The sequence below is a fragment of the Pipistrellus hanaki genome, assembly GCF_964339955.1.
Source record: "Pipistrellus hanaki genome assembly, chromosome: 6".
NCBI classification, from domain to species: domain Eukaryota; kingdom Metazoa; phylum Chordata; class Mammalia; order Chiroptera; family Vespertilionidae; genus Pipistrellus; species Pipistrellus hanaki.
Window position 1 is genome coordinate 55,855,143 of NC_140508.1, and position 72,089 is coordinate 55,927,231.

The window sequence follows — 72,089 nt, forward strand, 5'->3', positions numbered from 1 at the left end:
CATATGATCCATACCACAGACTATGTCTGCACTCTCTTCTCACAAGTTATGGTGGAGGACATGTCCATCCTCTTATCCAAGGCGACTTTCTCCATATGTGGTTTGAATCCCATTCCTTCCGGCCTTTTCCATCTATCTCAATCTATTTGCTCAGCATTAAGACATGCTATAGTATTCCCACCAGAAAGAACTGAATGACAGCAACAACAACAAATATGGTGATGACGAGCAATAACAATAACTACCACCCTTCTTTGACCCTGCTCTCTCTTGCATTAGTGTACTTACGCAGCCTTAAGCCCTGTAGGCTCATGCCCTGTGTATTTCCTCAAATCTGTCTTTCCACCCACTGCAGCCTGGCTTCTGTCTTCACATTTTCACTGTATTAGGACTTCCTAATGTTACTTGCATTAAATTCAAGGGACTCAGTTTAGTTCCCATTTTACATTATTCACAGCAACATGCAACATTCCTTTATTGAAATGCTTGCTTCTCTTGACATCTCTGGCACCCAGCCTCTCTTGGTTTCCACTCACCTCATGGCTTCTCCCTCCCAATCTTCTTGACTGACCTTGAAATGCTGAATCCTCTTCTCCACATTTTCTGTGGGCAATCTCAACCACTCCTGTGACTTAATAACCATTTGTATATGCATATGACTTCCCAATTTATAGCTTCATCTCTGACTTCTCCTGAGCTCTAGGCATTTATATGTAACTGTATTATATACACATCCACTTGAACCAACCAAAATTAAAGTCTTGATCTTTTCCCACTGCTCTTTCCTCCCAATCTTCTCTTCTTCTGGTATATTCCATTTAGTGGATAGTACCAATATATAGTCTATTGCCCAGGCCATAGCTAATTGGATTGAAAGTTTGTAAATTGTACTTTAAAAATACATATTAAATCCATCCCCACATCCTGGGGTAAGGAACATCATCTCTTGTAAGGATTATTGCAATAGCTTTTTAAAAGTATCCTCAAGCCCTTTTTACTTTTCTGATTTATTTAATATACAGCCGTTAAAATGATTTTTTAAAAGCAAAGATTTGATCAAGTCATTGTTTCCCATTGCATTTAGGATGAACTATGAAGTAAATAACACAGCCAGCGAGATTCTGCCCAGTTTGGTTCCTGCCAACGTTTGCCACTCTTCCATTTGCTTATGACATTCCAGCTCTTGAGGTCTTTTCCGGTTCTCAGAATGCCTCGAGCTCTCTCTTGTCTCATATACTTTCCACAAGCTGTTTCCCATGCCTGGAACTCTCTTTTTAAAAATGCATTTTTATTGATTTCAGAGAGGGAGGAAGAGGGAGAGATAGAAACATCAATGATGAGAGAGAATACTGATCGGCTGCCTCCTGCATACCCCCACTGGGGATCGAGATCACAACCCAGGAATGTGCCTCCTGATCGGAATTGAACCCGGGACCCTTCTGTTTGCAGGCTGATGCTCTATCCACTGAGCTAAACAAGCCAGGGCCCCTACTATTTTTTTTAAAAGCTTTATTTTTATTGTTGACTCTATTATAGATGTCCCCATTTCCGCCCCCTTTGCCCACCTCCACCCAAGCCTCGTTCCTCTTTCCCTCTGGCCATCACCTTCCTGTTGTCTGTGTCTCTGGGTTATGCATTCATGTTCTTTGGCTAATCTTTTTACTTTCTTTCATCCAGTGCCCCCCAACCTGATATAAGTGACCCTCTGATAGCTATTAGTCTGTCCCATGTTTCCATGCCTCTTGCTCTATTTTGTTCATCAGTTTATTTTGTGCTTTGAAGAATTCCGTCACACACCTCAGTCTCAGAAATTAGGTTCCTATGGTTTAACTACTCTCTCATAACATTTTGTACTTCTCCATCATAGCACTTATCACACTTTAGTTATGTGATTATTTATCTGTCTCCCTGCTGGCCCGTGAATTCTAGGAAGGCAAAGACTATTCTCTTTTCCCACCAGAATCATCAGCACCTGGCACATGGTACGGGCCTAATAATATATCCTGAATCAACAAATGACTCATAAGAAGCCCTGTATCAATTAAAGGAGACTATGTCAGGATGTGTTTGTTCATTCATTATTTTTTCATTCAACAAGTACCTGGTATTTTTAAATCCAAAGGAAGAAATCTCTCTTTAACTTTCCCTTCACTGTTTCATATGTCAGTATTCTTTAATAAGTTTCATGTATCTACTCAGGAACCCAGTCCCTGGCAGTGGTCACATTTGCCATATCTACCTATCTCACTGGATATGTCATGTTCTGGGAGAGCATTTTTTAAATGCCTGTTCCTAAATATCTTGATTCTTCTTCTTTTTTTTCTTTGGGTATACAATTTTATTTATATTCTTTTTTTTTTACATTGTTTTTTTATTTTTTATTTTTTATTGATTATGGTCTCACATAATTGTCCTTATTCCCCCATTCCCATCCCAAACCCCTCCCTAGATATGCACCCCCTCCCCCCCCGCCCCAACCCCCATTGTCCCTGACTCTTCTTAATTCTGTCACAGACAATCTGGATTCATCTGTCAAAGGTGAGATCAGGTGTGTGCGGAGGGTTGCTTATATCATCTGTGCTAGGCTTTCATAGACTTTTTCTCCTTTAATTCTCACAACAACCTCTGAAGGGGATTTTGCTATTCCTACTTCATAGGTGAGAAAATCGAGTCTCAGGGAATTAATCTGTTGCACATCACAAAGATGAAAAGGCTTTCTTTTTGTTCTCATATGGTGCTTGCATTTTCAAAATCACGAATTATTAAAAAAAAAAAACACGAGCACAGCCAAATGTTGAATTATGCCTGGTAAGTCTTTCAGAGTTCTTAAGTACACATTTTTAGGGATCCTATTTCCTAAGAATAAGATGCTAGTGACCCGGAGATCCTGCGAATGATCCATAATGTAGCTGTGCTGTGTGCTTGGGGGTTGGGGGTGGGGGAATTGCACTCTGAAACAAGTCAGGAGAAAATATGGTACCACCCTTCTAGACAGACATCTGTTCAAATATAAATTTCCTGTCTATTGAGGCTTCTGCTCTATTGAAGTAAAGGTCTCGATAGGGCTGAACAAGTCAATCATTATAAACCTCGTTAGTGTGACAGCCCCCTGTGTATTGTTTAACTGGAAATGAAACACAAATACACCAAACCCCTGCCGTATCTGCTTCACGGTGCATAAATCTACCTCGCATCTTGTCACTTGAAATTTGATGGCAATCTACCAAATGGCAGAAAAGACTTCATCCTCGAAGGGCTATGCAAATGAGTCCAGGCTCCAAACAATAAGGTGAAAGGACACAGCCTGTCCTTTGCTCCCCTCCCCCCATATCCTTCCCAGAAAGCATCCCCTAGGGTAATTTCTTAGTGGCAACTGGTGAATTATCCAAATACAAATGACCAGTGTTCATTCAGTGCCGCATGCAGCTCTGGCTTCAGATGTTCTAAATAGGATTGAAGCATTCTTCCTGCTTTCCCCTGGCCAAGCTGTATTATTGCTTGCAGCAAAATCGTCTCAAACCCTTATTAAACTGTTTTAATTGCTTTCCTCAGCTTTCTTTCTTTCTTTCTTTCTTTCTTTCTTTCTTTCTTTTTTTTTTTTTTTTAAATTTAAATCTCAGAGGTGAGGGATAATCTGCTCTTAGTTACACTAAAATAAAGATGCTCATCTCACTCCCCCGGCAGGTCCCCTCCTCCCCTAATTTATCACACATCCGTGACACAGCAAAGCCTGCAGCTTGGAAAGCTCTAAATCGGTCTGCTGCTGCTCATGATTCTGGACTGGGTTTAAATTACTTTACCACCAGTCATATTTTCTTTGTTTGTGTTTAAGTTTAGGACATTTCTCTATCCAGCTCTACTGGGAAGATTTATTCACATATTGTTAGAGTGCAACTGGAAGTCTCAAGACACCTTCCATTCCAGCTGCTAGTCTCGAGCAGATTAAATTATTCCAAACAAGCGGTTGGTTGTCAGAATTAGCCCTTTTGGGTCACAGCCAAACCTTGTCAGGGCTGCCCCCGCAGGCAGGCTCAGGTGTGGGGAGGCTGGGACAAGCCAGTGGGGGTCCACTAGCAGCAGTTCATGGGAGGAGCAAGCTGGCTGAAGTCTGGGAAGCTTGGCCTTTTGAGAGCATTATGGGTACAAGCCAAGATGAGCGAGCAGAGCAGCAAAGGCTGCAGAATAAAGCAAGAGTTAGGCATGGAGGGTCTACTACCCATAAAGCCACAGTCTATACCTCCTCAATTTTTTAAGTAGCGTCTAGGGAAGCTGTGAGCGCCTTAAAAGGATGTGACAGCCTCATATATTCAATGATTTTCTTGGAACATTTAATGACATTTGTTTCCCTTTTCAATTATAACTTCCCTTTATCATTAAATACAGTGATCCTCTTTTATGATTTAGTTTTCTACCCTTGGTCGTTGGTGGTCTGAAAATATTACATGGAACATTCCAGAAATAAAAATTCATAAGTTTTAAATTGCGTGGGATTCTGAGTAGTGTGATAAAATCTCCCCACTCCTGGGCCATCCTATCCTGGACATGATACCCCATTGTCCCATGTCTCCACACTGAAGATGCTCCTTGCCCGTTAGTCACATAGTAGCTACCCTCTTGGTTATCAGATCAACTGTGGTTGTGGTCAGGTAACCTTTATTTTACTTAAGACTGGCCCCAAAGTGCAAAGTAGTGATGCTGGCAATGCAGATATACCAAAGAGGAGCCATAGGTGTTTCCATTAAGTGGAGAGTTATGAATGTATGTATATACACGAGGAAACATAGTATGGCTAAGAAACACAGGACTTGATACTATCCCTGGATTCAGGGCATCCACTTGGGAGTCTCAGAACATATTCCCACAAATAAAGGGGGACTATGGCATCTCATTTTTAAGAAGAGGAAGAATTTATTGAATTTTATAACAATTTATTCTTATTCTTCCCTAAGAAGATATCAATGTAACTTTTGAGGGGATAAAACATAGAACACCATATTTCATACAATGATTTAATTATATTTAAAATGCATTCTTTTGATAATCTCTTGAAATATCCAAGCAATGTATAAAAACATTCTTGAACCGTATTAGGTTAGATGTACCTATGTTAAAAGCAGTGGGCTCTGTCTCTTTGATGAAGAGAGTAAATAGCCCTTACACTTACAGGGCTTTCTGGCATTTTCCTTATAGGTGGTCTAGGTCACTGGTGTGGGAACTCAGTGTTCCTATATGTCCTACAAATAGTGTAGGCTACAAAAGAAAAAGAAGACATATTTTCTGTCCATTGGAATGTTCACCTTTAGCTGGGAAGGCAGAATATACGCCCTTGAGGAACATTTATTTTTTTTATTTATTAAAAAAAATATTTTATTGATTTTTTACAGAGAGGAAGGGAGAGAGATAGAGAGCTAGAAACGTCAATGAGAGAGAAACATCGACCAACTGCCTCTTGCACACCCCCTACCGGGGATGTGCCCGCAACCAACGTACATGCCCCTGAACAGAATCGAACCTGGGACCCTTCAGTCCGCAGACAGACGCTCTGTCACTGAGCCAAACCGGTTTCGGCCCATGAGGAGCATTTAAAGACAAATCCACAAAAAAGGTGTTCAATAGCATCTATAATTTAGCATAGAACAATTATAGCTCCTATTTTCAAGTGGTTATTATGTACCAGAAACTTTACAAAACATTCTATAGGACGTATTACTATCTCTGTTTTACAGATGAGGAAGCTGAGGCTCAGAGAGGTCATATGAGCAACCCAGGAACACCCAGCTAATAAATGATGAACTCAACTGAGGAATCTAGCTGGGGCGGGCTGCAATGCCTGCCTTCTTGCCCACAATTACATCTCCATAGGCAGCAACAGTGTCTGCCTCCTCCAGCACTTCAGACAATGTTGGCATGTAGTAAGTTCTCAAGGATGACTGACCACTGCTAAAGCACACAAAATAACTATCCTGTTCTGAAGCTGTAAGCTTGCCATTGAACTAAATCTGTTTTCTCTGAAGTAGCCTTTATGTGTTTGGATGCAAGACTTTTTTTTGTCTTCATAAAGCATGTAGTTCTGCTTTCTCTGTTGAGCTTTTTCATCTGCCTCTGCTTTTAACAAGCCATGAGGCTGACTATGGGCTTAGGGAGGGCAGCGCAGGCTGGAGTACCCCAGCTTTGTAGACCCACCAATGCCTGGCTCTTCAGAAAACCAGGAGCTTGGCTGTAGCTCGCGTAGGGTGCCATTCTCTGGAGAACTGACCTCCTCAGAGGTTCTGGCATGCTAGGAGAGAACGGACAGGCCCCTTTCCCTGAGCCAGAGTTTGTTCCGCTTGGGCTTCCTAAGTGCAGGCTGGGAAATGCGACTTATTATCCCTCATTAGAAGATCACTGTAATTTACAGGCCTTAGAATGAAGTTATGTGCTTGATGCACTTTTGAACTCATTACTGAGTATATTGAATCATATCGATGAGCTGTTCCTGTAGCAGGTGTACTGCTGACTGGGAGCTCAGTCAGGGCCTTAGGTATGAAATGTCAGTCTGGCAATATTATTCCCTCTTCTTCTGTTGTTGCATTTCTTCCACACTTTGAAGCAGCTGTTCATATTTGTTTATTGAGTCCTTGGGGCTCACATCCAAAACCATGCTTAACTTCATGAAATTGCCATTTTTAAGGACACATTTTTTTTGCCACTGCTAAAAATGAATGATCTTACATTTGTGACACCCACCAGCCAATCAGGAGTGATTATGCAAATTATCCCAACAAAGATGGTGGGTTCATTTGCATATGCAGGTGCCAAGTGGCTGAGGGCAAGGCAGGATGCTTGCATTGTCACCATGGCGATGATGCAGGTGTTCCACACCGCCCCAGTCACTTTGGCCTCTGGGCAGCATGGGAAGGCAGAAAGGCAGCTCTGGGCCAGACCAAAGAGGCTGCTCTGGCCCTAGTGAAGGTGGTGCCAGCAGCCAGGGGAAGGAAGGCCCATTCTTGCCTGAATATTCGTGCATCGAGCCTCTATTATGTAAGAAAATAGAACAGCTTAGGGTGGGAGAGATTGTGACTTTTTGCCCCTTTCATTTGCTGCAGGTGATTAAAGGACATGGACTCCACTTACAGGGGGAAATGGCCTTGGACACTTGTGAGCTTGTGTAGTCTCTAGTGATTAGCTGGACTTTCAATGTGGGCTTTAAACTTAACCTCTGGTAAGAAGAAGTCAGGAGCAGAAAATTACAGGAGTAGCAAGGTGGAGCGTACTGTTGCCACTGCTGGTGGCTGGCAGGGTGTATTGGTCAGCTACCGCTGACTGGATGCCTTAGACAACAGAAATTGATTGCCCCCAGTTCTGGAGAGCAGAAGTCCGATATGAAAGTATCATCATGGTTGGTTCCTTTCGAGGGCTGTGGTAGAGAATCTGTTTATACCTCTCTCCTGGCTTCTGGTTAGCAATCTTTGGTGTTTGTTGACTTCTGCTGCATCACTCTGCCTTCATAGCCACATGGCATTCTCCATGTGGATATATGTGTCTGTGCACAAATTTCCGAATTTTATAAGATACCAGTCATGCTGAAACTGGTTTGGCTCAGTGGATAGAGCGTCTGTCTGTGGACTGAAGGATCCCAGGTTCGATTCCGGTCAAGGGCATGTACATTGGTTGTGGGCATATCCCCAGTGGGGGTGTGTGCAGGAGGCAGCTGGTCAATGTTTCTCTCTCATCGACGTTTATAGCTCTCTATCCCTCTTCCTTCCTCTGTGATAAATCAATAAAATATATTAAAAAAAGATACCAGTCATATTGTATTAGAGGCCCACCTTTGTGACCTCATTTTAACTTGATTACTTCTGTAAAGATCTGTCTCCAAATAAAGTCACATTCTGACATACTGGGCTTAAGATTCCAACATAGCTTTTTTGGAAGGGTATAATTCAACCCCATGAGATGATGGTGCATGAGCAGGTTGCCCAATAAGCCATTATTGGTATTTTTCTAAATAACTTCTCTAACAGTTGATGAAATCCAACAAAGAATATATGAAGTTCATTCCTCTATCAGGGACAGATTGGCTTTTATCCACAGTAAGCTTTCAGTGAAAATGTTGGCATTTGCTGGATTAGCATAGCATCATGTGCAAAGATATGCTTAATAAATGCTGTATGAATTAATTAATTAATTAATTAATAATTGAGTGCCTGCTTTGCATAAAGCACTGGGGAGTACATCACTTGTTATGGAATTTGTAAGAGTTGGGAGAATCTCAAATGCAACTATCTTAACTTTTCATTTTGAAAAAAATTCTTATTCATTCATTTAGTAAACATTTATTGAGCACACATTTATGTACTAAGCATGTGCTAAATAATAGGGACACAAAGAAGCATGGAAGAAACTTCGTAGTGAACAGTGGGGTACTCAGGCAGTGTTTACCTGAGGAATTTATCCTAAAGACACATTATCAAGGCCCATGAAGCCACAGGTGAGAAAAGCTATTCTGAGGAAAAGCGGTGTCTGAGACTCATTTGGCCTCCAACTCTCACTGGGTTTGAGTTCTCACACAGAGGGCAGGGAGTCACAAATAAGACTTAGAATAATTTTTACCAACATTTCAGTGATGAACACCAGAAATACTGCCTCTGTAAAGCAAATGACAATGAATAATTCAGGTCTTTTCATTTTTGGAGCTGACTGGACAAAGCCCAAAGCAAATGCTGAGGCTTGAGCAGAGGGCTGGGCCAGCAGGAAGCTATAACTGGATTGACGCATGGGCAAGAACATTGGTGTTGTCCTCTCGGGTGGCTCCAGAGATAATCTGCATGATAGTGTCACTGAACACTGTGGTGCTGTCAACAGCTTTCACGGAAGGGATGTAACAGCCACAGAGAGCACCATTTCTTAATCTAGGCAGGTTCAAAAGAGAGGGGAAATGATGGAGAATATAGGGTGACAGCCAGGGCTCTCTGGGTGCCTAGGGGGTTCCTGAGTTAGAAGGAATTAAAAGGGATTTGGAGGATCCCCAAAGAGTATGTAGGGATAAGAGCTAAAAAAATACTAGTTTTTAATTTTATTTTGATCTTTATTGTTGAGATTATTACAGATGTCCCTCTCCCCCTCCAATTGTCCTCCTCCATCCCATAATTGCCCCGCCCCAGGCCTTCACCACCCTATTGTTTGTATCCATAGGTCAGTGTTTCCCAACCTTCTCTCATGATGAGAATCACCTGGTGGAGTTGTTAAAACACAGATTCCTGAATCCCAACTAAGAAGTGCTAAACTAGAATTTTTGAGAACATATAGGTAAAATTGCATACCTAACTTAGTGCTCTGTATATAACATCTGTCTTAGAGCACTAGTTAAGTATACAATTTTACCTATATGTTCCCAAAAATTCTAGTTTAGCACTTCTTAGTTGGGATTCAGGAATCTGTGTTTTAACAACTCCACCAGGTGATTCTCATCATGAGAGAAGGTTGGGAAACACTGCCATAGGTAATGCAGAGTTGATAGAGTAGTCTTGTGTAGTGCGTGTTCTATAGGCTCAGTGGCTCAGGATCCCCAGTCGCCTGAGCTGGGAGCTCTAGGTGCACCCCTTTGTGGGCTGTGTGCACAATCTTGATGTAGTTGAGACTTGATTGCTGTTGGTGTCACTGGGAGGAATTGGCTGTGAGGACTAGCTGCGACTATAGTAGGAGAGCTGCTGTGGAGGAGACATTCCTATGGAGCAGGACTTGCTTGAGTGGGGCTTTGGTGCTCACTGAGTCTGTCCCTTGAGTGTGATGCTTGTGGGTGTGTAGAGCTATAATCTGGTATGGTCTCACACTGACCACTGGGTACACTAGCTCTTGGGTCTCCAGGGAGATGCAAAGTCAGCCATTGCTTGGGGCCACCCAGCAGTAGCTACAGAGAGATCTGCAGATTCCTCCTCTTTGTGTTGGGTTTAGAAGTGCCCAGAAGAGGCTCAGCTATGAAGCAAGGCAGCTGGTGCTGGTGCTGGGTCTTGGGCCTTTTACTAGTATTGATAGACATTGCGCTCCCTGACTTAGCTGCAGCTTGTTTTGAGAGATTTTTACCCTGAATAAGGACAGGTAATTCACATGCAAAAGCCACTGCACACAGTTTGAGCGGCAGGGGTAGGGCGGGGGGATGAGGAGGTGGGGGGGGGTGGGGGGGGATGGGGAGTGGGGGGGTTTAAATGAGATGAGGCAGGGTCTCAGGGAATCACCAGGTTGGAGCAAACAGAAATGGCTGCCAGTAAGCCCTGTGGCAGGTCGGGAAGGTCCCATCATAGGAACAATGATTCCTCTGAGTACCTCCATCTGGGAGAAAGCCACCCCAGTGTTCCTGCCCCAATGCCAGACAATCCAGTGTCTCTTCATATGTGTCTGTGTCCCCCAGAGCCGTGCTCTCATGCTGGAGGTCGGAGGAAGCAGGCTCTTGTAAGTTCACTTTATAGTGTTGGCCTTTTAGGAGGAACAGCTGGGTCTCCAGTGACCTGTGTGTGACTGATCCCCAATCTGCACTGTTTTTCACAGCCTGTAGTTCTTATTGTCCATACAGACTTCTTTTCCAGCTCTGGAACCCTGGGCTGGGGGTCTGGTGTGGGGCTGGGACCTTTTGCTCTTCTGGGTGGCCTCTGCAGATACAATCTCCCTCTCGATTAAAAAAGCTACACGTTCTGTGCCTTGCACCTCCTACTGGTCTCAGTGTGCTTTCTTCCTTACTTTTCTGGCTGGAGGACTTCCATCCAGCCAGCTTTCCAGAGGTTCTGGATGATGTTTGTTTTATAGTTTGGTTGCATTTTTTATTTTTTTTTCTGCAAAAAGCTTTATTGTTTCATTTGGTCCAATGAATGGGAGAGGACTTCAGGGTGGTTAACACGTTAAGTCACTGGTGACTGACGCTATACTTTCCATCCGGAAGACAAAACAGGCTGGGCGCTTAACGTGTTAAAAGAATGGCTAGGCCGAAACCGGTTTGGCTCAGTGGTAGAGCGTCAGTCTGCGGACTGAAGGGTCCCGGGTTTGATTCCCGTCAAGGGCATGTACCTTGGTTGCTGGCACATCCCCGGTAGGGGGTGTGCAGGAGGCAGCTGGTTGATGTTTCTCTCTCATCGACGTTTCTAGCTCTCTATCTCTCTCCCTTCCTCTATGTAAAAAATCAATAAAATATATTAAAAAAAAAAAAAAAAAGAATGGCTAGAGTTTCAGGAAGAGGCTCAGGTAAAAGCCAGACACCAGAGGAATGCAGAGGGGGCTCTCAAAGGTTCCTCGTGCTTGAGGGTGAACTTTTTTTTTTTTTTTTTTTTTTTTTTTTAAATATATCTTATTGATTTTTTACAGAGAGAAAGAGAGATGGATAGAGAGCTAGAAACGTTGATGAGAGAGAAACATCGACCAGCTGCCAAGGTACATGCCCTTGCCCGGAATCGAACCTGGGACCTTTCAGTCCGCAGACCGACGCTCTATCCACTGAGCCAAACCAGTTTTGGCGAGGTGAAGCTTTTGAAGAGATGCTACCTGGTCCAGCCTGGGGCCGGCAGCCTGTGGATGTTAGTCAGGGGGTCGCCCTTCTTTTTGGTGAGTTTCACCGCCTCACCCAGGAAGTGGTTCTCCAGGAAGTCACAGAGCTGAGGGGCTGCGCGGGTGGAACTCAGGGCCCGCAGCTCCCCAAGGGCCTGGTGGCGGCTTCCGTGGCTCCTGAGTTTTGCCTGACTCATCCTGGGGAGGCTTCAGTGCGTCCTGAGAGAGAACGCGGCCACCGCGCTGGTTTTACAGCTTTAGGAGCCGCTCAGCACCCTTGGCCTCTCTGCCAACTCGCAGAGGAGTAGCGGTCTCTGAGAGCCACGCTATCGCGGTGGAAATAGAAGCCCGGAGAGAGGTAGGTGTCGGGGCCGCAGATGCAGGTTGGCCAAGGCGGTTAACCGTAGCCTCCAGCTCGGTGGAATGATTCTGACAAATCTGGGAGCTCATGGTTGTTCAGCAATAAGGAGTTAAGGTAGAGAAAAAAAAACCCATGTGTTGGCTGGTCCAGGAGGTGGCTCTGAAGGTGGTGACTGGATAAGATGCAGGAGAGTGGCCGGCGGCTGCAAGAAGGGGCGTCCCTGGGTCTGTTCCGTCCAAACACTGTTGAAGCAAGAGACAGATCGGAGACCGCCGAGGGCACTGCCTTTAGCTGTAATTTTGATGTGGTTGTGGGAGGTGGCGAGTACAGGCATGTACCTATGCCTCCGTCTTCCCGAGATCTCAGAAATACTAGTTGTGACTGTTAATTTCACCTATTTTCCCTCCGACACTCCCGTGGGGGAAGTAGAGGTTACAGATAAATAAGATGTGGTCTCTTCCTCAGACAAGCAAATAGCAATACATCGCTTCAAAAGTCACCCCCCAGGTTGCCTCAGCTACTTAATTCAGACTTGGCTCCTGTTTTTCATTTCAGATATTTGTTGTCTGCTGGCTCCTCCCACTTCCATGTGGAGTTTTACCTAACTCTACCTTTTTGTCTAGTTCCATGAGAGTGAAGTCTCATTGACATATTTCCTCTAAACCCAGCCCCCTGAGCGGCCTTTTCTCCTGCAGCCCACGGCCTGTGCTGTTTTGCTTGACCCAGGGTATTGCAAACTTGAATACTTTCTCTTTCCCCCCATCCCCAACCCCTGTTTGGGTAAGGAGGGCTTTAGGAACTTTAAGGATAGAGGAGACTTGGGAAGAATTTTGAAGGAAATGTTGTTTCTTTCCCCCCAGGGAAGTGGAATTAGAAGGCAGAAAGGCATAGACGCTTGAAACAGTTTGGCATGTCTTAAAGGGCCTGCACGTAGTCTGGTAAAAGCTTGGGGTACTTGTGGAAAAGTAATGTGATTATGGTAGAAATATTGGGCATGGGCCAAATGATGAGAGGTTAAGAATATTGGCTCCTCTGAAGGCAAGCAGAGAACACTGACAGTATGTTTTTCATTCTTATTGGGAAATAATGGCCATACACCACTGTATAAATTTAAGGCATACAGCATGACAGCTTGACATATATATATATATATATATATTGAAATGATTACCACAGGAGGCTTAGCTAATGCCCATTTTTTAAATAGAGATACAGTAAAAAAAATAATTAAAGAAAAAATTCTCCCCTTATGATGAGGATTGCATGTAGACTGGCTAGAAATATTCCTCTTGATTTTTATTTCAAATTGTTATTGTCTGTTTTTATTTATGTGATTTTAAATAATAAATGCAACCATATCTTCAATTTTTGTGTGAGGCAAATCTCTGTTCATGCTCAGTTAAAGAGATGACACGGTCATGCTTGCTTTTATTTTAAAGCACCTGACTTTCCCCTTGAGATGATTCCTTTACAGATTTTGATAGTCTTACCTGTGGGTGGAGAGGGTGGGGTTAAGGAAGGAGGGTACAAGGAACTTCCCAGCTGCATTAAAAAAGAAAAGGAGGCACCCTACTGTTTATTGCGCCAGTCTTTATTTAGTTTTGTGTATATTTAACACTGCATAATTAAAAATGGTTACCTTGTAAACAGGAAAACATTAAAAATAAAAAAAGTATATTGACTAAACAATCTTAGTTATTATATAATATTAATAGGTATGGCTTTAACTGGTTAATCCTGACAGACTCCTGCCTTCTTTTATCCACTTACTCATTCAACAAACACTGAACATTTACTGTACTCTGTGATGGAGCTGTAAAGGAAAATAATGTGGATTAAGGCCCCATCAGATCTCCCAGGGGTGGGGTAAACAAATATTAAAAAAATAATTATGTGATATTATGTCCAATGATACAATAGAGATATAAAAAATGTGCTACGGTAGCTAAAAGTGTGTGTGTTTTTGAGCGTCTGTGTGCACATATACCATAGCTAAGTATGTGAAGGCAGCCTTGGATGACTTAATAAGCAAGAGACTCTTTTCCTTAATTATATCAAAAGTATGCTCCCTGTGAGCCTCATGCTCTGCATTGGGAGCTTATGGGAACTCTTGAGGCCCCAAGGATTGATGGGTGGAGATGTTAAACAGCACAGGTGGCTGGTCTTGTGTTCACAAACCTGTTTGCATGCCTCTGAGGCTTCTTTTTAGAAGCACTCTTTTGTAAATTTCTCTTCAGCCCAGGACCAATGGACGCTTTAGCTTAAGGAGGAAGGCTTTATTCAAGTCCGTGAGCTGACAGTAACTGCTATCCTGGGTTGTGTGAAGAGCCTGTATGAGCCTCAGTGATTGATTCCTGCCTGGCCCTGTTTCTATTTCTCCTCCTTTTACTCAGAAATACAGGGGCGTGGTAGTGGGGGCAGGAAGGGGACATCAGTTTATGGATTCAGTTAGACCTATTATGCAATTTGGACATGAGTCCAAAACATTGTCTGGAGCATGTTCACAAGAAGAGGTAACACTTGGGGTTTTTATAGACTGAATTTGATGGTGATGAAAGAACTGACTTAGAATCTTGGTGTCACATTTATTTCCTAGAGGCAGAGCTGACCAAAGGACCACAGCGAGGGGTGGTTAAATAGGATGAGTGCCCTGGGCCTACGATCCGAAGAACTGAATGAATATCCTACACATTTTTGTAATTGGGGATTACATTACAAAGCTCGCTCTCAAGAGGGCAGAGACAGGAAGGAATTGCTCAGAGACTGAATCAGAAGATATTCACTCCTGCTCCCCGAACACTATTTGTGTATTTTTATGATTTTCATTAGACTGGTGTACGCGTCTACCTGCCTACCACTGGAAACATTCCGTATCCCCTTTCCAGCAGTCTCCAGGTTAGGCAGTGTTTTGGGACCTCATTAAGTGTCTAAGATGGAAGTTTGTGAGACACTTGACTAGAATAGTTATGGAGAAGTAAAGTTGATAGTAATTTAAAACTTTTCCACTGCATAATAGTCAGGGCCGATATTTTATTCCTGGAAAGTATTCCAAACATTTATTAGCTTCTATTTTTCTTTACCTACTAATAATTTTCCCCATAAAGACTATCGATTATACTTGACGTTTTGTAGCTGTTAGGGAAATAACAGGTGATTATTCTTAACAATTTAATTTGATGAGTAGGTACCTTTTCTCACATACAATTGGTGAAATTTGTTCAGCAGTCCCGAATTATACCTTCACAGTCAAAATGCAATAATGTTAAGAGGAGAAAAGTATTTGAGCAAAAGCAATGAGAAAACTGTTTAATTAGTTTTTCCTAATTAATTAATTCATTCATCCATTAAATAAATATTTATTGGGTAGCTATTATGTGTTAAGCACTGAGTGAAGTGTTAGGGGTAAAATGATGAACAAACAGAAATCTTTGCCCTATAAAACTTATCTGATAGAAAAGACAGATATTGAATAAATAAATATCTACATTCATTATTACAAAATAATAAATGCTATAAAGAAAGTGTATAAAGTACTGGAAAACTTATAAACACAGACTTGATTTAGCCTGTGAGTCAGAGAAGGATTCCTTGAGAAAGTGGTTTTTGAGATAAGATCTGTGGGGAAAAAAAGGAGTTAAAGACACAAAGAAAATGGAGTGTGTCTTAGTCAACTGGGGCTCCTATAATAAATACTACAGACTGGGTGGCTTACACAAGTTATTTCTCACATTTCTAGAGCTGGGAAGTCTAAGATGAAAGTAGTATCAGATTTGGGTGTGATTGGGGTCTACTTTCCAGATGGTAGATATCTGTCTTCTTGCTGTGTTCCCATATGAAAGAGAGCAGAGAAACACACACACACACACACACACACACACACACACACACACACACAGAAAGAGAGAAAGAAAGAGAGAGATCACACTCTCATGTTTCTTCTTATAAGGACACGAGGCCCATTCATGAGGATTCTACCTCCTGATACCATCGCATTTGGGGTTTGAATTTCAACGTAAGTCTTTTTTTTGATGGACACACAAACATTCTATAACAGATTTATGCAGCTTTGGGACAATATATACAAAGGTCCTGAGGTGGGAGGGTGCATGTGCATTTGAGGAATTTTGAGAGGCCAGTGTCTCTGGAGTTGCAAGAGCAGAGTAGAGGGCTACACTATGAGGCTGGTGAGACAGGTGAGGGCTAGATCATCTAGCTGAATTACCGTTTTACCGTATTTATATAGATAGAAATCATTCTATTTATATAAATACATGTAATTCTGGAATTGGAAAGACAGCAATATTTTTCATCTTGGTGTCTTGTCAGGGGAACATGGAAGAGAAATGTTAAGGAAGAGAGTTATCTTGTCCTTCCCTAGAAATGAAAGGGTCCTAGCACTTTTGTAAGCTGCTGACCAACTTAGGTAATGAGAGAACCTGGGGGGAAAAATGAACGGAGGTGCTGGAAGAGAGTTCTTTGCTCTCTGTTTTCCTAGTGCAGCCAAGAGAGGAGATCTTAAAGCAAAGAACTTTAAGAAATCACAAGGGATGATCTTGTCCCCAAGCATTGCTGCTGAAATCAGAGAATAGCCCGGTAATAGGCCTAGTCCAGTAGAAGCGTAATAAATCTTTTGGGCAGTTACTTAGTTTCAAAACAAGAGTGAATCAGAGATTTTTGTCTGAGGTTGGTAGTGAGTCATCTTCAAAGAAAAAGTTTAATCAAAATTTAGACGTCTGGGCCACGTTGGAAGATGGGATTCTGACATCTTACAGTAAGTAGTGTCTCATCAATATTTATATTTAATAAAAAGAAACTATGATCCACTCAGTTTTATTTTTGCTTGTCTATTGGCAGATAATGATGCAGGCACGATAGATGGTGAACGTATTGTTGTTTATTAAGTACCACTCAAAAGCAGAGAACTTACCTGGCAGTCACCAGTATTTTTGGTGTGTATCATTGGTTGAGTTCCCTGGGAAGCAGACGGTGAGATGAAGGTGAACATTCAGGGGTTTATTAGGAAGTACCCTTGAGATCAGTATCTGCAGGAGTGGATCTTTCCACCCCATAGTATGCCCCAGGAAAGAGGCGTGTGCCTTGGATGAGGAGCACTCTCTTTGAGTAGTACCCCTAGCAGCTGGGCAGTACGTTCCTTACTGCCCAGGAGTGCATTGCAGTACTCACAACAGTGCCCATCTCCTACTATACCTGCTCCTCCCTGATTCCCACACTCACCCCTGTATTCTGCCAGAGGTGTACTGACTGAAGCTAGTGAAGCATAAGCCTTAGGGCCCCTTACTTGCCTGGGCCTCTTCTATGACCTAAAACCTAATTTTGTATTTTTTTTTTTTCTTGGAAAGAGCCCTCAGAATATAGATACTTCACAAAACTTGAATCTTCCCCTGATTCTGCTTCAGTTACTCTGAGTTTGGCAAGGAAAAGAGAAAGGAAACTGACATTTGAATGCCTATTCTATTGATATACCAAGCATCATGGTCAATATTTTGTAGGGATTATATTATTTTAATTTAGGGAAACTTGTTTTCATGTCTTCAATGAAATCTTTGATTTCTCAGTATCTTCTTTGCATATTTTGGTTCTTTTGCCCAGAAGGTCCTTCCTCACTTTGCTTGTTCATGGAAGACTTCCTCTTTTTTTTTTTTTAAGTTTTATTTTATTTAAGTCTTATCTTGGAGTGCCCCCCCCCTCCCCCCCCCCCCCCCCCCCACACACACATCTTCTGAATTCTTTCTATAGATCTTCACATTTGTTTGGGTCTATCCTCAAATATTTTGCTGATCAACCTCTTCTAAATAGTATCCTTGAAGTTCTTCTTGTGCCTGTAAAAGGGCTGGATGCTTCTCACAGCACTTGAGGGCATCCCTCACTGAGCTTTGCTCGCAGATCCTCAGTTGCTGTGTGTACTGCTGTCTCCCTTGCTCCTCTTTGAGTTCTGAAAGGGCACAGTCTGTGTTGTTCACCTTTGTATCCTCAGGCTCTAACAGTGTGTATCATAGAATGGGAGTGCTTTAAATATTGGTTGAAGATTCAACAGTCTGGAAAAAAGTCTCCAGAGCACCAAATTTTCTTTCTTTTGAAAAGAGGGCTCACAAAGCAACTTCTGAAAAAAATCTTGATTTCCCAGTTTCTCAATAACAGGGTGATATTCTTAGAGAAAAGGAAGAGGCATTCCTAGTAGCAAATTTACATGGCATATTTTCACTACAAAAGAATAAATCAGCTTTCTAGTTTGTCAATAGTACTCCTACAAATATTTTATCCAGCCTTAGCCAGTTTGGCTCAGTGAATAGAGCATCGACCTACAGACCGGGTTCTTTTCTGGTCAAGGGCACTTGCCTTGGTGGCAGGATCCTTCCTGGCCTGGGGCCCTGGGTTGGGGAGCATATGAAAGGTCACCGATTGTGTTTCTCTCACATTCGATATTTCTGTCTTTCCCTATTTCTTCCTCTCTCTGTAAGAAATCAATGGAGAAATATCCTCGGGTGAGGATTTAAAAAAAGAAAGAAAAAAAGAATATTTTATCCAGACTCAACCCCTCCGATCTTGAATGTTTCTAAATTAATGGATAAAATTGAATTATAGAAGGTGTAATAAAAAGAGAATCTGGATTCCACATGGTGAGTCACCAATCTATATATTTACCAGATATTTTAATACAAAAATGGGCTGGTTCTGTATATTCTAGTTTGTAAATTCCATATCAATCAATGAATAAATATTGATAGTATCATTTTTGACTTGTGAATAACATTTAATTATATGGATGTGCCAGTATTTATCAAACCAATCTATCTAAAAGTATTTATTAGGTTTTTCTAATTTTTTTTTTGCCATCATAGACAAAATTCAGAGAACATTTTAATAAATATATCTTTGCCCACAAATCTAATTATTCACTTTAGATAAATTTTGAGAGTGAAATTACTTGGTTAAAAAGTATAACTTAAAATTATTGTACATATCTATCTATCTATCTATCTATCTATTTATCTATATTGTATATATTATTTATTTATATAGTTACCTGGCAGAGACAGTCTAATGCCCTTTATCCAATCATTGCTGGGGAGCAGGTTTGCATCTCAGAGGGCCCACGAGCCTAATTCTTATCCATGATCCTGAGCAGAAGTAATATGTCACTTCCTGGCATGCTCTCTCTATAGCCTTCTTTTTCTCCTGTCTCTTACCTGAGTGTTGATGCACAGATGACCCTGTAAGCCACATTGAGGATGGTGGAGGCTCTGTAGATTGCACTCTGTTATTTTCTGTATCAGAGAGAGGATGAGAGACTCCTGCCACCAATCAGGATTACCCATTTCAGACCCTAGGCAAGTAAGAACTACTCATTGTGTGAAGCCACTGACTTGAGGGGTTCATTAGATAAGGAAGCACTAGGGTTACAATACCTAGTGCTTCCTTATCTAATACTGCTAGCTTGTCCTCTAGAAAGCTTGTTCTTCTACCAACAGTGTATAAGAATGTCACTTCTTGTTCCCTCAGGCTTATCAACTCTTCTATAGCGCTTAAAAATGCCATTGTCATAGCTGGTAAATGGTGGGTATTTCATTATTGTTTGTTCATGCAATTCTTTGAGTCCTAGTAAATTAGACATGCTAATTAGCTACTTATATTTCTTCTTAGCTCAGAAATCTACAACTTCAAAAATTCCTGGAAGGCAAAAAGAAGAAACAAAATCTAATTTTTAAAAGTTCTCTTAAATACATATTTATGAACATTTGGAGATACCATCTTTAAGCCAAAAAAACCCAAAAATGAAATTAACAAATATGAGAGTAACTTCAATAGAATTTACTTGGAGCTGTCAACAGCCTCTCAGTGGGGCTGTGAGCCAATCTGATGGGGTATATATGAGTAGAAGGAAAAAAAATCCTCAATGGAAGTTGTTCAGTTATTTTAATTAGTCTCTAATCCAGTGAATTAAGTGAAAATTCATCTGATTTAATTGAGTGACACTAATTGGTGGAGAGAAGACAATCACATAAGCTGTTCAGTTATTCAAAGTTCACATTTTTCTAATTTACCTCTGGTGTTTTATCCTTCTTCCTTTGTGCTCTGGGCATAGATTCTAAAAATAGTTTAGTATTCATTGAAGCACAACACAATAGGTTAGAGAATGTTCTGTGTACTAGCATTTGCTTTTATGTTTTTAAACCAAGGGTTAAGATATTTTGTTCTTTGAGTCGGATCACTGAACACAGAAATAGCCTGTGATGCATCATCATGTTTGTTGCTAAAAATCTAAGTCCATAGGGATAAGATGGTTTGCAGAGGTAATATAATGGAGAGGAGAAGATTTATGGGAAGATTCAGAGTGATATAGAAGAAGCAGGAGGAACTATGGGCTTCTACCCAACTGAAGACATGATTCTCTCAGTTGGGCCCTGTGGGTCCAGAAACACTGAGGACACAGACTCATCTTCATGGTGGTAACTATTGAGGCTTCAAAGTCTCAAAAAGAATGGCTTCATGATGCATAGAAGAGGGCCTAATCTCAGGCTTGGGGTTTTGAGCCTAATACATATCTCTACTGTCAGAGCACAGAAATCACAGAAGTTCCTAGATCTGAGGAGACCATGTAATCAGGGAAAGTAAATATCACAGCAATAATTTATAAACACAGATGACCTCAACATGAGCCTGGAGAGAGGGGCATCTCTCACAAGCTGTAGGATTGGGACCAACCCAGACACTAAGTTTATCTATTAAAAAAATGGGTTATTTTGCTCATCTGAGTCAGTGTACAGAGATTAATGCCCACTCTATATACATTTCCTGGGGCCAAACATCTCAGGTCATTATGTGCTCATGAGGAGACATAGTTTTATTTAATTGCATTTGTTCATTTACTATAATTTGATAATATTTCCTATGAGCACACATTTAAATAATTATTCGACTAAAACAATGTTTTCAGAGTTGGCCTGGCAAAGGGGTTTTGACATCAGAAGACTCAAGTAATATATGATCCCTCATCATGAGGTTGAGACTTGAATTTCATCATGACTGAGCAGAAATCAGAGCAGATTTAGTGTGTGTATTTAACTGTGGGTAGAATTAGGTGCAGAAAATGATTCTTAAAATCGTGAAAAGTAGTATAAAGTGCCATTTAGCTCTTGTCATAGGACAATAGGTTTCAAATTTTAGAAGAGGACCCCAGAGTCCTCTCCACCCCCTTTGCTTAGGGGTAGTTGAGATGTTAGTTATTGCATTAAGCTTTGAGCTTCCTTGAAGAGAAAGAAATTACAGGGATGTTCCTGGGCATAGGGACTGCGGCTGAACCTGGCCTTATGGCCAAAATCTTGATTTTGGAAGGCTGGACTCCTTGTCACATGAGAATGGACTGTCCACCAGGCAATGCACCCTCTAGGCTTGATTTGAGACCTGATGTCTCCCTGGTGATGCCTGGGCCCCCACTCGGCATTCTGAGTTGCTGCCTTCTTTCCCCTGCAGTGGCATTTTGGTTAGCATTTTACTAACACAGATCACATTGCAAGGCAGAACAAACCAGTTCCTGGTTGTTTCCCAACAACAGTCAGCAACATGTCCGAGTCATGGTTGGCATCCATGTTGTCTGTGAGTAGCAAAAACCCCGATGTGACCTCTTTTCCTGAGACTTGCCACTGCTTGTGAGTCAACCTTCACCAAGGTCTTTCCTACACACGTCTTGGGCCCCCTCTAGGTGGGACCACTGCTGTTGCTGCTTTTGTCAGGTCACAGTTACATTGGGGCGCTTAGAGCTCCGCTCAGCATGTTTTTCTTGCTCAGATCAACCTTCACTTGGCTGTACAGCTATTGCAGGCATGTTATCCACATTCTTTTCAGGTTCTGTTAAACAGGGCTGGTTATAGCACCTGCCCTAGGCTGCCTGGAAGGTCACCTTTTGGGATAGCTTTATAAGGAGATCAACATATCTAATGCCTATTTTCTAGTTCCCGTGAAGGCCACTTTTAAGGTTGCATGGGTCTGGCAGTTTACCTTTGCACAGGGAAGCAGTGGGAAGTCGTTCATCACCAGAAGGGAGAGACTTAGCTGATATTAGTTATGTACCTGCTATAAAATTAAGGATTTTGAAAAGACCTGGGGACCTGGGCTGATTTGGAGCAGCCTGAAGCCTCTACTCTGTGAGTGAACTATGCATTTTCTTTTGACGGTCGTTCTTGCTTCAGATCCTGAATCCAGAATATTAATGTTGGGACTTCACCAGGATCTTTGTCTCTTTTATATTCTATATTTTATTTGACCCACAGATTAAGTTAAAGGAGTCTTCTTGTCTTAAAAATTTTCAACTATTTCTAGGTAGATAGCATAGAGGAGAAAATGAGTCAGAACTGGCTAATGCATTAACATTGCAACCTCATGGCTTCATGAATTGAGAATTATTCTTGACCACGCATAGTAGTATTTTGCAGACCCTGATACTCTGTGTGGCAGCTCAATCTCAAGCAGTGATTTAGGAATCCCTCCTGTTTCTTTCCAATGTTTCTGTATATGAACATGAGTTCCAGGCCAGTGTTAGGGATGGCAGCTGAGGGCACTCTCCTTGAGTACTCCTTGCCCCAGGGGGTCCCTTGGCAGTCTGCACCACCTCACAATCCAGTACCCTTCTGGGGGTGTCAGAGAGTTAGTTTCAGCTTGATCCCCCAGGACAGACCAAAGGACCCCACTGGTGCATAAATTCGTGCACTGGGCCTCTAGTCTATATATTATAATAAAAACCCAGTGGTTGTAATGCAGTAATGACCAAAGACCAGACACCAGGAGGCTGTGTGTGTGTGGGGAGGCACACCCGGGTGGGGAGGGCTGTGTGATTTCACGTGCTGGGCTTCTATTCTAATAGAGTAAATACCTGAGAATCCAAACCCCAAAATAGTCAGGATTCCAGAGGGTATTTGAATGGTTAAATGCAATAATAGAACAAAAAGATGGCCTGCTTATACCCTCTATACCTTACATCGTACATATTTTTTGAATATGTGCCTGATTTGACAGCCAGGACCATTGTCAGATATGCTAAGTGTTAAAACCTGCAAGTTGACAAATTCAACCTCAAAAATTATGATCTAATCCTGAAAACTCCATTGAAGGTAAAAACAAAACAAAACTACAGACAACAATAACTTTGCATCTTGAAGTAAATTTTATATATTTTCCCCTCAAATCCTCACCATTGTTTACTTGAGAACTCGGAAGGATATATATCTGATTTAGATGTAAAAAAAAATAATAATATAAATGAAACCATTTCAAAAAGGAGTTTGACCTAACATTCTAGAGTAGTATTCCACACAGGTGGATACTTCCTATGGACACTTGGACCTACAGATCTGTAGAAAGATTAAGGATAGACCTATAGTTTGGGAGATGCCACAGAGAGAAAAAAGTTGAAATCTTGGAGGGGATACATTTCTTAAAGGGGAGAATATAATAAATTGAGGACAGAAAATTAGATGAAGACACAGATCCAGAAAGTCCTGACATACAAACTCATATAAGAACTGATTTCTAATAAAATATTTTTGACAGGTTATTTATCAATATTTATTAGAGGATTAGGTCATTGCGATTAATGTGCTTTCCAGGTGTGCATGGAAAGTCTATAATCTATCTGGATTAGAGGATTTGAAAACAAACCACCCACACAGAAGTTTAAATTAGAAATTAAAAAACCACTTTGACATTTTTTCCCCCTGTTGAAATCATAATATTAATCACTATTTGAGAAGCGTTTTGCCCAAGATAGGTAACATCCGGTAGATCTGCCTCTAATTATTCTGTTACTAGAACTGCTGGCATGTGTATGTTTGAGACCTATTCCAGCACTATTGGATTCACCAGATGAAAAACACAAAGACCAGTTCAATCTAGGAGGTAATAAATTTTTCATGCTCATTATCATTTAGATTAGTCTCCTATAAAGGAATGGTTGCAGCATGACACATTTCAATGCTGAATAACACCTCATAGTTCTCGAGAGCTTACAGGAAGACTTAAATGCTCCAGGTGAAAGTGTAAAGATCTTCAATTTCACAGTAAAAGAGAAAATTTGTGAAAACGAGAGCCAGAGATCTGGTATAATTTATTGCCAGAAAACTTTCAGTTTCATCAATGTTTTCATGGTTGCTAAGCCTTCATCATTCTTTGTGTGCCTTCCGACTGTCCTGATGGAAAAAGAAAAGCCTTCAAAGATGAAAGGTTTTATCAAATCCTTTATATTTTGACACCATTTTGGACTCATCTTAATACTTTATGTTGAAAAAGAAAGGGCATCCCATGTCTCTCTGCAAAATGAAAATGAAAACAGAGACACAATTACTCTGGTTTTAGCCAAATGAGGGACATTTGGGAGCCTCACAATACAGGCCTGTACCTATGTCACCAGTGAATGACCTCAGGGACTTGATTGTTGGGAGGAGAAAGAATCCTATGATTCTGGATTTTTGTCAATTTACTGTAACATTCCTAGATCTTACAGTTGAAGTGGGAAATTCCCAATTCCTCTTTTTTTATTCCAAAATGTTTAAGAAAGATGTTGGTAATGCCCCCCAAAAGAGTATGATATACAAACCTATTTTATGTTGTACTTTATTTTTAAAATAGCTTTTGGTCTTTGGGTCTGGCTACCAGGCCTACAAACTTAAACTCATTCTGCCTCCATGGGACCCATGCCGCCCCTTCTCCCAGCGAAGTCTGTGCATGTGTGCACAGACACACGCACTCACATTAGATATATATCGTATATGCCCAGGCCAAGGAATAAATGACCGTTTAGAAATGTGAGGGCTGAAATGGGCAACCCAGAAACACTGCAGCCTTCCCCTAATATCAGATCGCATATTTTTAAAGTATAGAAACTTTATTCTTTTTCACTATAAAAGCTCCTGGCACCGAGAAGCATGATTTCCAAGACTGTACATCACACCAGAAAGAGCTCCAACCAATGTCCCCGCCTTTAGTTTCAGAGGAGCTCATTAGAACAACAATGCAAAGCAGCTGTCCCCTGGTGTTTGGAGAAGAAATAGCCAATTAACTGGCCATCATCCACCTGGTTCCAGATTTTACCATCTCCTTATGATCCTGTGAGAGCAGCCAGTTTGCATGAATTCTGGTCATTAAATGCAAGCCAAGGGGTGAGGGGATGTGGGGAGGATGGGTATTCTCTGCAGTGGAATGGGGGGGGGGAAGGGGAGGTGAAAAGCCATCCAGAGCTTGGATATTCAGAGAGGCAGTAATGAATTAATTAAGCAGGCTATTGACTTTAAAACTGTTCCTTATTTTGTGTATTTTGAAGGCTAAACAATATTGTTTTTATAAATGCAAACATACAACCATTTTGAAACGTATTTATTTGTATTTTTCCCTTTAGCATTTGAGATATTAAAAGTGTGAACCACACATCTATACTGTAATTAACCATATGCCTATCTTGGAATATTTAAAATTCCACTGGAATTCATCATTAAGGCTTTCCTTTGCGGATTTCTCAAACATGATTAACTCAGGAATAAAAGCAATGACCAGAGCCCTAAAGTCATGGTTATTTTATCCTTTGAAATAAAGCACGTAATTGGTATCTGACCATTTAGTCCCTGGAATAAAACCTAATGATATGGCTCCTGGAAATGCTATAGGTTTACATCTTTCTGGAGGAATATCACATTCTCAATAGAGTTGTCAATAAAATAATCATTCCTGAGCACTGCCAACTGAAAAACCTGTTGTATTACACTTTCCAATCTCTTTAAAAAAAAAAAAATAACATTCTAAAAATCCATCTTGTTGCAAGATGACCAATCTCATCTAATTTATAAGTCGTGGCCTCAGAGGAAATACGGAATGTTTATAGTTGAAGCCACGGATCAAATGTGCCAGGCTGGAAGCAGACACTTCCTGCATTTTGAGCAGTTTCCAAGATGTGCTTTGGAATGTGTCCATGTTTCAGTCATGGGCAGATGATCATTTACTTGACAGCCTGACTACGACATTTACTTTCCATTATAGACTTCTATTTTGGAGTTACATAGACATACCCTTTCTTTCTTGGCCAAGAAAGCATATATGCATCTGATTATTTTTTTTAAAAAATCTCCTTTAAAAAAATTTCACATTTTAATATAATTTCTTAAAATTTTACTTATCAAACTGATGTATTAAAATGGTCTCATTTTAAAATGGGGTTTTCACCTTCATCTCTCCCTTCATTCTTAGTAATGTTGCAATATATTGTAGAGAAAATGTCACAATTCCTCTGGCCTAAAAGTTGTCGTGGCCTGTAATGCACAAGAGGTAGAGTTTTCTTGAAGTATACTCAGTGGAGTTTCTTTGGATCACTTGAGGGTTGTGTATTTTAATCTCCATAAAATTTTAAAGTTAGATATTTTCATCCTACCCAGGACAAAAAGAAATAAAAAGCTTGTTGATCTTGTATTTCTATGACCTTGAATAAGAATTTGAAGAAAACAAAGCTCCCCAAATTACAGTTGATACTGTTGTAATTAGCTAGTTATTAATAACTACAGGCCTGGTGCATGAAATTCATGCATGGTAGGGTCCCTAGGCTTGGCGGACAATCAGCTCTGATCTGTGGGGTGACGGGCAGGGTGATTGGGGCCTCTGCTGGCAACTGCCTTGACCAGCTTGTTGGCCCCACTTCCCACCACCACAGTCAGGGCCTGAGGCCTGGGGGCAGCTTCTGTGTTGAGCGTCTGCCCCCTGGGGGTCAGTGTGTGTCACAACACTAGCCAGTTGATTTGCATATTAAAGTTTTATATGATAGATAGGAAAGGAGCAAAGGGGGAAGTAGACGTTATAGGATGTCATTTGGGCAGCTTCACCAGGAAGCTGCAACTTCTCACTGCCTAGGGAACCACCCGCCCATTCCCTGTAAAACACTAGGGGAAGGGATCCAACAAAGGGGAGGCTGGATATATGTGTAGAGAAATTGGGATAATGTAGGATATGTACTTATCTGTCAATCTAGTTTGGGGAACCATGGACTGGCCAGAGTGAGCAAAGCCGCTGCAAGCCTGTCAAAATTTGGGAATACATAATCCCCTAAGCCAGTGGTTCTCAAGCTTCCTAATACCTTGACCCTTTAATACAGTTCCTTATGTTGTGGTGACCCCCAACCGCAAAACTATTTTCATTGCTACTTCATAACTGTAATTTTGCTACTGTTAATGAATCGTAACATAAATATCTGTGTTTTCCGATGGTCGTAGGCTTTACAGCAGCGATTCTCAACATAAACAAAGGAGTTCTCTCTCTTTTGACTCTCCAGTTCCCTTGGATTTTTCTCTGCTTCCTTGCATTTTTCTCTTTAGCAATTTGCCTGTGTTTCCCCATAGCCATGTGGCCCTGCAGGCCCCACATGGACTGATGGACTATAGCTAGAAACACACACTAAACTAGCCTGATGCTGGATTGGACTAGGCCCTAACGTGGAATGGAAACTTTTGAACACTGGCTTTAATTTTATCCCTGCTAAAGGAAAATGGTACTAAGAGACAAAAGGAAATGGAACTTCAGAAACTCAGGGATTTAATTTCATGCAAATAAAAATCATTTGTTTTCCCCTGTGAGTCTCAGAAAATTCTTTTTCTCAGAATATCACAAGAAATCCACCCCTAGGAGCCACAGGTGGGACGGATCTCTCCCCATTGGTAACACAATCACAATCTTTTAAAATTAATATTTAAAAATTCTTCTTGTAGGAGGGGTTGTTTGCCATTGTGACTAGATTGGCTAACACTTGATTTGACAAAGTGTGATCAATATCATAGATGATGTTTGATAAATCTCATTTCCCTTTCCATCCTTTATCATTAAAATCTTCTGTTCTTCAAGATATCTCATCACATTACTTTGTGATTTCACCATCTGCTTGAAAATGATCCACTTCATTTTTTCCTTGGTCTTCTTCCATCTTTTATGGTGTCAATTCTCCTCTGACTATGGCTTCATACTACTTTCTTGATGATCTGAAGTCTAGTCACCTTTATAACCACTTTGAGCTTCTTGATAAGAATTACTCTGAACATGGGTAAAGTCTGAATTTTTTTTTTTATGGCAATAGTTTTCTTACTTTTGCACTAACCTTTGCTTACTCCTATTGATTGAATTATTTCTGCTCATTATAACAGTCCAATGTTTTTATCTACCCCTCATTAACTGTTCCTTCAGACTTTGTTTTCCCACTGGCCTTGATCCTGTGGTTAATCATTCAAACCAAGTCCTCATCAGACTCTTAAAATTCCTCAGCTCACTTTACCAACCTCTGTGTCCTTGTTTTTTCTTGATGCTTACGAAAATTGCCAGAGAAAGTCAGAATGTTACAGTGAGAAAATCTATACTTATTTATATTAGGAGAAAGACCCAAATCTCTAATAAGGTCTACAGGACCTTTTGTGAGCTGGCTCAGTTTAGTGTCCCTCTACCCTGCTCTTAGGCTTCTGTTTCAGTCATAATGGCCTTCTTGTAGTTGATCAAACACATCACTCTTCCCCTTGGTTAGGGGCCTTTATTTTTTCTCTGAGTTAATTTTAACTGGTCAATAGATTGCAATTTAAGTATCACTTTAAATGGTACTTAGATTAAGTCTCATCCTTCTAGAATAAGAGATTATGCATCTCTATCAGAGTTACAATTTTACATTCATTTTTGTGGTTATACATTTGCTGTCATTTGGATGAAAACACAGACTAGAAGTGTTTCTGTTTTTTCCTCTGTACTCAACAACTGTGTTGTGTTCAATAAATATCATCAATGGAGTAAGCATAATAAATAATTCATAAGTAGTAACTTTTATTAGTAGTAACTCCTGAAGCAAATTATTTTTATTCATCTCCAACTATTAGAAATGTTTCTTTATATTGAAGTGAAATATCTTTTCCTACTTTTGTTCCTTGGGGTTGTAAATTGATTTCCAGTGTGGTGTTGTGAAATGTAGACTAGTGTAGTAGAGAGAGCATTGCTTTGGAGTAAGATTTAGTTGAAGCTACCATAATTGGGGGCTGACTTTGTGCTTGACACCAAGCTTGTATGTAAAGTAGGAATAACAATTACTTTACCCTATTCAATTTAAAAAGTATTTGTTTAGCACAAATTGTGTTCCATACAGTGCATTAATATTTGGGCTAAAAGATGAATAACATATACTATACTTGAGGAGTTTATAGTTTATTAGAGAAGTACAAGAAAATATCTTAGGTGGAATTTTGGTTAGGAATATGGTTTACTAAGGAACTGACTTGATTTTTCCCATTATCATAGTAATAATAAACATTCAGGAATGCATTGGGATTCAGATTATTTCTAGTTTCTTGACCCAGGTAAAGAGACAGGAATGTAGCCAGAGCTTCCAGAATAGTTGTGACCCAGAAAAGTATAAAGTTCCCCTGATGATAGGGTTGGTGGATGAAATTCTTGGAAGAATCCCAAGTTGTATCATTGGCCCCTGGAGTCTTTGTTGGGAACTCAGGGGCATAGAAACCTGTTTGCTCCCTTCCCTCCCCCCACCTAGAACCGAACTGTGCTCCTGTCCTATGTAGTCTGTGTGCACATGATTGCTTTCCTTCACATAATTAGACTAAATTTTTTTTAAAAAAAATATGTTTTTATTGATTTCAGAGAGAGGAAGGGAGAGAAAGAGAGAGAGATAGAGACATCAGTGATGACAGAGAATCAGGAATTGGCTGCCTCCTGTATGCTACCTACTGGGGATCAAGCCCACAACCTGGGCGTGTGCCTCAATTAGGCATCAAACTGTGACCTCTTGTTTCATGGGTCGATACCCAACCACTGAGCTATATGGACAGGACTAGACTAGTTTTTATCCTTTGACTGTGTCTGATGGTATCTTCCTATTATTCCCGAGATACATACATACTTTAATCATTTCAATATATGAGGTAAGTGATATAATAGGGAACTTGCACGTGCTGCAATAGGAATATAAATTGGTACAACTTTCTTGAAAACTGGAATTGCCTACTAAATTTGAACATTTGCATTTTTATGATGCTGCATTTTCATATTTAGCTATACACCTAACAGAAGTGTGTCCGTATGTTCACCAAAAGATATGCATGAGAATTTTCATAGCTGCACTATTTGCTGTAGCTCCAAATTGGAAACTACCCAAATGACCATCAATAGTAGACTTGATAAGTTTGTGTTGTATTCATACACTGAAATACTATAGAGCAACGAGAATAATTTACAACAAACTATAATATGGGATGACTTTCACTGTGGATAAAATACATAACAGGCAAAACCAACTATGTGTTAGGAGTCAGGATAATGACTACTCTTTCTGGGACCAATTCTTAGAAGGGAGCACAGGGTGGCATTCCTAGGATGCTGATTATTTGTTTGTTTTTTTAAATCTGGGTGCAAGGTAGTTTGTGAAAATTCATTGCACTTTACACTTATGGCCTGTGCATTACCTGTATGTGATTTTATATTTCAATCTGAAGCTTTAAAAGAGTTGGTTCTATTTTTTCTTATTGAACTCAGGAATCCTAAAAGCAGCTTTGGTTACAGGAGTAAAATATGGAAATGTACCATGTAGGAAGGAAGCTGTCCTGTTACACATTGTAAATTGGCACTTGGTCTGAAAAACAATTGCCAAGCTAGTAGGGGGCATCTTTGAACCGATGTTCCATATATGATAATTGTCCCAGTAATTGCAGAGTCCTTGAGATGAACTGACTTGGAATCTACTTCTCTATTTTATCTGGTATAGTTGCTATTTTTCTTTTAGAATGTATTTGATAGTCTTAAATAAGTATTTCCACTTTTATTTTGTAATGTGCTCTTAATAAATGACAGAATTGATATTCTTGAAGAAAATTGCTAGCTGCTCCTTGAAAATCCTATAAAATGAGACATTGGAAAATGAATTAACTTTTTAAAAATTTTAAGGGTTTATTTTGATTTGGATCAGAGCCAAACTGGAAGTGTTTATTTATTTATTTTCCTTCTAGTTTTATTGAGATATAATTGACATACAACATTTGTATATGTTTAAGGTATATAGCATAACTTGATATACATACACATTGTAAAATAGTAACATAATACGTTTAGTTAACATCTATTACCTCATATAATTACAAAACATTTTTTTCTTGTGATGAAAACTTTTAGTGCCTACTATCTTAGCAATTTTCAAATATACCATATGGGATTTTAAAATATAGTCATCATTTTGTATATTAAATCCCCAGGAATTATTTACTTTATAACTGAAAGTTTGTACCTTTTGACTACCCTCATCTAATTCTCTCACACCCCAACGCACTCCCTGCCTCTAACAACCACAAATCATATTTCTTTTTAGATTTCACATATAAGTGAGATCATACAGTGTTTGTCTCCCTCTGACTTATTTTCCAGAGTTAACTTTTAACATGAAATTTACATATTAAACTCGAAGGTTATTGCATTCTTACATTTTTAGAAGATGGAATGTTCAAAAGGTCCATGGAAAATTAGGAAGTAACAGATAATGAAGACAGTTTTTATAAACAAATGCATTTTTTTATCATACATTTTCTTGGTCACTGGCCTACAGCAGATTGTTAAAATATTATGGGCCTGCCCTTGCACTTGTTAAAAGACAAACAGAGCTTTATTAAAAATTTTAAGAGTTTGAGCAAAGATTGATTTGAATTGTACAGCATCTAATCTAGCTCCGAGGAGCTGTACAACATGAAAGACTTTTATAGGCAGAAGAGAGTGGGAGCAAGGCAATTATACTGGAAAAAAGCAGGTTGGTTAATGCAAAATCACTTCCCTTTAGGGGATGGCAGAGGTTTATCAGGCAGGTTGCCTAACTAGTGCTGCGTAGGTGATTCCTAAGTGACTGGTTTAACATTTCATTGCTTGGAGAGCCTAAACTGTAAGTAAGTCTTATTTTGGTGGCATGGGGCTTAACATAAGTGACTCCATTTTGGGTCTGTTGTCTTTTTTTTTAAACACTCTCTTGTCCTGGACCTGATTCATGCACTCAAAAATCTACATTCAATTGTGAATTTTCACAACAGATGCCTATTTTATTTTAGTAACTTAGGGCAACTTAATGATTCTAAATGTGCATCTGTGTTGAACTGGTCTATTGAGGTTGCAATCTTTGACCATGGGACTTGGCACAATTAACTGGCTTACCATGTGCATAATCAACCTTATTGCCCTAATTGGAGAATGATAAACAAACTAACTTTCTGGAAACAAGTCTTCATTAGGATAAGATTGCATAGAGACTCACATCAAAGGCTTTTCAAGTTAGAGCTGGAAGGATCTGTCACTCATTGATTTCATTTCATTCATGGAATGCTCATTTAGCAAGTATATTGAATGTCTACTCCACATTGGCACTCAATATATTTGCAATCTAATAATGAACAAGACATCTGGCTCAAAACACTCACAGTCTGATGGGTGAGGTTGTCTAGAGAAGAGTGATCTGATTGCTGTGATAAAGATAGACACATTAGGCTAGGAGTATATTCTCTTATTGTTGCGTGCAATGTGTCCTTCAGAATGTTATGTTCTGTGCATCATTCACAAGACTGAACACACAATATAAAAAAAATCTCTGCCAAAAACTTGTTAGGGCAGCAGTTTTATTTTTAAGTCTACATTCTGTTTCTTATTTGGAAACTTCTCATTAGGCCTTTAATTTGGATCTTACTCTGTATTTCACCAAAAGTAATGTTAGGTAATAAAATATTGGGTAAATGTATTCCTTTCTCCCCTACTTTCAATCTTGTGGTTAAGACACTTGAATGGTCAGAACAAGCAGATTGCCTTTTTCAGCTTATCTGTGCTTACATTAATATTTCAGTTTGTCAGGGTTTAAATTAATTTCTTAATTTGGAATAATAACCTAGTGTGACCTACCTTCATAAATATGCCTAGCCAAAATAAGCAGTTGGGTAATGGGTAAATTCAGAAGATATATGAAAAATGCTATATTTCCCAAATGTCAAGCTTTCAAAATGTTATACCCATGACAGTTGAAACATTTTCCCCCTTATTTGTTCCTATATGTAACTTTCAACGTAATCAAGACAACTATTATTATTTTTTAGAAATATATTTTTAGTGATTTCAAAGAGGAAGAGAGAGAGAGAGAGAGAGAGAGAGAGAGAGAGAGAGAGAGAGAGAGAGAGAGAGAGGAATATTAATGATGAGAGAGAATCATTGATCAGCTGCCTCCTGCATGCCCCAACACTGGGAATTGAGCCTGCAACCTGGGCATGTGCCCTGAATGGGAATTGAATTGCGACCTCCTGGTTCATAGGTAGATGCTCAACCACTGAGCCATGCCAGCTGGGCCAAGACATAGATTTTAATCACTTTAAAAGTTTCCTCTTGCTCCTTTGCAGTTAGCCCCATCCCCAGCATTAGGTAACTTTGAATTTGATTTCTGTTAATACAGATTAGTTTTATCTGTTATAGAATAAGAGGGTGTATTTTTAAATTTTTTTTCACTCAATGTTTTTGAGATTAATTCACATTACAGTGAATACCAGTAGAAGTCTGTCCTTTTTATTGTTGAGCACTATTCCATTGTATGGATATAATAATACAATTTGTTTACCCATTTATGTATTGGTGGGCATTCAAATTGTTTCCAATATTAAAATTATACGTTTCAGGTGTACAGTTCTACAATACATCATCTATATATTGTATTGTGTGTTTACCACCTCCAAATCAAGTTTCCTTTCATCACCATTTACTCCCCTATACCCTCTTCTACTGCCCCCTACCATTCTTCCCCTTTGATAATCATCATGATATTTTCTGTGTTTATGAGTATTTCTTCCCCCCTGAATTCTTTCACCTTTTTAATCCAGCTCCACAACTGTCTTCCCCTCTGACAGTTATCAGTCTGTTCTCTGTGAGTCTGTTTCTATTTTGTTTGTTTATTTTGTTCATTAGATTCCATATATTAGTGAAATTGTACGGTACTTGTCTATCTGACTGGTTTATTTCATTTAGCATAATGCTATCCAGGTTCATCCATGCTGTAACAAAGGGCCAGATCTTTTTTTACTTCATGGCCAAATAGTATTCCATTGTGTAAATGTACCACAGCTTTTTTATCCACTCATCTACTGATAAATACTTGGGCTGTTTCCAAATCTTGGCTATTGTAACTAACACTGCAATGAACATGGAGGTACATATATTCTTTCAAATTAGTGTTTTGGGTTTCTCAAATATATTTCCAGAAGTAGAATTTCTGGGTCATAAGATAGTTTCATTTTACATTTTTTTGGTTAATCCTCACCCAAGTATTTTCTTTCCCCTCATTGATGTTTAGAGAGAGTGAAAAAGAGAAAGGGAGGGGGAGAGACATAGAGAGAAACATTGATATGAGAGAGACACATACATTGGTTGCCTCCTGCACAGGCCTGCAACCAGGTTTGTGCCCTTGACAGGGAATCAAACCCAAAACCCTTTGGTGTGTGGACAGACACTGGGCCACATTGGGCAGGGCTTATTTTTAATGTTTTTGAGGTAACTGCATACTGTTTTCTACAGTGGCTGCACCAATATGCATTCCCACCAACAGTGCATGATGGTTCCCTTTTCTGCACATCCTCATCAACACTTGTTGGTTGACTTATTGATGATAGCCATTCTGACCGGTGTGAGGTGATATCTCTTTTGTGGCTTTAGTTAGCAATTTCTCTATTGATGTTGGACATCTTTTCATAGATCTATTGGCTATCTGTCTATATGACCTCTTTGGAAAAGTATCAGTTCAGGTCCTTTGCTCATTTATTAATTGGATTTTTTTTTTTTTTTTTTTTTTTTTTGGTGCTGAGTGTTGTAAGTTCTTTGTACATTTTGGATAATAATCCCTTATCGAATGGATAATTGGTGAATATGTTCTCCTGTTCAGTGGGTGTCTTTTCATTTTGTTGATAGTTTCATTTGCTGTGCAAAACATTTTAGTTGGATGTAGTCTCATTTGTTTATTTTTTCATTTGTTTCCTTTGTCCGAGGAGATATATCAGAAAAAATATTGCTATGAGAAGTGTATGAGATTTTACTGTTTTCTTCTTGGATTTTTGTGGTCTCGAGTATAGCATTTAAATTTTTAATCCATTTTGAGTTTATTCTTGTATATGGTGTAAGGGGGTGGTCTAGTTTCATTTTTCCCATGTATTTGTCCAATTTTTCCAACACCATGTATTGAATAGACTATCTTACCCCATTGTATGGTTTTGCCTTCTTTGTCAAATATTAATTGACCATAAAAGCATGGATTTATTTCTGGGCTTCCTATTCTGTTCCATTGATCTGTATGTCTATTTTTATGCTAGTAACACAATGTTTTCATTATTATGGCCTTGTAGTACATTTTGATATCAGGTAGTGTGATTCCTCCAACTTTTTCTTTCTCAAGATTGCTGTGGCTATTTGAAGTCTTTTGTGGCTTTATACACATTTTTAGAATATTTTTTTCTAGTTCTGAGAAATATGCCTTTGGTATCTTTATGGGAATTGTATTGGGTAGTATAAAAATTTTAATGATGTTAATTCTTTCTATCCACAACATAATATATGCTCCCACTTATTTTTATCTTCTTTAATTTCTTTCTTCAGTCTTATAATTTTATGAGTATAGATCTTTTATATCCTTGGTTAACTTTATTCCAGGTAGCTTATTGTTTTTGAAGCAATTATGAATGGGATTGCTTCATTAGTTTCCCTTTTTAATAGTTCATTTTTAGTGTATAAAATGCAACTGATTTCTGGATATTTATTTTGTGTCCTGCTACTATACTGAATTCATTTATCAGTTCTAGTAGGTTTTTTTGGTGCTATTCTTAGGGTTCTCTATATACAGCATCACATCATCTGCAAATAATGATAGTTGTACTTCTTCCTTTTTAATTTATTTCTTCTTCCTGTCTGATTGCTGTGGCTAGGACTTCCATCACTTTGCTGAATAAGAGTGGTGAAAATAGCTTGTTCCCAATATTATGGGAAATGATTGTAATTTTTACCCTTTGAACAAGATGTTAGCTGTGGGTTTTTCATGTATGGGCTTTATTATGTTGAGGTATGTTCCTTCTTTTCTACTTTGCTGAGAGTTTTCATTATAAATGGGAAATAGATTTTATTAAATGCTTTTTCTGCATCTATTGATATGATGTTTTTATTCCTCATTTTGTTTATGTGGTATATCACATTTATTGATTTGCAGATATTGTACCAATCTTGCATCCCTGGAATAAATCCCACTTCATCATTGTGTGTGATCTTTTTAATGTATTTCTGGATCCACTTTGCTAATATTTCTTTTGGAATAGTTTGAAAAGGATTGATGTTAGTTCTTCTTTGACTGTTTGATAAAATTTGCCTGTGAAGCCATCCAGTCCAGGACATTTATTTGTTGAAAATATTTTTATTACTCCTTCAAATACACTAGTTGTAGTCTGTCTATTCAGATGCTCTGATTCTTCCTGATTCAGTTTTAGAAGAGTGTCTGTTTCCAGGAATTTATCAATTTCTTCCAGATTATTCAATTTGTTGGCAAATAATTTTTCATAGTATTTTCTTACAATCCTTTCTATTTCTTTGGTGTTACTTCTCTTTCTTTTCTGCTTTTATTTATTTGGGTCCTCTCTCTTTTTTTCTTGATGAGTCTGGTTCAAGGTTTGTCAATCTTGATTATCTTTTCAATCTTGATTATCAGTTCTTTGGTTCATCGATCTTTTGTATTTTTTTGTTTTTGTTTTGCTGTTGTTAATTCTCACTTAAAGATATTTTTTTTCCATTGCTTTTTTGAGAGAGCAGGAAGGAGGGGGAAAGGTAGAAGGTGCAGGAGAGATCATACTTTGCTTGTTGAAAAGTAAGAAGCTGAATAAAGCAGAATTTGGTGGAGATTGACAATATTCATCTTATTTCTTTGGTGAAAACCTCAAATTTTCCTCCAGAGTATTTTTCCCTTTGAATCAAAATATTCTCAGAATCCTTTAGCTTTCAGACAAAGAATTAAGAGTTTTCATTAACTTTCCCTTTCCTCTAAGGAATGGGAAAGTAAAAAAAAAAAAAAAGGAAAAAAGAAAAAAGAAAAAAAAGAAAGAAAATTTCTCCCCTGCATATTGCTTTGGAGTTTTGCTTTAAATGGAATAATGTCCTGGTTCTCAAACTGCTTAAGATTTAGTTGAAATAAGTTTGAGGCCACCAGAGTTTTGAAGTTATCAAGAGAAATATTTGATTACTCTCCTTTACAGTATTTATATGTTTCAGATGTTTTGTATAGTATAACTGGTCTTAGATTTTCAAGATATATATCTCTAAATTGATGGTTATGAACCTCATGTATACTTTTCTGCTACCCTTTTGTTTTGTCTTTATCTTTGATTTATCATCATAAAGTCTCAGTGGTAAATAGCTCAGTAAAAAATGATCTGGTTTGTCTATTATTCAGGATTTCAGGAATCACTAAAAGAGTTAGGTGAAGAAATTCTGATGGAAAAGAGTGCTCTGCTTTTGCTACCCACTCCTGCAGCTGTTCAGAGACTTGCCTTATGAACCGAGAGCTGTTTCATTCTGTTCCATCCGCTTCACGAGGGAGGAGCGGGGCAAGCACTGAGGTGAAAAACAGCGGAAAACACTGACGCTGTTTGTGGTTCTCTCTGCACAAAGGCAAAACAGAGTAATATAACAGAAAGAAGAGTCACAAACCAGAACTATGGCTTTGGCTAGTATTTGTTGCTCCTTTCATCTTTTCTTTCCTATCCTACATTTAGATGTTTTAAACTGGATTACCTTTAGCTTTGGGGTCCTCTTTATTTTAAAGAGCTAAGAGGAGAAGAAATAGTTGTAATAGAAAAAATTTTGGGTCTCAAGAGAGGCAGATCAGCAGTCTTTAAAAAGGTCTCTCCCATCTAGGCCATGAGAGTAGAAAAGAAGGATTCTGGGCAGAATCTGTAGGAGTTACAATTGTATATATGGTTAAGTGGTTCTTTGCTCTGGAGTGCAAGTTAATACCACATGAATAACACTGAGCTATTAAAAGTAACATAGCAAACTCATATAACTATTTTTCCTTAGTAAATTCTTAAAAGTCTTTCTTGAGCTCAGTTAGTATCTATCATCTATCTATCTACCTATTATCTATCTATCTATCTATCTATCTATCTATCTATCTATCTATCATCTATCATCTATCTATCATCTATTATATTATCTCCAGATATGAAGAAACAGAACAAAAAATAAATCAAGACAGAACATTTCTGGTGCTGTAGAAAGCTACCTCATGACCTTTCCCAACCAATATTTCCCTACTCCAAGTTTTCCACTATGTGAACTTTTGTCCCCATAGGTCTAATCCTGACCTTTATGTAATTGGAGTAATAAGATATCTACTCTTTTGCTGTATGACTTATTTCATTTATCATTATATAGATGAGAATCATTCAAATTTCCCCTAATAAATTCCTCCCAATATTTCATTAAAAAATTTAAACATACTAAGTCATTGAAAAAAATGTGCAATTGAGAACATACATACTAACCCTCAGAATCTGTATACATTGCTATCACTTTGCCACACTATTTATCCACCCATCAATTCAGGTTTGATGCATCTTAAAGTATGTTGCTGGCATTTCCTCCCCCCCTCCCCCAAGACCACTTCTTTCCTTCAGCATATTCTTGATATCTGATAAGTGTTACGAAAATCTGTTCAAGGTGAAAATTATTGGAATATAGTGCTTGAGTTTAGGATTTCCTGTTCTAACATTTCATAGTTTGAGCTTAAACATTTTTGTCTGTAGGACAGGAGCTGAGGGTGGAAGCAGTTTTGATTGTAGCTTGTTTTTCTTTTGAGGTTGGAAGAGTCATAGGGGCCCCGAGGATCCCCAGAAAGGAAGTTGGGGGCAGGGATTCAGAATTCAGAAAGTAGGAGGATGAGATGCAGCAATGTAGGGAAAAAGGAATGAGGGTGAGTTGTGCTTTCTGGTTTCAGAAAATAAAACATAGGGTGTGGCTTCTTTCATTTATCCCTTAAGTTTGCCTTGGCTAAGTGCATTTTGTTTACAGGAAACTCTGCTGAAAGGAACAGGCGTTTAGTCAAAGCATAACAAATGCATATACTGGTATGCAGAGTTACTGAGAATGAAATACTTTTTCTCAATTTTTACTTTTAAGGTGAGTAGGCAAATAGGAAAATATGCAATGTATTTCTGAAATGAATGTCAGATTGAAAGGGACTTTAGAGACCATCTTTTCTTGATTCAAATTAGAACACCTTGGGGAGCTTTTAAAAAAAAACCACCACAGAGATTCTGACCTAATTGATCTAGGGTGAAGTCTGGACATTCATATTTTTAAAACGTTCCCCAGGCAATTTAATGTGCTGCCAGAGTCAATCAGAGCCATGTATTTTTTTGATTCATGCTTAACAAAATAAAGAGAAAGGGACAATCTCCCCCCCACCTCTCCCCCCCCTTCAAACATACGAGCTGTTTCCTTCAGCCTGATTGCACCAACTTCGGTTACATTCCTACCACTGACCAATAACAGTCATCAGGGAATGCAATGCACTTATTGACTTAAAAATAAATCAAGATGCCCTCTGGAGTTCCTTAAGTAAAGTCAGGGCTCTGCTAGGATGAAGGATGTTGGGTGGATAACAAACAGTAGGAATAAATACTGTGGGCAAAGGGCTGGGATGACACCAAGAGAAAAAGACAAACAGATTTTTTTATAAAAGTTTGGGGAGACAGACAAGGAAATAAATAAGTACAGCAAAAAGTTATGAATATCAAATAGAAGTGTAAACCACAGGACACCCTTTCTTTTTGGGGCATGAGGGTGAGTGCAAGACAAGGGAAATTAGTTTTGCTGATTGTCTTAAAGAGTCCTATTCTATGGTTGATACGCCCTGCTGTCCAGTGGCCCTCAGGAAGGAGGATGATATGGCTATTTAACCTTCTCTGTCTAAGTTACTGCTTTTCCAAGATAAGTCTGAATGTTTATAAACCTTAAAAATTGAAGTAGTTCTCTACTGAATGGTCTAGGTAATTTTCCCAAGCCATGCTGAGTTGGGGAGAAATTCAGGCCTATTAACATTATTCCCTTGAACCCTATAAAATGAGTCTCCTTTGCCTAAACATTAAGGGCTTTTCCACCTGGAAGCCCATCCGTGTCTTAATTCTCCCTCTTCTTTTGTACTTTCTCTCTAACTTGTTCCCTGTAGGTGTCCTCAGTGCCCTTCTGTTCTCCCAGATACATCTTGTCATGTCCCATGCTTCTCCCTTCCATCCTCTCAAATATTTGAGTCTTAATCATTTATCCTTTCCTTGTGTTTTGCTGATTTCACTGCCTCCATTGTTTAGAGAACGCCTGAACCTTCTCTTCTGCTCAGCTCTGTTGGCTTTGCAGAGGGTAGGGTGCGGGCAAAGCCATGAATGGGTATAGCCAAGGTTAGGGAGAGAAACCACGAGGAGTTTGACAACTGGCTTTCTCCCCAACCCTGAAATTATTGCCTCTTTATCAGAGAATTGATGTTTTCTTCCACAGTCTATAGGGATTGATATTTTAAATATTAATCAAAACATTTAGGATATTTCTTCCTAATGTTTTTCAGGAATGACTGGCATGCCTTGTCTGGCTTATAGTGTAAGGCACCCTATGGAAACTCTGAATGAATGGGATCATACCCAAATTACTTCTCTTGAATCGCTAGATTTAGTTCATGACCAGTGAGTGGGAATAGAAAAAATTATCTATAATCTGGTGATACAGGAAGTTTTCAGGACCGGGCTTTAAAGAGTGAGCTGTACAGTTAATTAGAAAAGGTGTGAGGATGGGTTTTGGGGCTGAGGTACCAGTGGATAGAAAACATGGAGGCATAAAATCATGTAAGAAAATTTGTCCTTGAAAGACTGAAATTGTATTTTGATAATTCAGTGATTGTATCCTCAATCTCTCCTTAAAAAAAAAAATCCTGTATAAAATACCTCTTCGTGAAAATATTTTTAACTGAGTCTCGTATGGCAGTGTTCCTCCAATCTTATTTTTAATTCTTGACTTGATTCTGTAGGTTGGAGTGACAAGTTAAATTGGGTTTAATGATATTAATTCTTCCAGTTTAAAAATAAAGATAGGTGATGACATGTTATGAATCAAAATTGTAAGAGTGGAGATGGGGATTGGTGGGCGGGAGTATAAAGTAATTTTTGCTGAGGAGAATTATGGCTAATAAAGGATATTTGATTTTAGTTATGTTTTAATTCTTCATGTGTCCAATTAAAGTTCTGGGTAAGAAATTAATTTAATATCATGATGATTTCCCCAAAGTATCAATCATTACATGGTAATTCTCTTAAAGTCTGGGAATATAAAGCTATAAGTCTTCCAAATTTTAAATATTAAAATCTGAATGTAAGAGATAAATCAAAGAACTTATATGCACGGCCCATAGACATGGGCAATAGTGTAGTGAAGACCTGGGGGAGGCTGAGTAGGGGCTGGGAGGAGAAGGGGAAGGAGGGAGGAATGGGAGATATCTGTAATAATATTGACAATAAAAATATATTTAAAAAAGTCTTCTTTGTGCTTCTTTGCTGGATTCTATTGCCTCTCATCCTTTTGCCTATCTAATACTTTACTACTAAATAAAATGAAAGAAGACAATAGACACCTTACTCTTCCATTTCATGGGAAGAACAATTAAAATATCTGGAAAATCTGTTAGATTGAGGAGAGTTGAAAATATGGTCTGGCCTGCCTTTTGATGATAATAGAACATTTGAAAAATGTAACTAAAATAAAAGGAACACTTCCTCATCTCAGGATAGTTTCTTAGTTCTGCATTTTGTGCTTGAAGCATCTAGTTGGAGGAGATGCTACAATAATGTGAAGTCTGTAGGCAGTTGTGGTTAAAGACTGGACATTATTGGCTTACTGTTCTCTGAGATCATCAAAGGAAATTTTATCAAATTATGACAGGGGTCATTTGTTATTCTCTTGACCTCAAAGCTTAAATTCTGTAAAAATTTGTTTATATTCTAGCTTTATTGCCAATTACATTAAATGTTTGACCCACCCAGTATTAAATTTGGAAGGGATTTTAGCCAAAACTTTATCATCTTATTTTTACCCATGGGACAGGCTTAGAGAGTTGTAATTTCAATTGCATTTTGAAGAATAGATTTAGAAGTTAGGTAATATAATCATTTTTTAAAAAAACTTTATTTGGTATTGCCGAAACCGGTTTGGCTCAGTGGATAGAGCGTCGGTCTGTGGACTGAAAGGTCCCGGGTTTGATTCAGGTTAAGGGCATGTACCTTGGTTGCGGGTACAACCCCAGTGGGGGGTGTGCAAGAGGCAGCTGATTCTCTCTCATCGATGCTTCTAACTCTCTATTTCTCTCTCTTTCTCTCTGTAAAAAATCAATAAAATATATTTAAAAAAAACCAAAAAACCCCCAAACTTTATTTGGTATAAATCAGTTTTTCTTTAGAGAAGATTAGATTTGAAAAGTCAAAAAAGCAGCAAGTAAACTTTTAGGCTAAGGAAGTCTAAAGGAACATCACTAAAGCAAGGATAAGTTAAATTTCAGTTTATAACATGGCCTTAAAGTTGTCAGGTTGGGTAGCTGATAACCCAGAGTGGGTGGCTCCATGGAGTGGCTGGGAGAAAATGGCCAACCATAGTAAATGCGACAAGGATAAAATTTAGTTTTCAGAAATCTTTCTCTTTCCTATTAATCTGCCCCACTACTGAAATGTAAGAACGCTCATTTGGAAATTTATGTTACATAGAACCTAAATGTGAAATGTCAATGACTTCACGTCTCAATATGCAAATACCCTGCCAGAAATGCTATACTCATGGAATTAAACTTATTTAAAGGAAAGGATCCTTCAAGTGAGCTTACCTGGAGGGTCAATCTTTAGTGACAAAACAGTATAACAGGATGTTGCCGCATAATCAATTACTACAAACGTAGTGACTTAAAAATAAATCCTTCCATTATCTCATAGTTCTGTGATCAGAAGTGGGATGGGCTTCTTCTCACAAAGCCTAGACCAAGGTGTTGGCTGTGCTGGACTCCTCTGAAGGTTCTGGGTAAGACTTTGCTTCTAATCTCATTCAAATTGTTGGCAGGATCCAGCTCTTACAGGTCTGAGGTCTTTGTTGACCTTCCCCTGCTGGCCTGATCGCCCCTAATGGCTCTTTCCTGCTGGCCTGGTCACCCCTAACCACTTCTGCCTTGGCCCCAGCCATCATGGCTTTTTCTGGAAGGATGTTTGATCTAATTAGCATATTACCCTTTTATTAGTATAGATAAATATTTGTCATATTATCTCTACTTTTCTACATGTATTTAAAATACTCCAGAATATTTCAAGTGAGTAAAAAAATGGTCAAGTTGCAGAAAAATAAAAGTTTTGAAATACAACCTGGACCAATTTTAGGCTTGAAAGCAACGACATTTTGTGTCAAAGGGCATAAGTTGCAGTTGGCAACAAAACTTGTTGCTAGGATTGCTTGGTTAATATTCTTTTGTTGGAAAGGGGTGGTTTGGGCGAAGGAGAAAAGGAAACCAGCCTTATAAAAGGGAATGTCTGATTGGGCCATTGCCACAGCAGAGAGGGGCAGGCGCAGCAAAGGTTCAGGCTGTCGCACAGGCAAGGATGTCTGTGTGTATGGGACGCCACAGGACACCTGTCACACCTGAAACACAATTTGCTAACACAATTTCAGAGCTCGGGAAGAATCACTGTTTTTAAAACTGTTATTCCCCTGATATATAAAATATACACACATATAAACACACATGCCCTCTTTTGAGCTCCCCCTGCCCTCTACTTAATATTCAGCTATGGCCTTCTTTTCATGTCAATGAATTGGATATACAGACATAACTTTTAATGGCTACCAGTGTTATCCCTGACTGTTTGACGTTGCTATGGTTTCCTTCACCAACCCTTTATTGTGGGGCAGGTTGTTTCCGGTGTCTTCTGGCATCAACAATGACAGCGAACATAATTGCTCATGGGACTGTTTCCTTAGGACACATTCTCGGACATGGAACTCCCGGCCCAAAGCTCACTCACTTGAATCTTGATCCACATTCCCAAATTGACTTTCTAGAAAGTGCTTCTGCCTGTGTAGTCCATTGGTTTTAAGTCAGATTACACTCCCACAAATGGGGTAAAAGAAATCTGTTCCTTGGGCCTTCGGCAAATCGCAAACTCCTGCTGAAATCCAGCAACTGCTTCCCGGCCTAGCTGCTTTTCAGGGCACCTTGGAAGGAGGGAAAGGGGTCCAGTGCCCCTATGGCTCTCCAACGGGGACAGAGCTGGAAAAGCAACGTTTCCCAAGGAGGTGGAAGCACAGTGTGGACCCTCCCAGCTGGGGGAGGGGCGCCCCGACACCCCTGGTGCTCTGGGGCTGGGGCAGGGCACACAGGGCAGGGTCAGCCCTCGGTCTGCTGAGGGGTGGGGCGGGGCAGCTTGGCTGTGTCCCCCTCTGGCTGTGTCCCCACCAGCCCTGAGCAGTAAGATCCCCCCCCCCCCCACTCCCTTCCCTACCGCCTTCCCTGGGCGGGCAGGTGGGGGCAGCTGGTGATGGGGAAACAGTACCATCACTCCCAATCCTGACTACCAAATCCCACACACTGTGTTGCTGAGAAACCTTAGGCTGGAACAGGCCACCAGGCGCCTGACCAGGAGGATCCGGGCTGGAGGGTGAAGTCCAGGGAGGTGCGGCTGGCACGGCTGAGGGCTCGGTGTGAGTGTGGGCGTGTGAGTGTGTGCATGTGAGTGTGTGTTGCTTGGGTCCATGCTCATGCACACACCTCCATGCCCGCACTCGGGCTCTGCACCCTCCGCCACCAGGAACCTCTGCCTTGCCTGCCGTGAGCTCTGATGCATCCAGTCCCAGCACCAAGGAAGTCTGAAGAAATTTCCCCAGGCTGACCCGCACTGCACCTGGGAGGTGGGACCCAGACTGCCGCCCTGCCTCCCTCCCCCCCACTGCACCCGGGAGGTGCCCCACCTCCATCCATCACCTCCTGGTGGGTGGACATTTGTTTGGTCATTTTCGACATGAACCCACAGCCCCCTCCTACCGCCAGCCTGCTGTTCGGTCATCCGTCTGGTGGTTTAGGTCGTGACAGCCCCTAGCTTTTTATATATTAGGATAACATCCATGGGTTTTTATTATATTAAAGGATTTCTATGTCTCACATTAATTTTGAAAAAAAACTACGATGATATGATTAGTATTATTTATTTTATTAAACTGGTAGTGTTTCAGATTTGATAGTTTAAACACTGTGAATCTGTCGTTGTTTTAGAAAACTTTGTGGAATCACAATTTTAATTGGGCTGCCAACTCGCATGAGCTTCATTTTCACTTCAGACTCCACTTGCTCTGACTTAAACTATTTAAGTCAGTAGATTAGAAGAACACAAATATATTTTCAATCCACAATGACTTCACTCCCCAAAATAGATTTCCAATGAAGAAGAGGGAGAATGCTCTGATTCTTTTATCCCTAATTGCTTTTAGCTTCTGCAAAGGTTCTGTTTTGTCCAGGTGGTTTTTTTTTTTTTTTTTGAGCATGTTGTGCTTTCCAAATCTCTTGAAATATTTACAGATGACGAGTCTGCAGCCAAAAGCATTCAGTAAACAGCACCTGCAGAAGTTAGACTTAGTCTAAGTTTAGAAGTTGGAACTGAGAACTGGTGGTTTGGACAGGTTAGGAAATACGACTTTTGGAGGAGAATTTCAGATATTTGACAAAAAAGCTTGAATCATATTTACTACTACAACCTAATTGCCTGATTTTATACAGTATATTTTATTATTTTAGCATAGTTTCAATTGTTTTTAAATATAACATGTCAGGTTACCAATCTTTTTGGTAATGAAACTATTTTGTAAATGCTACACATTTGCAGAACTGTACCTTCAAGTTAATGTGGAGCTGAAAGTAGAGTTTCCGCATGGTTATTACACATCCGGGTCAGTTGGTTTTTGTCTCTGCTTGCAGCCTTTATCCAGTGGTGTGCAAAATGTTTAATATCTGGTTTGCAAAAATAAGGAAAGGAAAGACCTGATTTGTAGCATTTGCTGATTTCCATGTAAACATTTCCTCCATGGCTGATTTTGAGGTACCAAAGATTTGACTGCCAGTTCGTAAAATTTCTGAAAATCCAATAATTGGCTGATGAGCTGGTGTAACTATGCACTGCTATAAGTCCTCTACAGCACACTACTATCTGAATCTGTATTATCTCCTGCCATGAACTCTCCTGTTTCAGGCATTCACACTTTAAGAATTTTTAGCCGAAACCGGTGTGGCTCAATGGATAGAGCGTCGGCCTGCAGACTGAAAGGTCCCGGGTTCGATTCCAGTCAAGGGCATGTACATTGGTTGCGGGCACATCCCCAGTAGGGGGTGTGCAAGAGGCAGCTGATCGGTGTTTCTCTCTCATCGATGTTTCTAGCTGTCTATCTCTCTCCCTTCCTCTCTGTAAAAAATCAATAAAAAAAAAAAAAAAAAACTGAAAATGGAACTCCCATTTGACCCAGTAATCCCACTTCTAGGAATATATCCCAAGAAACTAGAAACACCAATCAGAAAGGATATATGCACCCCTATGTTCATAGCAGCACAATCTACAATAGCCAGAATTTGGAAACAGCCTAAGTGTCCGTCAGCAGATGATTGGATCCAAAAACTTTGGTACATCTACACAATGGAATACTATGCGGCCATAAAAAATAAGGAATTCTCATCATTTGCAGCAAACTGGATGGAACTGGAGAACATCATGCTGAGTGAAATAAGCCAATCAATGAAAGAGAAACACCACATGACCTCACTCATTTGTGGATAACAAAGAGCATTATAAACTGATGAACCAAAAGATAGATATAGAGACAGTAAATCAACAAGTAGACTGTCAAATTACAGCGGGGAGGGGAGGAAGATCTGGGGGAGATAATAGATCAACCGAAGGACTTTTATACATGCATATAAGTATAACCAATGGACACAAAACTCTGGGGAGGGAGGGGATGTGTGGGAGGGAGGGTGGGGGGCAAAAATAAAAAAATCAATAAAATATATTAAAAAATAAAATAAAATAAAATAAAAACAAAAAACAAAAAAAAAACAACAAATGTTAAGCTGCAAAAAAAATAAAAAAAAATAAAAATTACTGGATAAAAATTTCCTCAGGTGAGGATTAACAATAACAACAACAAAATAATAATAATAGTGATTGGACCCATAAATGAATGAAAATAGTGAAACTATTTCAGGACAATCATTAAGGAAATAATAGGAAAGGCAATATGGGGTAGCAATTAAGTGTGTGGACTTGGTAGTAACAGGTCAATGTAGTGCTGCTGCATCCTTAAAAATTTGAATCCATAATAGCTGTACCTGAAATAGATGGGCTAGCCCAGCTGGTGTGGCTCAGTGGTTGAGTGTCAACCCAGGAACCAAGAGGTCACTGGCTCAGTTCCTGGTTGGGGCACATGCCCAGGTTGTGAGCTTGATCCCCAGTACGGGACATGCAGGAAACAGCCAATTGATGACGTTTCTCTCTCACTGATGTTTCTCTCTCTCTCCCTTCTGCTCTTTCTCAAATCAATAAAAAAAAACAAAACATTTAAAAGAGAGAGAAATAATAGAGGGACTAGCCCTGGCTGCCTGGCTCAGTGGATAGAGCGTCGGCCTGTGGACTCAAGGGTCCCTGATTCGATTCAGCTGTGGGCTCGATCCCCAGTGAGGGGCATGCAAGAGGCAGCCAATCAATGATTCTCATCACTGATGTTTCTATCCTTCTCCCTTTCTGTCTGACATCAATAAAAATATATTAAAAAAAGAAGAAAAAAAAAGAAAAAAAAAGAAAAGAATTTTTATCTTTTATGCATCTTGGTAATTTTTTTTTTTAATGTTGCTCTTGTGTTAGATTCACGGAAAGCTGAAACTTTAAGAAGTCTTACACACTTCTAATATTTATTCATTTATTTATTTATATTGTCTAAAGTTTTACATATGTCTCCTTTTTCCCCCAATTCACCACCCCCCAGCCATTCCCACCACTGGCAAGCCCCCACCACGCTTCTAATTTTTATGCAATAACATTGCCAATTGCAACTGCATGCCTTTGAATGGGTCCTTTGCATTGAGAGCAAGGGATCCTGTTTTTAGGGAGAAAATAAAGTTTGTTATTCATCCACCATGCCCCACTCTGAAGAAGTAAATGAATGTGTGTGGGAGAGAAAATGGAAGAGGAATTTTAAACTAAAAGATAAAGCTTAGTCTGATGCTATTTATTTCACTTTATAGCATTTACATGAACTTCTGAAGTGTAGGTACTTCGCTTCTGGCAGAGAGCAGGTCCTCAGAAAAGTGTGCTGTCAGATGCGAGGCTGCTTGCCTGGCCCAAAGATGGAGAGTCACTTAGGCTTCTCTAGAAGTTACAGGAGCTTTCTGAAGACGTTTTATGGAGAGGTCTTACGATAGTGAAGCAGAATAAGAGAGAGGCAATGATGTGAAAGTGCATTAACATCCCGCTCCCATTGCTCTTGTAATGGACTAAACCTGTAAGAGTTTTGGGGCTTCAGTCCTCAACTCTGATTAATTAGTCCACATAAAAGCAAAGGACATGGAGAGTGAGAAGTTTTGAGCTTTTTAGTCATTCCTGGTTATGTCACCTAGCAGGAGAGAATGAAGACTACCCAATTTTCCATTCTCTCGGCTTTACTAATATGCTATTTGCTTAATACCCTGTTTTCCCGAAAACAAGACAGTGTCTTATATTAGTTTTTGCTCCCAAAGATGCGCTAGGTCTTATTTTCAGGGGATGCCTTATTTTTCCATGAAGAAGAATACGGTACACATTTATTGTTAAATGAAAATAAAGGAAATTTATTACCTGTATATGGTATGGTAGTTAGGTAGTTGTCAACACAAACCAGACAAACTGTGAATCCTACAGTATCAAGAATTTACTCATTTATTCAATGGCAATCATGTCCTCATCTTCTGGAACATCATCATAACAATCCAATTCCTGAATTTCCTGGTGAATTTCTTGTGACTCCATTTCTTTCAGAATCAGTGGACCAAATCTCTTATGTTTAGCAATAGCATTCTGAGACAGAGCCTAGGGGGGGCCTTATTTTCGGGGGGATGCCTTATATTTCACTCAGAAGGAAACCTGTAAGTAGGTCTTATTTTCGGAGGATGTCTTATTTTCGGGGACACACGGTAGTATGTCTCCTTTTAATGGAACTGGTATGTTGGGGTGATTGTGATTTAATTCACCTGGACTGCCAGAGACATGCTTGTATTACAAGAACCTTTCCAAGGAGATTGAGGGATCTCAGTGATCATCAAAGCCAGGGCTAACACTACATACAGTGGACACGTGAGCCCCTTTCTGTTCTCTTTGAAAGATAAAACTAATTATTCTGTGATACAGGCAGCTCAGTTGTTTGCTTGAGCTGTGGTCTTTACCATGATTATTTAGTTTTTTTTTTTTTTCCTCTTACAAATGAAAATCCATTGAAAGTGGAATTTTTGTGTTCATTTACTATAATGGGAAAACTTGAAGTTATGCTGGCAAGAAAAAAAATGTAGAAATTCTTACTGTACTTTGTTATCAGAAACAGTTGCAAGTACCATCAGAATTGGGTTGATTCCTGGTTATTGAAATATGAAAATAATCTTTGTTAATTTATCTATTCCTTAGGCATGACTATAGGGTCATCAATTCAAGCCAAGGCAAAGATACACTAATTAAATCTGAGGAAATAGGTTAAATTTTTTTTTTTAAAATATTTTATTGATTTTTCACAGAGAGGAAGGGAGAGAGATAGAGAGTTAGAAACATCGATGAGAGAGAGTCATCGATCAGCTGCCTCTTGCACACCCCCTACTGGGGATATGCCCGCAACCAAGGTACATGCCCTTGACCGGAATCGAACCCGGGACCCTTCAGTCCCCAAGCCGACGCTCTATCCATTGAGCCAAACCGGTCTCGGCGAAATAGGTTAAATTTTGATTGAGTTAGTAAAGTTTGGAAGTAAATGGAGCTTGAATAACATAAACGTAATCATGTGGGAGATTGAAGTTGTCAATATGTACTCTGTAATATTCTTAAACTTAGAATAAATGCCACATATTTAAACCCATAAAAATGGTTACTCACTTTTAACAGCTTTATTGAGGCATATCTGACATGCAATGAAGCACACATATTTATTTATTTATTTTTTTATTTCCCCCCCCCATTTTTAAAATTCATTTATTATCTGTGTATATAATTTAACATTGCTCCCCCCATCCCATACATACCCCCTCCCCAGAGTTTTGTGTCCATTGGTTGTACTTATATGCATGTATACAAGTCCTTCGGTTGATCTATTATCTCCCCCAGATCTCCCTACCCTACCTGCTGTAATTTGACAGTCTACTTCTTGCTTTACTGTCTCTATATCTCTTTTGGTTCATCAGTTTATAATGTTCTTTATTATCCATAAATGAGTGAGGTCATGTGGTGTTTCTCTTTCATTGACTGGCTTATTTCTCTCAGCATGATGTTCTCCAATTCCATCCAGGTTGCTGCAAATGATGAGAATTTCTTCTTTTTTATGGCAGCATAGTATTCCATTGTGTAGATGTACCATAGTTTTTTGATATAATTATCTGCTGACGGGCACCTAGGCTGTTTCCAAATTCTAGCTATTGTAGATTGTGCTGCTATGAACATAGGGGTGCATATATCCTTTCTAATTGGTGTTTCTAGTTTCTTGGGATATATTCCTAGGAGTGGGATTACTGGGTCAAATGGGAGTTCCATTTTCAGTTTTTTGAGGAAACTCCACACTGTTCTCCACAGTGGTTGCACCAGTCTGCATTCCCACCAGCAGTGCACGAGGGTTCCTTTTTCTCCGCAACCTCGCCAACACTGTCGTTTGTTGATTCGTTGATGTTGGCCATTCTGACAGGTGTGAGATGGTACCTCATTGTTGTTTTGATTTGCATCTCTCAGATAATTAGTGATTTTGAGCATGTTTTCATGTGCCTTTTGGCCTTCCTTCTGTCTTCTTTTGAAATTATTCTGTTTAGGTCCATTACCCATTTTTTAATTGGATCATTCATCTTCCTTTTATTTAGTTGTATAAGCTGTTTGTAGATGTTGGAGATTAAACCTTTATCAGTGGTAACATTTGCAAATATGTTCTCCCACACAGTGGGCTTTCTTGTTATTTTGTTGATGGTTTCTTTTGCTGTAAAAAAGCTTTTTATTTTGATGTAGTCCCATTTGTTTATTTTCTCTTTAGCTTCCATTGCCCTATGGGCAGTATCAGTGAAGAAGTTCTTTTGGCATATGTCTGAGATTTTGCTGCCTGTGATGCTTTTAGTATTTTTATGGTTTCCCGTCTGATGTTTAAGTCCTGTATCCATTTTGAGTTTATTTTTGTGTATGGTGTAAGTTGGTGATCTAGTTTCATTCTTTTGCATGTATTTGTCCAATTTTCCCAACACCATTTATTGAAGAGACTGTCTTGACTCCATTGTATATTCGTGCCTCCTTTGTCAAATATTAATTGAGCATAGTGATTTGGGTTGATATCTGGGTTCTCAATTTGATTCCATTGATCTATATGTCTGTTCTTGTGCCAGTACCAGGCTGTTTTGGGAACAGTGGCTTTGTAATACAGCTTGAAGTCTGGTATTGAGATCCCTCCTACTTTACTCTTCTTTCTCAGGATTGCTGTGGCTATTCGGGGTCTTTTATTGTTCCAAATGAACTTTTTGAGAGTTTTTTCTAGGTCAGTGAAATATGCCATTGGTATTTTAATGGGGAGTGCATTGAACCTATAGATTGCTTTAGGAAGTATGGACATTTTGATGATGTTGATTCTACCAATCCATGAACATGGTATGTTCTTCCATCTGTTTACATCTTCCTCTATCTCTTTTTTCAGTGTCATGTAGTTTTCCGCGTATAGGTCCTTTACTTCCTTAGTTAAATTTATTCCTAGGTATCTTAATTTTTTGGTGTGATGGTAAATGGAATTGCTTTTTTAGTCTCTGTTTCTGTAATTTCACTGTTGGTGTATAGAAATGCTATGGATTTCTTGGCGTTAATTTTGTATCCTGCTACATTGCCAAATTCATTTATTAAGTCAATTAGTTTTTTAATGGAGTCTTTTGGATTTTTTATGTACAATATCATGTCATCTGCAAATAAGGATAACTTTACTTCTTCTTTTCCAATTTGGATGCCTTTTATTTCCCCTTCTTGTCTAATTGCAATGGCTAGTACTTTCAGTACTATGTCAAACAGGAGTGGCGAAAGTGGGCATCCCTGTCTTGTTCCTGTTTTTAGAGGGAATGGTTTTAGTTTTTGCCCATTGAGTATGATGTTGGCTGTGGGTTTATCATATATAGCTTTTATTATGTTGAGGTATGATCCTTGTACTCCCACCTTGTTGAGAGTTTTTATCAGGAAAGGGTGTTGGATTTTATCAAATGCTTTTTCTGCATCAATTGATATGACTATATGATTTTTATCTTTCAATTTGTTTATGTGATGTATCACATTTATTGATTTGCGGATATTGTACCATTCTTGCATTCCTGGAATAAATCCTACTTGGTCATGGTATATGATCTTTGTGATGTTCTGTTGGAGCCGATTTGCTAGAATTTTGTTGAGGATTTTGGCGTCTATGTTCATTAGGGATATTGGCCTGTAATTCTCTTTCATTGAGTTGTCTTTATCTGGTTTTGCTATTAGGGTGATGCTGGCTTCATAGAAGGAGTTTGGAAGTGTTCTTTCCTCTTGAATTTTTAGGAATAATCTGAGGAGGATAGGTTTTAGTTCTTCCTTGAATGTTTGGTAAAACTCTCCTGTGAAGCCATCTGGCCCTGGGCTTTTGTTTGCTGGAAGCTTTTTGATGACTGTTTCAATTTCTTCCCAAGTCACTGGTCTATTGAGATTTTTAGATTCTTCCTGATTGAGTTTTGGAAGTTTGTATTTTTCTAGGAATATGTCCATTTCCTCCAGGTTGTTCAGTTTGTTGGAATAGATTTGTTCATAGTGTTTAGTAACAATCTGTTGTATTTCGGTGGGGTCTGTTGTTATTTCACCTCTTTCATTTCTGATTTTGTTTATTTGAGTCCTCTCTATTTGCTTCTTGGTTAGCCTGGCTAGAGGTTCATCTATCTTGTTTATTCTTTCAAAGAACCAGCTCTTGGTTTTGTTGATCTTATGTATTATTTCTTTGGTCTCTATGTTGTTTATCTCTGCTCTGATTTTTGTTATTTCCTTCCTTCTGCTTACACTGGGCTTTTCTTGTTGCTCTTTTTCTAACTCTTTGAGTTGTAGAGTTAGATAATTTGTTACCATTTTTTCTTGTTTTTTGCAATAGGCTTGTAGGGATATGAACTTCCCTCTCAAAACTGCTTTTGCTGTGTCCCATAGATTTTGAATTGTTGTGCTTTCATTATCATTTGTTTCCAGGATGTTTTTAATTTCTTCCTTGATTTCTCTGGTAATCCAGTCCTTGTTTAATAACATGCTGTTTAGTCGCCATGTGTTTGATTTCTTAGGTTTATTTTTATTGTAGTTAATTTCCAGTTTTATGCCACTATGATCTGAGAAGATGCTTGAAATGATTTCTATCTTCTTGAACTTGAAGAGACTTTGCCTATGTCCCAAAATGTGGTCTATCTTTGAGAATGTCCCATGTGCACTTGAGAAGAATGTATATTGTGGCTTTGGGGTGAAATGTTCTGAAGATGTCGATTAATTCCATCTGGTCTAATGAGTCATTAAGGATTGATATTTCTTTGCTGATTTTTTGTTTAGATGATTTGTCCAAGGGTGACAGTGGGGTATTAAAATCTCCTACTATGATTGTATTGCTATTAATCTCTCCCTTAATGTCCTCCAATAGTTTTTTTTTTTTTTTTTTTTTAATGTATCTGGTGCTCCCATATTGGGGAAGCACACATATTTAAAGTGTAAGATATAATACAACCCCTGCCCCCATTGTCCTCAAGCAATCATTGAAGTCTGAATATTCTTGAATTTTATATAAATTGTAGTCTTTTTGTCTGCATTCCTTGACTCAACATAATAATTTTGAGACTAAGCTACGTTTTTTGGTATGTATTACATTTCATCACTTTTTATTGCTAAGCAGTACTTCATTGTCTGGATATGCCAGTTTACTTATCCGTTCGTCTGCTGAGGGACATTCAGATTGTTTCCAGTTCTTGGCTATTACACAAACAGCCGCCATGGAACTTTGTAGACAATTTTAGGAATGGAACAGTTAGGCCATATAATAGGTAAATATTGGAACGTTAAAAATTGTTTTTCAAATTGGCTGTACTATTTTATCTTCCCACTAGCAGAGTGCAAGCATTGCACTTGTTCTGAATCCTTATCAATACTTGGTATGATTAATATTTAATTTTGGTCTTTCAAATAGATGTGTAATGGTACCTCACTTCTGCCCCATGTAGCTGTGTAGGAAATGAATCGTGTCAATGGTTGCCTCTTAAACTTTTGTCCAAGTTGCTGTCTTGTAGTTGAAGGTCTGCCCAAACATGTTAGTATGCCTAAGGCATGGGGAATGCACATGTGGCTACGCAAGCTCCCGGAGGACTATTAATTACCTTCCCCTTCAGCTCCCTCCTCAGGCTATTTGGAAGCCAAATCTTAAGGAAACAGCTGGGAAAGTCAGGATGTTATCTGTTCTGTCTAGCCCTTCCAAGGAGAAACGAGGAGCTGAGTGTTTTTGCCTTCTCACTCCATGCTCCAGGGGAAATAGTCACCGGGGGAGCCCTGGCTTCCAAAGAGAACAACCTGTTAGTGTGATCCCAGAGGATTTGTGAATGCTGAGACCCATCAGCTCCCAGAGAGGTGATTTGGGAGTTGGTCTGTTAAGTGAGAGCTGTAACAGCGGGAGTATTAGGTAGGTGAACAAGCTCCTTCCAGAGAGAAGCTGGAGTCTAGGTTTTACTGTTCAAGTGAGCTGGTGGAGACAATGGGGAATGTGTCTATCAGCTCTTTCACGCTCCCAGGAGGATCCCAGACATTTTTCATATGCCAGCTGACTGGACGTTGTAACCTCAGGAAGCAGTTGGGAAAGTTGGAATTCAAATGTACTCCAGGGAAAAACTGGGAGAGAGCATTTTTGCCGGTGGAGTAGGGTAGCTGCGGGAGTGCTTATGGGCTTGTTTGAAAACGGATTTTCTCTTCTGCTTAATATGGTCCCATGGGACTCATGAATGCTGAACTTGGTTGGCTATCAGGGCTAGGTAATTTGAAGGGTCATTGCTCGAGTGGCAGCTACAAAAGTTGGCGAGCTAGATGTGTGGACAAGCTTCTTCCAGTGAAATACTGTGACCTGGTTTTATGGCTGGAGCAAACCAGAGGGAGAAGGTGGTGAGAGTGCCCACTGGCTCTTTTGGACTCTGGGGAGTAGCAGAGTCAGTTCCTAGATGCCAACTAATTGGAAACTCCAATTAGTAGCTGGTAAAGTGTACAGTCAAACCCCTTCCAGGGAAAAACTGGGCACTGTCTGTTCTCTCTTCTCTGAGCCAAAGGGTGATAGCCATGGGAAATAACTATGTTCCCATTTAATAACTGCTTTTTTTTTTTTTTTTCTAGAATCCTGTGAGACTTGTGATTGCAAGCCCTGTTGGCTTTCAGAGCTAGATGACTTGGGGCATATTCCTTAGGTGGCAGTCTTAAAAGTTGGGGTGCAATATGTGTGGTCCAAGCCCTTTACTCCTCCAAGTGGAAGTGTGGGGGTACCTTCACAAAAGAACCTTGTAAGGTGCTGTGCCAAGGGTGAGATTTGGGGTGAGATTATGTCTCAGCCCTTCCTACCTGTTTGTTTCTATGTGGGTATCTTTTTTTTCACTCAATGTGTAGGAGTCAATTTGTTTCTGGATTTCTCTCAGAGGGCATAGCTATGTATATTCAGTGCATCTGTGGAGGAGAGAAATTCAGGCACCTCCTATGTTGCTACCTAGGGGATATCCTAGTCCAAAGCCCTTTATTAATTTCTGGCTCTGCAAGATGCTCCTTATGCCCAAGACCGGGGAGACTACAATGTGAACATGAGGACAGAGATTGGGGTGATGCCTTTCTAGGCCAAGGAATGCCAAAGGTTTCCTGCAAAACACCAGCAGCTAGGTGAGAGGCATGGCACTGATTCTCCCTCACAACCCTGGGAGGGAACCATCCCTGCTGACACCTTGATCTTGGGCTTCCAGCCTCTAGAAATGTGAGTCAATAAACCACACAGTTTGTGACACTGTATTATGGCAGTTGCTAACAATTGGATAAAGAACCCAAGATCTGGGTGCTTATTGCTTGTTGCTACTGAGATGTCATTGTTTCTAAGCCCTCTCAGTATAAAGGCTAGGAAATATATGTGTGTACACTAACCCATGTGTACATAAATACCTGTGATTCTTTCTGTTTCATTTAAAAAAAAAAAGATATTTTCAGTAGGCGTAGAATTGTAGATTGGCAATTTCAGCACTTTAAAGGTATTGTTTACCCTCTTTAGCCTTGCATTGTTTCTGACAAGACATCGGCTGTAATCTTTATCTTTGTTCCTCTGTGTATCATGCTTCTTTTTTCTCTGTCTGCATTTCGCGTTTGCTGAGTTTCTGTAGTTTTCATAAAATTTGGAAATGTCAGCCATTATTTATTAAAAGTTTTTATATACTTCTCCCCTCTTTCAGAAACTCCAACTATAAGTATATGATGTTACTTGAAGTTGTCTTTTATTATGTATTCAAGTTCACTAATATTTTATACTGTAATGCCTACTCTGCAATTAATCCCATACAAATTATTTTTTTCATTTTAGACACTTTAATTTTTAGTTCTAGAAACTTGATTTGGGTCTCTTATGTATCTTTACATGTCTAATTAACACGTGTAATTGTTCTATATTTTTTAACATAAAATAACTGTTTTAATGTTTTTGTCTACTAATTCAATTATTGGTGTCGTTTCTAGGTTGGTTTTGATTGGTTAATCTTTTTCTCCTCCATATGGATATTGTATGCCTTTGCATGCCTCATAGTTTTTGGTTGGATGCTACTCATTGTGCATTTTTTGGGTCTAATGTTTTTGTGTTCCACTTTGTTTTGGTATGCAATTTAAGTTACTTGGAAGCAGTGACACAGTCTTATCTTTAAGCTCGCCTGGGTGGAAATCAGAGCAGTCTTTACTTATGTTCCTCTCTCTCTCTTTATTCTCTTTATTTGCTGAACTCCTGTTCATCCTTTAAGACTCAGTTAAACATTACATCATTCTTGACCTTGCCAGGATGATTTGTGTCTTTTCTCATTTCAAGTTACTAAGCCCTACTCTATTCTCAACGTTCTTCGTGCTTTGGGACAAATTATTTGAAAGGTTATTTCTTTTCATGAAATTCCCCTAGCCAAAGTAGAATTAAACTCTCATTGCCTTGGATACCCTATGAATTCTATCAGAGCATGTGTGACACACTTTATTTTTGCTTACTTGTTTGCTTTATGCTTCTGTCCATTTACTAGATTTTAATTCCCATAAAAACATTGGATATTTCTCATTTTTTATGTTCAAAGCTTGGTACTTGGCATAATGGTGCGTAGGGGACTAATAAATGTTGGTAGAATAAATTTAGTGTTCTTACATTTTTTATATTTTCTTTTGAATCAGGTATTTGTTATATAAGATCATGTTTTTTTAAAGTAATTAGTTTTTCATTTAAAACTTTATTATTAATTTATAATTTGATGCACTATTGTTAGCGTGTGTGGCCTATATATTTTACCCTTTAAAAATGTATTGAGAAAGGGGGGAGGGAAGGGGAATGGAGCTATCTGTAATACTATCAACAATAAAAAATACATTAAAAATGTATTGAGTATAAAGATAAATTAAAAAAATCCCCCCAAAAGAAAAAAAATGTATTGAGTTTTCCTCTGAAGCTGATACTGGAATTAAACATAAATTTTACAAAGTTTTTAAAATATCGTTTACTTTTTATAAGCAGTCAAGAGATGATTGAAAAAATAATGTGTTCTTTGTAGAAAATACAGCCTGCATATGTGTTTAAAACATTATTAATTATCCTTAAATATACATTTACTTATGATGCCATAAGCTAACAGGAGTGTATCTCCCAATATCTCCTTGTATTTATATTAGACTTTCTTTGGTATGTTTTAATGTGTTGATATTTAGTGCAGGATGGTTCATGTCTTCTATCTTTTTATCAATATAAATTGATATAGATAAAATCTTATTTATTTATTAGCTTTTATTTTTTTTGGCCTGGTACTCATATGTTAAGATGACTACTGACTACATTTAGGAAAATTACTGCCTATACTTAGGCGACAGTGAAAAGTTACCTAACTTGGAAATAAGATTGGCCACCTGTGCGTGTTACATTTTAAAATAGTCATAACAGTTTAAAGCAATGATATAGAATGCCAGGTTAAAGAGGGGGTGACTTTATAGCTAGAATATCCTTATTAAAATATTTTTTATTGATTTCAGAGAGAAAAGGAGAGGGAGAGGTAGAAACATCAACGATGAGAGAGAATCATTGATCAGCTGTCTCCTGTACACCCTCTACTGGGAACTGAGCCCACAATCTGGCCATGTACCCTGACTGGGAGTCCAGCTGTAACCTCCTGGTTCATAGGTTGATGCTCAACCACTGAGCCACAATGGCTGGGCAGAACACCCTTATTTTTGTGTCCTTAATTCTGATTCCTATTTTATTACTCTGGAGCACATCTCAAATCAGAGTTTATGAAACAGTTATATCAGGCAATAATTTGCACTAAAAAGTTTTACTTTAATAATGTCTTTTCTTGTGCATTTTTACAGACCATTAATTGCTCGATTTAACAGCTTAGCAGAGAAACCCTGAGCTGAAATGTCAGAAAAACAATTAGTGATTTATTAGAAATGGAATTGAAGCCTCACTAAAAGCATAATGACCATGCTGGAAAATATTTTGTGATGGGCAATTTACTTATTACTTTTAGTATATCTCACTGTCACATGTGGTAAGGTACATTTGGACCAGATTTAACAAACTAGTCAATGTTTGAGTTGGCTGATTTGGTTTGAACTTAAAATTAAATGCTCATAAAATACAATAACAGCACCTTATATTACTTTATATTAGTTCATTAGAGTACTATGAATTGTTAAATACTTTTTATTTGAAGAGAATGGAATAATGTATTTTTTTATCATTGTTAATAATCTAAGAATAAAACATGATGCAAATATCTGCATTTTATCTACAATTGGCCAGTAATTTTAATGAACACTTTCAAGTTAGAAAAATTGTTAACACAGTAAATAGTCATCTCCGTGTCTACAATGCTACTCCCACTACTCTAAAAACACTTCTGCGAGACCTTCAGTCATACAATGTGGATCAGTTTTTTCCCCACTCCTCACCCAGAAATAGTTTTTATAAATTGTTTTTAGAGAGAAAGGGGAGAGAGAGAGAGAGAGAGAGAAAGAGAGAGAGAGAGAGAGAGAGAGAGAAAGAGATTAGTGCCTCCTGTACCCACACTACCGGAAATCAAGCCCATGACCTTTCAGAGCACAGGATGATGCTTCAACCAACTAAGCCACACCAGTAATGGTGGATCAGTTGTTTTTTTAATGCCAATACTTGTCAAGAATGAAAAGAACCAAAAATTGAGATGGGATTTAAAAGGTAGAACTTAGTTAAAAAGAACAAATATATACAAACAACAGTAATACAGCATTTAGTAATTAGGTTTAAGGTAACCCAACTCTGAAATATAGTCACAATTCTCAGAAAGAATAGGGACAAAAACTCTGAGCAAATCATTAACACAAAGGTCATGCATCAAAGTCTATGTATTAAGTGTTTAACTCTACAGTGTCTCTAGGCTTTCACTAGAGTCTATTTCTGCATTAGACAAAGCATTAACAAACATTTTGGAAGTTGGCAGAGCTAATAAATAGTTCAGAGAATTAAGAAAATATAGTGGCTAGCTTGATGGCAAGGGAATAGGTAGACACCTGTAAATGTAGATACATAAATTAAGGGTGCATTTATTTTGGCTCTTCAGTGTGCCATAAAAAATTTTAAAATATGCAATACCTATTTAGGGACACTGCTCTTTTCCTTTAGATTGTCAACTAAAAAAAATGACAACAGCCAACACAACAATAGTTGTCTTGTGTGAATCAAAATTATACTTTTTTTTTGTCAGATTGGTAAAACAACTTGTTTTTTGTGCCACAGAATTTTAGTAATTGCTATTATTATTATTATTATTATTATTATCATCATTATTTTAAAAAATATGTTTTTATTGTGTTTTTTAGAGAGAGGGGAAGGAGATAAATAGAGGTAAATATTGATATGCTGCCTCCTGCACACCCCCTACTGGGGATGGAGCCTGCAAGCCAGGCATGTGCCCCCATCCAGAAATCATAACAGTGACCTCTTGGTTCATGGGTCGATGCTCAACCACTTAACCAGGCCAAATTTTAGTAGTTATTTTGTATGTGACATGAGATGAAAAGGATTGAAAGTTGCTGGTGTAGAGCGATGTACTCTGAGAACATTATATTATTTTATAATACATATTATTTATAGTAACATATATTATTTTATGACATAATCATGTATAAAGATTACCCTGAAACATAATGAAGGACCAATAGGAAAAGGATTAAATAAAACTTTAGCATAATTTGGAAGATCTACCTGTATAGTAACCTTATTCCACAAGTGAGTTGCTGGGTAAGTGAATTTGTGCACATGTGTGTTCATATTGTTCTTCTTTGTATGCAGTGTGCACTCTGCTTAGTAAGTCATTCCATTATGCTGTAGTTTGCAAACTTTCCCGCTGCCTTCACCCTTTTGGAGCCCAGTCAGGTGGAAACAGTCTGGGGTTTGGTGACTTTATAAAAAGAGATGGGTCAACAGATTCCATTAATAGCAGAACTGTCCTAAATCTTTGGCCAGGACTCAGATGAAATAATAACTTAAAATGTATAAATATGGACAAATTTAAAGGCTAAAATAGAATAGCAAAAACATATATACCTTTATGATCCTAATATAGAAGAAATGGCATTTATTTTTATATCTGTGGTTTGATTTGAAAAAATGTATATTTCTTAGTGTAACTCATCTTCCGTATTAATGTTTTATTTTAAGCAACACAAATTCTTTTTTTACTTAAATTTATTGGGGTCACATATATAATATTATATATGTCTCAAGTGTACAATTCTATAATGCATCATCTGTATGCTGCATTGTGTTCTCACCACTCAAAGTCTAGTTTTCTTCCCTTGCCATATGTTTGAACCCATTTACCCTCAGCAACCAAATTCTTGGTATATTCCTTTTGTACCACTGAATATGGAGCGCCACAAACACTTAATTTTGTATTTGAGCTCTGGAGTGACTGATAGAGATTACAATCTCATGAAATTTTTAAGAAACATTTTAAAACATAATAGGGAACACTTAAAAATTATGTTCATTTATTGTGTAAACCAACAGCACAGAGTGCCATTACAGCATATTTATTAAAATTAATAAATTCTCATATTTGATGCATCAATTTAATTTATTGCACAATGTAAACAAATAAGAATTATAGGCCTACCCCTCCCCACATTTATACACACACTTTTATGATTGAAACCCAGACTCCTTTTCTTTTGCATTGTGTTGTATTGGGGTGTTTCCCCCCCTCCCCCCAGCAATTAACCTGGTTGATGCTCAGCTCTTACTATGAGTTCAATAAATATTAGCTAATTGATTTAATTTTTATTCCAGAAAGTATTTGTTTAATAAGATACATAAACATTTGAGTAGACTAAAGCATGATTTTAAATCACCAAAACTGGGGTGGGATGTTTTGGGATCATCTAGCTCAACTGCCTCATTTTATAGATGAGAGAACAGACATACTAGGAGGTCCAGTGAGTTATATTCAGCATAAAAGCAAAGTTCACTAACTAACACCCCAGTGTCTTGTTTCTTAGCTTCATGTTTTATTACCCCACTGTATAGTACGCTGGAGTTTTCACATTGGTTAGGCTAAAATTTGAAGACTTACCTGTTATCATTTGTACATTAGAGCCATGATAGATTATGAGTAAGACGGTGAAACGAAAGCAACTCCATGATGCCACTTAGCTGGAGTATCATCAAATGAACGAAGCAGCAATTTACTTTTCTCATGGAAGTTCTGGCAACCATGTGGCGGTGATTTTGCTTCAGTCAGACCATTCTTTCCCTAGTTAAACGATGCTTCAAAATTGCCCTGTTGTGGGTGGGCTCACCTTTGCTTAGAAAAATGTACCATTGATTGTAGTTATTTTACCTTTACCTCTGAAACTTTTGGGTGCTGGCTATATTCAAACTCTTGCTGATAATTTTAGCAAAAGAATAATGCTGTGTATGTGAACATTTGATCTTTGTTAAGTTTGCCACTTAGTTGAGAAATTTTAAACTGCCTGTGGTAATTTTCTTGACCTCAAAATTAAGTTTCCTGCTAATTTGATTACAATACGATTAGGTTATCTAATTGAAATGAAATACTAATTTATGTGGACAGAGTGGTTGCTAACTCTTTTAAAAACGTTTGTCTTTTTCTTTAAATCATAGTATGGTATTATGTTCACACAAAACTTTTTAAACAGACATTTGTTTACATCCAACTGGGGAACTACGAATTAATATTTCCCCCAACCAATAAAATTCAGTTCATTTTTCGTGCATATCACAATTGCTCGAAAGTTATATATTGCTCGAATATTATATATATATATATATATATATAATATTGCTCGAAACTCAGGCAAGAGTTTAGCCTGCCTACTAATTGGGTGTCATATTTAAATAGTGCAATGGCTTCTTGATAACTTCTTTAATTATTTATCCATTTAACTGAGCTCAATCTTTTTGTCTAGAAAATAGTGATGTTAAAACCTAGCGTGTGATCCTAAGTGCTGCCATTTTTTTCTAGTTAATGGTAATAACCAAAAATCTAGCAATGCTTTTCCATAGTTGTATTTAACTTGTTTTCTTTACCTTTGTGTTGCATCAGTTAAAAATTCAGAGCCTCAAAATGTTGAAATAGACTGTCTTTAACCACAAAAAGCACAGCTTAGCCCTAGACTCATTTATTTTGAATTAGGCGAGGTTGGCACCATCCCTGCATAGATGAATGGCTTTTGACTAAATTGTGTTGTGTTCTCCTCAATAGGAAACAGCTTTTTTCCCCTGCTGAACAAACACTGTCACTTTTATTACCAATCATTAATGGTTAGACATGAAGCTGGCTGTTCTCTTAATGTTACCCCAGTGATTACACACTCATTTACTGTATGTGCATAACAGACAGGCTCTGTGCCTTTCCTATTGGTAATCATTTTCAGATAATGATCTGCAGTCAGATCGTTCCTGACCCCTGACCCTATGATATTGCTTATGTGGTATTGTCCTGTTTGTTAATTCATTCCCTGATCACATAGCTCTTATGCCCAATACATTTTCATCACACTCTGTAGCAAATTTCCATTATCCTTGTAGCCCAAAGCTCATGCATTTAACTTTGTCAGAGTCAGTTTGGTCGTGACTCTATCAGCCTATAACAATACAGGGATGAGGTTCTTAAACAAGATTGGGGAAGGAAATGCTGGGCTATATTCTTAGTTCTTTGTATCCCAGAGATTTGGCAGGGAGAGATACTATGTCCACTAAGTCTGTTCACAGCCAAGTGTTTTCAGAATCTTGGAATTTTCTTTTTTTTGGAGTTCTTCATATTGAAAATCCATTGGAAGGCTAATAATACAGATTGCTTGTAAGGGAGCATAAAAATATTCTGCAAGAATGCATGCCACCATCTGTGTTGTCTTATCTAGAAATTGTATCTTTGTCTCAGATTGACTTTCAAATGATTTTGCTTATAAATATGAATTGATGGAAAGAAACGAGAAAAAGTGTGTCTGAATATTATATATATATATATATATATATATATATATATATATATATATATATATATTAACACATATAAGTTTTGGATGAGAATTTATTTTGTCTTGGCAGATAACTTCAATGTGAAATTTCCTTTTGAAATATGTATTAACTAAAGTACAAACAAGAGTATAAAAAGTATTCTCTTTTGTAATAGCAGTTTAGTAAGTCAAAGGTTAATGATGGAGACATACATCAACGATAGCATCCTCAGTGACTCACAAAAGCACTCAGAAATGAATTTTGCTGCTGCTAGATAACAAATGAATGTGTACATGATATACAGCTATCATATATTAGGCTATGAGAATAGAAGTAGACAGTATGTATTAAGCAGAAAAGGAAAAAGTAAGTTTGACATGGTATGAAAGAAAACTCTTTACTTGACTAACATAAACTGATATTTAAAGGCAAACAAACGGGTAAATATGATTACATTTGGCTCAAGTTGCTGTTTTAGCAAAAGCGAGTAATATTTCCCTTCTAAAGTGCCCTTTTTTCGGAGTGAAAAATCAGTAGTAATGCATTTCAGAAGTTCTCTTTGGCTGGATTTATTGACACTGAAGTTCTACGCCTGGAGAAAAATTTCTCTGTAAACCTAGTTACTTAGTACTTATTATAACTTTTCCCCTAGGTCTTTCTAATTAAAATGATTTTCTTCAGCATACTATCTGTAGGAGGGGAATATTTGAAAATGAAGTCTGATAATCTCTATGTTCTTTCTTTACATAATTTAGTTTTCTACCTTGTGCAAAGAACATTTAATTGGAAAAACCATGTCAGGAAAGATGGTCTGGGAGCAGTGGAATGGAACAGCCATACTAAAAGCACAACAACAAAGACTTCTTCAGTTGTTTAGATGGAAACAATTGAAACAAACTAATGATTAAATTCCCTGCCCCCTTTATCTTTTCACCTACTATCATGGTTTTAATGAACTTCCCTCCTGGGTTTTGGCTCAATTGTGCCAGGAAAGACTCCCCATCCAAAAGAAATCTCCCCTATTTGCATAGAATCCTTTCAAAAGGGGGGCAATTAGAGTTGAAGTCTAAGGAGGGAACTCAGCACACTTCATCTCTTACTAGAATTGAGGTGACTAGTTACCACCTCTTTGGAACAGGTTTAGATCAAAGGAATGTCCTGAGAACACAAAAACCCTGAGTGTTGAAGGCAGAAGTGAAGGGGCCATAATGTGTGGAAAGGAAGCCTGAGTAACTGTACTCTGACAAATACATGTATGATTATCAGTTTCTAATATGTGCTCTCTGGTCAGAAAAATACATGACGTAATGCACCAAGTAGGTTGACATGTGTGTTCCTGGTAGGATATCTCTGTATAAACAAGTTAAGAAAATGCTTCTCCAGAACAATTCATTCCTTCTGTGGTAAACCTAAGACACATGACACAGCAGGTGGGGCAATTTGCTCAAGAGCCTAAAACACCATCTCTGAACCTCCAACAGCTGTGGTCTCTGCTTTATTTACATCCATTTGAAGACAGCAATGTGACACCCATAGTAGGAAACATCTCTCATTTCCTACATGCATGTGTCCAGGCCTAAAGAATAGTTTAAAAAATAATACAAATAATTGGAATAGAATTATAAAAGTTTCCATATCTTTTCAGCAAAAGTCAAGGAAAAAAACAAACTCCAAATATCTCAGTCCCGAATCATCATTTAACAATGGGTTCTCTCATAATTACTGAAGAATTTTTTCTGTCAGATCTACATAACAATGTTAACCTGATTAAAAAACAGTCAGAAATACAAATTCTATATCGAGCAGTACGATTTGGTGGAAAGAGAATTTTATTTTTCTAGTCAGATGTGTTAGGCTCTATTTTTGACTATGTAACCTTGGGAAAGTCCTTTGATATGTCTGGGCCTTTTCTTCTCAACTGTGAAATGTAAGGTTACACTACATGATTCTATGGAACTTTCACAGAAAGGTCTCAGAAAAAAATAAAATAAAAAGAAGGTGTGGGTGGTGGGATGCCTCAGATCCCCTACAGGAAAAAAACCAAAAAATATAAGGGCTAGGTATTTCCTAATTTAGGATTGACATATAAATAATATACATATTTAAAAAACTTTGCCTATTGTCTTTGAGATTCAGTCAGCAGATAAAATATTTTTCCTCTTAAAATTTCATCCTCTTCACAAAGTTTCTCAAGCCTTTTAGATTTTATATTAAGAGCTTAAAATATATTACCTTATTTTTTTTGTACTTTTGCTAACAAGAAGCTGCATGTTATTTATTTGCCATGAGTACCAAACTTCTGTTAAAATGAAAATTATTAATACTGAGTTGGTTAGTGTAAAACCCAGCTGCAACCAAATGCCCTGCTTTATGTGGAGATAAATTGTTTTGTTTCGAGAAGAATGACCATGGGATGACTCCCATAGTGACATCAAAGGCTATAAATAACTGGCCATCAAGGGGGCAATTAGTTAAATAAATTTAATTGTATTTATGCCTTTGCTAGGGTGATATCATGCTGGTATATCATCTTTTTACTGGCTTAACATTTTCTAATTTAAGATGGAGGCCAAGGAAGAATATTGCTGCAATGTCACAGTGTATAATTATTGGACAGCCAGCAGCAATTTTTAAAGCAAATTTCACACTATCTCCGAGACTGGTGTCATACATCGCTAGTTTGAATTAGTTTGTGAAAGTTATTTATATATCAGACACTTTAAATTAATCAGAGGTAGCATTCCATTAGTAAACTAGGCCTGGAAATGTATGTTTGCAAGGGTGAGATAGCTATAAATAGGCATGTTAAGCAAAGATGAAATTTTACATTTTTTTATTTTGTGACAAATACTTATACGTTATTTTCCACCTTTTATGTTTTTCATTGGGACCTGAAGATCTGCTTTCAATATCCACTGGAAGGCAAGTAGCATGATTTGGGCTTAGTTTCCTTATAGGACCTTCCTGTTTTCCCTTGCTTCCCACCTAAGTCCATCCCATCAGGTTCTCCCATGCCAGTTCCTCCCTTCCCACTATTGACTGCATTTTCTACAAGAATGTTCAAGTGACTCTTGGCTGGGTGGGAGCTTTTTTGTTAAAAGAGGGGATCCCCCATACATATCCTAAACAATGTATGAAGGGAAAGATGACAGGGATAATCCCAATATCTTTCCTATTTATTATGTATTGTTTATATTTTCCCTTCTTAAAGAGTGCCTTAGACAAGGCAGTGGTAGGCTGATTTCTCAAGAATCTGAGCAAAAAATGAAGTGTAGTGGTAGGATCATGGCAACGTAGGCAGGGCTTAGAGAATATGCTTCGTCAGCAGGCAAAGAGCTGGGCAGAGCAAGATTTTAATAGAAATGGAAAATAAATAAAGGCTTGTTTAGAACCTGGGTTAATAGACAAGGAAGACTGGAGTTTGGTTATCAGGCAGAATCTGAGTGGAAAGATAGAAAAGTAAGTTCTGCCAGGGCTTTGCCGTCAGCAGTATGCACAGCTCCCAGCACCACCTCCCAGAACAGGTGTTTGTGCTGATAGTGGCCTCTGGCAGCACAGGTATGGCAGTGGTAGTTCTTGGCCCAGTAACTACAGGCTGGCTAACATGCGAGTAACAGTACCACACTCTAAAGTGGATTTGAAGTTGATCATAATTAGTGAATGATTCTTGGTGAGCACTTTAGAAGTAAATAGTCAGTATAGTATAACTAGTGCGTAACTTGCAGTTTTGAAGTTGAACAATTTAGCTTGGTCTCAAGAACTAGAAAGATATGATAATATCTTATAGAGCTTTATGGAAATTAGGAAGCAGGAAGTCATGATGGTGAAGAGTATAGGCATTCCTAGCTTCGACGATCAGCTCCACTTTCTACTTATCCGAGTTATTTAACCTTTCCAAGGCACAGTGTCATCATGAGCATGCTCCATTTATAATACGGAGAATTAAATGTTAGTATTTATTGTTACAATGACTAGAGGCCCAGTGCACAGGTGGGGGCCAGCCGGCCTGGCCCCAATCAGGGTGAATTGAAGCCAGGCCTGTCTGGAGGAGAAGACAGTGGGAGATTGGCTAGCCAGCCTACCCTCATTGGGGCCAATCAGGGCTGGGCTAGCTAGGGGGAGGGGCTGCGGGCAGTTGGCTGGCTGGCCCTGACCCTGACCCCCTCAGAGTGGTGGTGGGGGTGCTGATTGGGGGTGGAGCTGGCTGCAGGAGGTTGGCTGGCTGGCCCCGCCCCCTATTGGGGTGGGGGGTGTGATCAGGGGTGGGGTTGGCTCGGGGGAAGGGCCATGGGAGGTGGCTGCCAGACCCAACTCCCCTCTCCTCCCCCTCAATCGACCGGTTCACTGGCCACAGTGGGCGTCATAGTGACCTGTCGTTCCAGCATTCCTATCGCTGGCTTTATATCTATATCTATATCTATATCTATATCTATATCTATATCTATATCTATACCTATACCTATACCTATACCTATACCTATACCTATACCTATACCTATACCTATACCTATATCTATATCTATATCTATATCTATATCTATATCTATATATAATAATAGTAATAAAAATTATTGTAATATGTGGTATTTACTATATAATTCTACTTATTTCATCAAACTAACTGCCCATACCATCACATGGGCCCGAAGATCCTGTGAATGTCTTAGGTATGCCAGTCTTATTTGTATGAAAGGCTTTACAAAAGCTAGTGGATACTACTTCTTACATTAGAGAAGTGTGGTAAAGCCTCTATGCATCAGCCTGCGTGAAAACCGCCGCTGAAATACTTACTACAAATTAAAACTCAGAACGTCAAATCTAAAGGTACAAATGTGTCTGGGTCCTTGAGTGACCAAAGCTAAGAATGTCAGTTCCAACTTGGGGAATGTGTACAATGATCTCGGTTTCATTTCTTTAGCTTTGGTTGCTTCTTATTCATGTAAGAAATACCTTAAACAACCCCATTTGAGTCTTCTGTACAGTAATAGAGTAAAGGTATTTGAATGAGTTGAAATTGTAACATGTTTGCTATAAAAAAATCTCATAATTCCATTGCAAATGGTAAGAATTCCTTCTTTTTTACCTCTTTAGGGGTAAGGGGGAGGGATCAACCAAAGGACCTGTATGCATGCATAGGAGCCTAACCAATGGAAAAGATAGCAGGGAGGTGAGGGCATGAGTGTGTGTGTGGGGGTGGGAGACAATGGTGGGATAAGGACACATATGTAATACCTTAATCAATAAAGAAATTAAAAAAACTCATAATTCCAATAACTAGCTGTGTGTGAGTGAAGAAAGAGAGAGAGAGAAAGAGAGAGAGAGAATGAGAAAGAGAGAGAGAGGGAGAGAAAGAGAGAGAGAGAGAGAGAGAGAGAGAGAATGAGAAAGAGAAAGAGAGGGAGAAAGAGAGAGAGAGAGGGAGGAAGAGAGAGAGAGAGAGAGAGATAGATAGAGAGAGAGAATGATATAGTGAAGAATTGTTAAATTGTCGGGATAATTTTGGAACCAGAATTGCTTACATTTGAATTTTAGAAGTTTACTTCACTTTGGGCAAGTCACTGAACTTCCTTGAATCTCTTATCCCTCCTCAGCAAAATGCAGATAGTATTTATTTTGACCTATGAAAACTAGAGAGAGCACATAGTAGGAATTTAATAAATGCAGCCATCATTAATTTTCTTAATGTACCAGTTCAGCCAGCATTCGCCCCAAGTTTGTTTATATTAAAAATTATCTTGTGGTTTTACCAGAAGTTAAAATTATTCCTTTAAAGAGTCTTCTTTAATGATGACTCCAATTTTAAAGTTAAAATGTCTTTAGAGTTTAGTCTATCCACTTTAAATATTTAAGTGCACATTTATCAACCTTTTTGATAATATTTTCAAATGAAATCTTAATAGTTGCTTCCAGACACTTCCATGAACCGTGCTCACACTTTATAGCTTTTTCAGGTCAAGTGACAGCATGTATTTGTATATTGTAACTGAAAAAGTCTAGGTGGCTGTTGAACTTAAACAGAATGGTCTTTTCACTAACCTTTACATTTTGGATATTATTATGCCTAAGATGAACTCCTTCCCAGGAAAAACACATTTTCCTTGGTGGGATGAATCACTGTTGACTGAATCATCTGCTCTCAGGGCGGAAACTCGGTCTAGTGGTTCAAGCTGTGATGTGTGAGTCAGTTGTTCTGGTTCCATTCCCCTTTGGCTCTAAAGGAGCTGGTTACATCTCTTGTCCAATGGAGATGACACCTCCCCCTGTATACCCCACAGGAGAACTGTCAGCAGTGATGGATTTTAGTAAGGGAGGGTTGGGAATGGGATGATGGGGAAAAGAGAAAAAAAACATTAGACCTCATTTAAAGTAACACATTCAGCCTTCCCTTCTTCCCCTGGATCAGCGTGGACTTCAGGGGTTTAGTGGTAAATCAGAAGTGGTTGGGCATTGGGATTTCAATTGCAGACCAGAGGAGATAATTACCTGGATAGCCCTTTTCCAGGAGTGCCACTGAAATGACTTAAACAGGCAGGGAGGATGGATGGCGAATCTGTCTGTGAAAGCTTTTGTTACAGTGGTGTTTTCCTTTTAAGCACCATTTGGCTGAATATTTTCTCAGTATGTTTTTATTCTCTGACAGAAGGGGTATGCAGGGTTATTAGCAAACATATTGTTAGTACTTTATATTACTCAGCAAGCTCTCAGTTTAAAACAGGCTGTAGATTTTACATTTAGGTAGAGCAAGGAGAGCTTTAAAAGAAGCTGAATGTCATTATATAGATGTTTGCAAAAGAATCGATAAAAACAAGAGATTTTCTTTAACAACACATCAATAGAATTATAAATCCAGCATTAAAATAACATAATTTACTAAGTAAGGGTATGCCAAAGCACTCTTCTAGTTTTCGTGATTTGATATGTTGTTTATTAAAGGTGTAGGCAAGATATTAGGGGTCATTTTGTGTACATCAGTTTTGTATCAAATTATTGTTCAATTTTTCTCTCCAACTCTAGGCTCCTTGGAGGTTAAAACTGAATTTTTTTTTTCATGACATTTTTTTTCTTCCTGTGCTGTTTGTGGGGAGACTTTCATCAGAGTCTGAATTTATACTGTGTTTTAGTTTAGATTTATCCAGAAGGAGATCCCAAGACAAGGACTCGAATGCAAGCCATTTATTTGGGAGATGATTCCAGGGAATAGGAGAATGAAGAAGGGAGGCAAGAGAAGAGAAGGAAACCAAGAGTGTGTTTTCCAGCAAGTTATTACAGTGTGTGACTGCAGCTCAATCTGACTGGGGGTCTCTGGGGTACATGTAGAACATGCCACAGTTATCCTAAAAGAGGGGTAAAGGAGCTGAGGTATTTATCCCCATCCAACAGCTAAAGGCAACTCTTTGAGGGCATTCACTCTCTTACAGCTTGTCCATGTACAGGTGGAGCATGTTCCTGTGGCGAGGGAAATTCACAGATGAGGAGACACAGGTGCTCCTAAGCAGTCTCCAATATGAGAGGTAGTAGTGCCAAGGGATTTGAGCAGCATTGACACTGTTTGCCACATACTCTTTCCTTCTTATTTTTTCCCCCCTCTGGCAGAAATTTCTCCCGAGTCTCTGACAATACATTTGTCTTGTCTTTTTGTTGGAAGTATAGTCATGTTACTTATTCTCGCTCTCTCTCTTTTTTAAATATGTTTTTATTGATTTCAGAGAGTGGGTGAGTAGGGAGAGATAGAAACATCATTGAGAAACATCTATCGGCTGCCCCTGGCATGCCATCTACTGGGGATCGAGCCTGCAATGTTGGCAGGTGTCCTGACCAGGAATTGAACTGGAGACCTCCTGGTGCATGGGACAACGCTCTACCAACTGAGCCACACCTGCCGGGATATGTACATTTGTCATATTAACCACTTTTAAGTGTACAATGTAGTGGCATTAAGTGCATTTATATTGTACAACCATCATCACCATTCATCTCTAGAACTTTCCTATCATCCTAAACAGAAATTCTGTACCCATTAAACAATAAATTCTCCTCTTCTCTTCCTAGTCCCTGGTAACCACTATTCTGC